Raw genomic sequence first — 72,089 nt, 5'->3', positions numbered from 1 at the left:
TCCACCAAGGTCACACAAACTGAATGCCCACCTTATGAAACAAATGATCTAGAATGTCAAAGAGTAGAAGATCAAAAGTTTGTCAATCTAGATGAGAAACATGGAAAAAGACCTGGATATCCTCCCAAGATTTGAGACTCATGGAGATCTTAGAAAAAAAGATCCTTAAGAGTCTTGATGCTACATTTGGAAAAATGTAGAACATTGGCACCTTGATTCTTGTCCAAAGGAACACCCTAAATGGAAAATAGTAGGGACCACTAAAGGTTTTTCTAATTCAAAGAAAGCCAATCAGGAAACCCATCACTATCCTAGTGAATTCAAGGCTTCATAGGTTCCCAAGCTTTCCAAATGCTCTTGATAACAAAAGAGCCTTGGATATGAATAGGTTCCTGCTTATGAGAAGGGTTTGAAGACCAATCACCTTCCATGAAAGCTTGTTAATAGGGAATTCAAAAGAGATATAGTGCCACACCAACACTTTCCAAGCTTCAACACTAGTAAGAGCATTGATAATCCAATTAGTATAAAGGGCAAGCCCTTGCATCTATCTGGAAAGAAGACCAAGACTTACAAACTCTTTAAGGAGACAACAAAATTTTTAGGCAACCCTATAAAAACCATGATGATCAAACCTAGAAGCCCAAAGAAGGTTACTAGGAAAAAATTCCAACTTGAGATAGGAGGCTTTTGGAAGGAGCCTAGCAAGACGAGTAATACACATGAGTAGCTACTAGCACCTTTGAGAAAATTTGGAATTTCCCTACAAGAGAAAGGGTTTTATTAATCTAGTAATCAAGCTTTTTCTCAATTTTCATGAGCACAACATTCCATAATTCCATCAAAGAAGCTTGAAAGGAAAAGGGGATGCCCCATAAATCAAAATATCTCCATGTAAGTAACCCATTTCCACTTGAATTGAGCATGCTAGGGTGGTTTCGAAAGAAAATATTGTCTATAACATAGCATCTTGTACCATTGAATAGCCAAACTGGAAGCTTGACAAAATGTGTCCAAGCATTGCAAGGCATTAGTGATATTTTCCTTGTCCTCCAATAGAGAGAGAAAAGAGTCATTAACAAAGTGACCATTGACAAGCTGAGAAGAAGACTTAGGAAAGGAAATGCCACAAATCAATCTAGAAGAAATTGAGTGGGCTAGTAAGTAACCAAACCCTTTAGCAGCAAGAACATATAGCATTAGAGCCAACTCAAAAATTAGACCAACTTTTCCAAACCCCACTCTATTGGCAACGGTTAGCATTGGGATCAAAAAGGCCTAATTTATTATGCATGTAGTAACACACTTTTTTCCCCCTAGTTGTCCAACAAAAAGGAAAAATAAATTCCTTGTTATAAGCCAACTCTACCATATTAAAATTGTCACACATAAACCAAGAAACTGGAGACATGTTGTCAGCCATCTAGAACCAAAGTTAAGATCTTTTGATAGCACGATTGGGAGAATAAACATTAACTATACCGAAGGAATGATTATTGATAGAAAGAAAAATCCAAATAATTTTGTGCATGGGGTTCAAACCATGCGAAATAATAATAGAATGAAGACAAGGTGACATGAGAGTAACAACACCACCTCTACCAATTTATTTTTTAGAAGAAAACATAATGCCATCTAGCCAAATGATGCGACATGTAGAAGAAAGCATAAAAATAGAGATTTTAACCTCTTGCAAACAAATGAAATCTAGATTACCAAGTCTATGATGGGTATCTTGGATATAGTACTTTCTAGAGAGGTTTGTAACACCTCACGGATTCCATGATAAAAAATTCATGAAAACTCTTCCATATATTATTCTTCCTCAAGGGAGGAGTAGCTATTTTTTCAAAAAGTAGAAACTAGGTTGAAACTAGAGGTAAACCACTAGAGGGAAACCCTATAGGAGTGATGGCCTACTGATTCTCTTTTGGTTTCTTAGCATGCCCAAGAGAACTACAAGAATGCCAGAAATTATGTGTGTCAATGGAGGATGAAATAAGTAGAGTGTGAACCACTATAGGAGTGGTATCCCTCACAACCATCTTGATCTTGTGTGAAACAAAAGGGTTTGAAACCTATAAAACAATAGGAATTGACTCTAGTGGAATCTATATCAACCCTACAATGGCTAAAGTTTGCACTTTATTCTACATAGGAGGAGCCAAAGATGAAGCAACATCCCAATAGTGGTCCATTCCTCTTTTTGTTTTCCTTCCACTAGCTTAACATGAGCTTCCTTGGGTGGGGGTTTAACCCTAGTAACTACCAAAGGGAAATCCCTAATCTTGTGTTCTACCAACTGACACCTATAATAGGTGTTTGGTAGGTTCAAATAAAGCATCTTCTAAGAGAAGGATGGGAACCAACTAGAATCTCCAAAAAATCCTTGAGATCCTTAAAGAGGTCAACCTCAACAAAAATGCATTTCTAAGTGCGAGCATTATAAAACTTATCATGTTCCTTAGTAACAACATTTCCAAGAGTGTTGGAAATGGACTCAATAAACATTTAGCATGGTAGGGGGAGACTATGAAACTCAACCCAAATAGTAACCCTAAGATTTTTGTCATTAGAGACTATAAAGTCTTGTGAGCACCTTTGGAACACAAGCAAGGAGGAATGAATCAACCAAGGGCCATTTCCAAAGATTGCATCAGCCTAGGATAGATTAGAAAAGTGGAATTAAAAAAAACCATTGGTAAAGTTTTACATAGCTTGAAGGCATACACCACGAGGATTCCAACTCTTAGTAACCCATTCTCTAAGCATGGCTTCAAGAGGAGTTCTACCCAAAAAATACCCTATCAAGGTGTGATGTTCTAACCATTCACATGCAATGTCAAATTCTTGTAGAGGAAGGATAATATTAGGATTACCCTATGGAAGACCTTCAAGAAAAACTTGTGATGATGTTTTTTCAATGGAGGTGCCATGGCAATCTGAAGTAGCAATGTGAGCAACTGTATCAATTATTATTATATCATATAGTAATATATTATAATAATAATAATATAAAATAGTAATATTATTATTATTATATAATATAGGAATGTATTATTATTATGATATAATCTAGTAATGTATTATTATTATTGTCATTATAGTAATGTAGTCAATCATATGGGTTGAATGGGTTCATAAGCTAACCTATGATACCATTCGACCCATTGCATCACAACATGTACCCCAGGGGTCCTAGGACCCCTAGGGACATAGGGTAATCAAATAAATGGTTCAAATAGGGTCGTAGGCTAGCCTACAACCCCATTCAACCAATTGCATCACAACATGTTTCCCTAGGGGCACTAGGACCCCCAGAGACATAGGGTAATCTATGTAATGGGTCAAATGGGGTCATAGGGTAGATGAAAATCCCATTCAACTTATTGCATCATGACATGTGTCCCTAGAGGTCTTAGGATACCTAGGGAACTAGGATAACTGATGCAATGGGTTAAACGAGGATGTAGGCTAACCTACAATCCCATTCAACCCATTGCATCATGACATGTGTCTCTAGGGGCCCTAGGACCCCTAGGGACATAGGGTAATTGATACAATAGGTTGAATGGGTTTGTAGGCTAACCTACAACCTGTTGAGCTATCATTTTACATGATGCTAAATGATAGAAATTCTTGTGAACTCCTCTCTTGAAAAGCTAATTTTGTGAATCAACTCCAAGGTTCTAAGTGATCTTGCAACCTACTGGAACCCACTCAGTTGAAGATAAATGTGAATGTTCATGAGGAGGCCATTGTTGGTTCTATTTTATTTTGAATGGAATATAGAATCTGCTTACTATTTCAAAAATAACACTAAAAGAAAACAATGTTTTTGTATTTTATGTTCTTTATGAATGCAATCTAACCATGCAACTAGTATGAAATCCTATTCTAACAAGGGGGTTAATAAAGAAAAATAACAAGAACTTAAAGTAAATAACATGAAATTCAAAGAAAATAATGTGAAATTGAAATCCTAATGGACATAAACTATAGAAAACAACATGTCTATGAGTTAAGCTTTCGAAGAGATCAATGGGTAACCAATGAAAACAAGAGCATGGCTTCCTAGATTCCACTGATGCAATTGTTGATGGGAAATTTCAATAACTAAATGATGTTTCACTCTTCATCAAAATTGCAAGGCCATGGAAAGTGCACTCATGTGAGACAAAGAGTTATGTAGGCATAATTTGGTGATTTCTTCTTGAGCTCATTACATCTGTAGAATTCTTAAATCTATCATAAACACTAGAATGTAAAGATCGCACAACTAGAAACAATACAATAAATATTTGGCTCAATCAAAATTCCATGAAAAAAATTCATAAAAATATGGCACATTTAGGCAAGAATCACTACACTCCAAATGCAAGCACCAAAAGCATAATTTTATTGCATAATAATGGCAGTACTGATTACATATTACAATAGGGTATTTATAAGAAATCGTCTCCTCAATTTGTGTTGAGAGTGAGAGATATATTTATTCAATAAAATGTTTGTTTAAACATTAAAACAAACTAATTATATACAAACTAACTATTTAACTAGTTATAAGCTTTGAGTCAAAGTGGAAGTGTCTGGGAGTGCCAAAATTAGAAGTTGGTCCTTTACTAAGCATGTGCCAAAGTTAAACTATTGTCAGAATATAGTTTTGATGCATGGAAAGTGCTATTTTTAGAGCTGGTAGCTAACTATCAGTGTACCTCTAAATTTGCAGACTTGTGCACTTGCGCACCTATGTACCTATGGAGCTATGGACCTTGATAAGGTCAAAATCTCAAAATTTTACTAAGTGTCAAAATTATAATTCTAGCATCTAGATTTTATTCTTCTTCATTCCAAAGTTATGTTTGGATGTTTGCCCTTGAATTTATCTATAATCTCAATAATTCTAAACCCATCTGATAGATCTAAAGCCTCATATTTATCTTTGACCTTTTGTCAGTAATTTTCTACCTCAATTTGGGTATCGAAAAAATCCCTGAGTTTGGTATCCAATTCTAACAAGGCTTCTTCTATCCTAAAGGCTTGTTGGACATCTTCATCACTAGATGCTTCCTCAAAAGTCTTCTTGAAATTTACTACCACAACCTCAATAGGCAATAATTTCTCTCATTCATCATCTTCAAAAATATCCAAGCACACATCACTATAGTTTTTCTTTACTTCCAAAATTTTCTCTCGGGCTTGGTCCTTGAGCTAATGGATCTCCTCATGTAATGTTTCCATTACTTTATTGCTATCCACTATCTTTTATATCTAGTCATCAACCATATCTAATTCTTCTCTGGTATATACATCAATCAAAACCTGATACCTTTGCCCCTTTACAACTTGTAGAGTTTGCAAATCCTTACTCTAGGCCCATACTTCAACCATAATCTTGAAGTCCTGCTCCAAAATTGCTATGATCTTATTCACATTCTCTTGGGTAGCAAGCAGTAACTTCAAATTCCCTATGATAATTAAAACTTCTTTCTCCTCAAAACTTTCCTGCCATAGCTGATAGGCTTTCAAAAATGGATGCACCTATACACCTCTCCCCTCTCTATGTATAGTGTTCAAAGTTTTCTCGGGGTTCTCAGGATCCAGAGGACCAACTACTTTGGCTAGATATCCTTTTAGGATCTCTACCTACCTTCGAAGTGTTTAGAGTTCAGCCTCATCATGTTCCATGTTCTTGAGGATTTCTTTGACTCCCATGGTCATCATTAATCAGGTTGAATCTCATGTAGGCCTCCCCAACATAATATCCTTCAATTTGTAATCCTCAGGACCAAGGCTTTCCGCATCTATGTCTTTAGGAGGGACAACCACTTGTGCAAACAATTCTTAGTTCTGTGTGCTGGTGACAAATGCCAACGATGTTGCCTCATGAGACGGAGACTCAAGTTTACTCAAAATCTATGCAAAGTCACAAATTTCTTCCTCTAAAGCATGGAATTGAGGCTTGGTATTCCTCATTATTTCCTTCTGGATCCACCTAGGGATGCATTCTATTGAGGATGTGGCTCTTGATGACAAAGGGGTATGTTCTACAACTTCCTAACCTTTTTTGTTCCTACTTAGAGTTGTCTCCTATTGGGAGGGCTCTTCTTTTGTAGCCTCAGTCTTAGTAGACCCTATAGCTTGCACCTCTGTGTCTTGGGAAGGTGGTTGATAATATTCTACCATTTGTCCCTCTTTTGATACTTCATTGGTCACCATTTATTCTGGTCCCTCTTCTTGTGATGGTTCCTTTTGAACCTATTCTTCTTTTAAAATCTGAGGTGGAGGAGTCATCAAGCCATTATCTGCCACCATAATTTGTGGTGGAGATGGGGGAGTAAGATTAGGACCCTGTGTATCTAGTAGCATCTACATCCAGTCTTCCCATTGAGGTTCACTTTTAGGGGTGTCTATGATCTTATCCCGAATCAACTCTATACTCATGGGCATAAAATCAAAATCTAGCATTGTGATAATGTCATCGCCCTCTTCACTCTGCTCATCCACCCAATATTGTACTTCATCTTCTGAGGAAGAGAGTTCTAATAGTTCTAATTGGGAGGATGGTGAGATACCCATGGCGCTCTTTCTTCTTTGTAACTCTATGGATCTAGCTAGCCAAGTTCTTCCTTATAGGGGCACTTGTTCCTCTTCCTCTTCTAATTCTTCTTCCTACCCCTATTCATCTCCCTCTAGAATGGTTTTGGGAATAGATGGGGAAGGCACCAATCTTCTATTGATCCTTTGCCTCTTTTTCACTTAGCTCTTAATCCTCTTCTTTTTCTTCTTGGGAACAGAAGGAGATGCTTACTCTTCTTACATAGGAGGAATAGAGACTTGTGGAACCTCTCCCTCTTATAGTTGGCTAGGCACAATGGGAGGCAATTGAGGTTCATCTTAGACTCGAGTAGCTCCAATATCTTTGGACCCTTGTGCACTTTCTTCTTGTTGCTAGGGAGGCACCTGCTCTTCAGTCTATTCTATTTCTCCAAGGAGAGATCCTCTTTCTTTTTTATTTCCCTTCCTCTCTAGTGGGTGATAGTATCCAACTGGGTGATCAAGTTGGTATACTATCTCTGGCCTGATATGAGATTGGGCCACAAAGGTAGGAATTGTTACTTTCTTCCCTCTACCTTTTTCTAGGTGGGCATGTGCATGAAAGATCACTGTATCAGGTATTGGATCAAGTGGAAAAGGCTTCTTGATCCATTCCTTCATCATTTTGATGACATGCCTCACCTAATGATTAATATCATTGGCCTCCTCCCTATCAACTTCAGCATTCATAATGGGTCTTTCACCTATTTTGTCTGAGTTGAACAAGGGGTCGAGTAGCTCCTTCGAATCTTGTTGCCTTATCTCCTCTGGGATGTTTAACTAGAGAGCCTTCTCTACTAGATACAAAGTCATCCTACAATAGTCCCTTATGCAGACATCATAGTCATTTGTTGCGTTCATCCAATGATCTTCAACAACATCCTCATTGTGGAATTCCTTTCCTGCCAGACTCTCCACTCTCCCAATATTATCAAAATAGGACTAGGGAAAGTTGTACTCCTCAAGGGGATAATTCTCCCACTCCTATTTGAATGACATAATATCTTGTTTCTGTTTCACTTGGTATGGTCCAATGACCAAGGGCCATGCCCAACAAGGTCTCTATTGTCTCTTTATCTTCTCATATGCCAATTCAATTTCCCAGGCAATCGCCAACAACACTAGTTTGTCACTTGGATATCTTGGGAGCTTCTTAAGATTGATGTAGGCACCAGCTACCCATGGATATGTGAACATTTTGAATTGGGTGAAGTTGGCTCTAAGAACTATAATCTATGCTTTAGCTTCATTAGATAACCTCTTCCCATAATCTCCCTCAATGAATCGAATGATCACAAAAATGAATGTGTCATTCATGATTCTATATTCCTTGCTCTATGTTGAGAGCTTCTTCTTTACCAACTGAGGGTAGACTATATATGGCCAGGCATTGGGATCCTGTATACTACCTCTCCTATACAAATTGGGGTAGTTTGTCACCCTTGTTGTGAGCAAGTATACCATGTAAGAAGTCATATAGAACTTCTTCTTGTCTTTTACTGTGCTAAATCACTCACACAAGTTTTCACTTAGTGTGGTGGCCCAGTGTAGTGGTATCTTCACTACCCTAATGGTCTCAATGAAGTTGACCATAAAAGTGCTGAGGTGGCCTACTATGGGTAAACACATGACTTTTCTCAAAAGGATGATGGAATATCCATTGTCCTCTTTCATGTATCCCCTAGTAATATACACTTTTTTTTAATCCTTCCTTGAGGAGGCTTCTCAATGAGGTAAGAGGATTGTATGATGTTTGTCACCTCCTACTGGTGCTCCCTATACCATCTCTTTTTTGCTTCATATGAGAGTCTAATGAATTGATCTGCTCTTGGGAGATGGAAGACTGTACCCTCTCAATGTTTTTGGATTGTAGGTCCAACACAAATTCTCTTGTGTTGCTCTTGACCACTCTCTCTTCATAAAAAAAATATTGCACCAGTGTCATGATTAGTTCTACTGATTGGACTAACACTAGATGTGAAGCTACACTCACCAACTCAGAACAAATTAGTGAGGATACTAATGCAGATCTCTCTGTTGGTTTCTTGCATAATCTGAGGAATTTTCTAAGTCAGTATGTCCCAAATTGGTATCTTCGGTTTTGCATGATCATCATGGAATCTTGATTTTGAAGGTATGCTTTGAAACTTGTAAAATGATGGGCTTTGTTTCCATTCTAGATGTGGACGCCATTTAATCTCTACATGACACAAGAAAAAAAATCATTAGGTCAATGATAAAACTTGGAAATAAAAACACAAATGCCTTCAATTTGACTAACAAAAGATAAGAAAATAAACATAAAGAACAAAATGAAATGCACAATTTGGGCACCTTTTTTTTGAATCTATTTTTCACTCTATATTTATTTATTTTTTATTTTATTTTATTTTATTATTTATTTATTTATTAGGTTTTTTACAGGAGGGGAAAGAAACACATGGGTGTGTTGTGTGGGCTTGTGAAATGTGCCATAGTGGAGGGGTTTAAGCATGACATGCAACAAAGGAGGTTAGGTGTGGCGGGTGTGTGAAGTGTCATGCACAGGAAAAGGATGTGAAGTTGTTGCATGTGGAGAATGGAATACGTGCTACATGAGTGAGTACAATTGGCATAAGGCATCGCACATGAATCATGACACGCATGAGGTGTTGCAAGAATAAGGTGCCATGTACACATGAAGTGTAGTGGGCATAAGGCTACGTAGGCATGAGGTGTCATGGGTGTGAGGTGCCGCGAACATGAGGTGTCGCATATGCATGAAGCATAGCGACCAATATTTCTTACCTTTCCAATGAAATGCAAAGTTCACATATGAAATGAGTTAAGAAATTTGTGTGGGGTAGCGGTGGGTTTTATAACCCTGCCCCACCTATGGGTGTGTAGCACACCCCTGCAAGGGTGTGCAAAGTAGACCACACAGGTGGTGCACGTATGCCACAAATTTATTATTATTATTTATTATTTATTTTAACTTATATTTTTTGCTTTTTATATTTTTCAATTTTATGACTTTTTTTTTGGTTTTTTCAATTTTCAAACTCTTTTAAAATAAAATAAAAAATTTTGATTCTCGAATGGTTAATTTGGGAACTCGAAAAAAGAACAGGGGGTCTACATTCTTAACAAGGAATGGGGCATGTGTTGTGGGACCACAACATGACCCCATTAAACCCATTGCATCATGACATGCATCCCTAGGGGTCCTAGGACCCATAGGGGAATAGGATAATTGATGTAATGGGTAATCAGGTCATACGTTATCCTATGACCCCATTTGACCCATTGCATCCTAGCTAAATTGATCATATGGGTCAAATGGGGTCACAAGATAACCCATAACTCCATTTGACCCATTGCATCACAACATGTGTCCCTATAGGCCCTACCACCCCTAGGGACATAGGGTAATGAATGCAATGGGTTGAATGGGGTCATAGGCTAACTTAAAATCCCATTTGACCCATTCTATGATGACATGTGTCCCTAGCGGTCCTAGGACCCCTAGTGTCATAGGATAATTTTTGTAATGGGTTGAATGGGGTTGTAGGCTATCCTACAACTCCATTTGTCCTATTGTATCACACCATGTGTCCCTTAGGGTTTTAGGACCCCTTAGGACACATCTCATGATGCAATTGGTCAAATTGGATTATAGGCTAGCCTACGACCCGATTTGACTCATTGCATCACAAAATGTGTCCCTATGGGTCCTAGATCCTCTAGAGACATACACTAATCAATGATATGGGTTGAATGGGGTTGTAGAAAAGCCTATGATCTCATTCAACCCATTGCATTGCAACATGTGTCCCTAGTAGTCCTAGGACCACTGGGGACATAGAGTGATTGATCATATCTATTGAATGAGGTTGTAGGTTAGCCTACAACCCCATTCAACCCATTGCATCATGACATGTGTCCCTAGTGGTCCTAGGACCCCTAGGAACATAGTGTTATCAATCATATGGGTTGAATGGGGTCATAGGCTAGCCTACAACCATATTTGACCCATTACATCATGGCATGTGTCCCTATGGATCATAGGACCCCTAGGGACATAGGGTAATCAATCATATGGGTTGAATCAAGTCATAGGCTAGCTTACGACCCTATTCAACCCATTACATCAAGACATGTGTCTTTAGGAGTCCTAGAATCCCTAGGAACATAGGGTAATCAATCATATGGGTCAAATGTGGTTGTAGGCTAAGCTACCATTGTATTTAACCCATTGCATCACAACATGTGTCACTAGGGGTCATAAGACCCCTAGGGACATAGGATAATCAATCATATGGGTTGAATGTGGTTGTAGGTTAACCTACAACCTCATTCAACCCATTACATCATGACATGTATCCCTAGTGATCCTAGGACCCCTAAGAAAATAGGGTAATCAATGCAATGGGTCGAATGGGGTCGTAGGCTAACCTACGATCCCATTCAACCCATTGCATCATGACATGTTTGCATAGGGATCTTAGGAACCCTAAAGACATAGGGTAATTGATCATATGGGTTGAATGTGGTCATAGGCTAACCTATGACCCCATTTAACCCTTTGCATCATGACATGTGTCCCTTGGCATCCTAAGACACCTAGGGATAAAGGGTAATCAATCATATGGGTCGAATGGAGTTGTAAGCTAACCTATGACCCCATTCAACCCATTGCATCATGACATGTGTCCCTAGGGTTCCTAGGATACCTAGCAACATAGGGTAATGGATCATATGGGTAAAATGGTTTCATAGACTAACATATGACCCCATTCAATCCATTGCATCGCGATGTGTCCTTAGGTGTCCTAGGACCCCTAGGGACATAGGTTAATCGATGCAATGGGTTGAATGGGGATGTAGGCTAACCTATGACCCCATTCAACCCATTGCATTGTGATATGTGTCCCTAGGGGTCCTAGGACCCCTAAGAGCATATGGTAATCTATTATATGGTTTGAATGGGGTCGTAGGCTAGCCTATGACTCCATTCATCCCATTGCATCACGACATGTATCCCTAGCAGTCCTAGGACCCCTAAGGACATAAGGTAATCAATCATATGGGTTGAATAGGGTCATGGGCTAGCCTAAAACCCTATTGAATCCATTGCATTCTAACATGTGTCCGTAGGGGTCATAGGACCCCTCAGGACATAGGGTAATCAATCATATGAGTTGAATGGGGTCGTAGGCTAAGCTACCATCACATTCAACTCAATGCATCATGACATGTGTCGCTAGGGGTCATAGGACCCCTAGGGACATAGGGTAATCAATCATATGGGTCCAATGTGGTCATAGGCTAACCTACAACCCCATTTGACCAATTGCACCGTGATATGTGTCCCTAGTAGTCCTAAGACCCCTAAGGACATAGGGTAATCAATGCAATGGGTTGAATGGGGTCGTAGGATAACCTACAACGCCATTCAACCCATTGCATCATAACATGACCCCTAGGGACATAGGGTAATCAATCATATGGGTTGAATGGGGTCAAAGGTTAACCTATAACCCAATTCAACCCATTGCATTGTGACATGTGTCCCTAGGGTCCTAGGACACCTAGGGACATAGGGTTATCAATGATATGGGTTGAATGGGGTCATAAGCTAACCTATGATCCTATTCAACCCATTGCATTGTGACATGTGTCCCTAGGGGCCCTAGGATCCCCAGTGACATAGGGTAATGTATCATATGGGTAGAATGGGTTTGTAGGCTAACCCATGACGCCATTCAACCCATTGCATTAGGACATGTGTCCCTAGGTGTCCTAGGACCCCTAGGGACATAGGTTAATCAAAGCAATGGGTCAAATGGGGTCATAATTTAACATATGACCCCATTCAACCCATTGCATGGGACATGTGTCCCTAGGGGTCCTAGCTATCATATGGGTTAAACATTGCATCATGACATGTGTCCCTAGGGGTCCTAGGAGCCCTAGGGACATATGGTAATTGATCATATGGGTCAGATGGGATCATAGGGTAACCTACTACCCCATTTGACCGATTGCATCACCACATTTGTTCTAAAATAGGGTAATCGATCATATTGTAATTTAATAAACTATACAACACTATGATGAAATATATTATATCAGTATATGTAATAATATATATTTAATATTGTTATAATAATAGTAGTAATAATAATAATATATAGATAATATAACTGTATAATAATATATAGTAGTATGATCCTTATGTACTATCTAATCACATTTAATATCATATATAATATTATAACAATAAGATTTGTTATAATATATATAATATAAAAAATAAAAAATAAAAAATAATATATTCAAATAGATCATTATATCTTAAATGTGAAAACATATTTAAAATGTTTGTTGGCTTTTTGTTTAAAATGTAAAATTAGTTCCCACCTTCTTAATTTTTGAAATTTTTGCTTTTCCACCACATTTTGGGTACCTGATTTTTGATGGGGTACTCAATTAGGCTTGGTATTTACCAAACCTCTTTGGTCAACTCAAAAAATGTGTTTGAGACATGTTTCTGTGATATTTAGACTTCAAGTAGTCATCTAACAATTTTTTTCATCCAAATTCAATGAAACAAAAAAGGTTTTCCATTAAAACTCTCAAGATTCCATCGATATAATTTCTATCCAATTATGAGATATATAAGTATTTATTAGTTAATTTTGAAGATGTTTCTAAACTACTGATTGACATACTGATTGAAAAAATAACTATAAATTTCAAATGGTATAACATTTTTGAAATCCAAAAGTTGCATCACATTCTATGCTTTGCCTAATATAAGAAAAAAAAATAAAAAATTAATTTTGTGAAGTTTTCAATTAGTTAAGGTTGTGAGATAGGGGAGATATTTTACTTCAAAAAAGTTATAGTAGAAAATTTATATTTAATTATTTATTTGGAATAAAAATACCCAAAAATATGCATCACATCTAGAGATGAGTCTAATTTTTATATCTATAATTATATTAAAAAATAATATCATTTGATTTTGATTAAGGTGGTCAGACATACACCTACTTTTTATTTTCACTTAAATTTTTTTGTACTACTTCATTAAAATCCAAAATTTTGACCACTCAGATAAATTTTCCTCTAGATAAGCCTCATAGTTTAAAAGCTACATTCAATTTCTTACAAATTCTTTTATTACAAATTTTTGATATAAAGTTCGTAACTAGTTTAAAATTATGTGTCAACATAGCCCTAATTTGCTAGTTTTTCAATACCACTTAAGGCCATAATTTGGTTAACCATGATCCTATACATACCCATTTATAAAAATACATTAGGGATAAGATTGTCCTTACTAAGTATACCTCCTTTTCACACATATGTGCAATACTTCACCATTACTAGTAACAAGTTAGTCAACTAGAGAGCTCTACCTGGATGGCTCCTATTTCTTGTGATAAGAGTGATGCCATTATAAATTTAAAAAAGTTTTATAAACCTAATAATTATATTAAACTCATGTGTCGAAATATAGTTGATCAAGTGGCTACTATGTCCCAAGGTCTGGCTACTTTTTCCTTTGTATTTTGTCCTAATTGCCAATCCAGTCAATTATCCAAACCTTTGTTTGAGGTGATGACTAAGTTAATCTATGCTCATGTCCTTAATATTCCTCCTATTCATCTTATTAATCCTATTAAAATGTTTCCTAAGTATTTCTATTGTAATGCTTTCTATAAATATCACCATCAACTAGGTCATGATATAAAAGTTTTATAGTTTGATGATTTCTATTCAAGACCTTATTGATTCTAAGGCCATTCCTATTGATGCTCAAGTTAATAACATGAATAATACTCTTGTACCATCTATTCAAAATTTGTGGATTTATACTAATCCTTTACCTTCACACTTAGTGAATTTCGTTAATAAACCTTCTTCTTTCAATCATCATATTGATTATAATGATAAGATAGAAGAAGTGAATCATGTGGATGCTCATGTTCAATTAGATTCTCAACCTTTGATTTTCTCTCCACATAATCCTAAAAATTCACCTCCTATTGTTATATTTAGTCGACTGATGTGTTTAAGGAACTTAATAGTCCTCTTTACATCACTGATAGAGTTTCTAATATTCCTTCTTATGGTACTTTGATTGATCCTTCCACTGTTGCAAATGTTATCACCAAAGAACACCTTTTAAAAAAATAATTTCATAGAGTCACTTATGACTCAACTCCTATTTGGATTCAAACTTATAATGGTTTTCTTTATTGACCTCAAGGTTCTATCACTCTATCTATTGAACTTTTAAGGAAAGTTTCTTATACTACCTTCATTGTTATCCTTACTTTTGATCAATTTTAAGTTAAGCTAGGCATTCCACGGCTTTCTTCCATGATAGCTATAGCTTCTCCTATTCATAAATTCCTTTGATTTCCTTGTAATGTAAACATTAATACTATTAATCATTTTCTTTAGAAACCATCGCATCCTAGAGATTTTGCAAAGATTGATTTTTATCAGCCATCTTATGTTGAAAAACCACCTACTTGTCTTGATAATCTCTATAGAAAAAAAAAAAAAAAAAAATTTAAAAAAAAATTTAAAAAATATATATATATATATATATATAACATAAAAGATTATGGAACTTAGTTTGCCTAAGGTTTGTTCACCTCTACCTATCTTGCCTATCCATCTATTCCTTCTACTTTTGTCTTTTTTCCTTCATCTATTACATATCAACAATTTGTTGTTACTTTTTTGGAACCTAAGGTTGTTGATCTTATTCCTCCCATTATCCTTTATAAGACTATTCATAACAAACATGCTTGTAAATATCAAATGAATTGTCAAGATGAAGCTAAGGATAACACTCATTCTCTTTCTTCTCAAGGTACATCTTCATCTCAACCTTTACCTTCCTTTGATATGACTACGTGTGTGTCTTTGGAGGAAGCTACACATGGTAACACTTTACACAATTATTCTATTCATGTTTTAGATTCTATTAACCTAGTTAGGAAGATACCTTAGATGATAGTAGTGATGAAGATTTAATTAGAATGGATAGTGATTTTTCTAAAATATTTTCTACACAACTTATAATTACTCCTAGTAATGAGCATAGTGACTCTCAAAGTCCTTGCTTAAAACTTGTTGTGAGAACTACTATTATGGATGCACTTCCTCTCATGAGTCATGATCCTTCCTCTAGAATTTTAGGGGGTGTGGAGGGGGAGTGGGGCACACAAAATTCTTGATGTAAAATCCATCAATTATGGTAGTTTTTAGTGTTCTTGTGTTGTGTTTCTCCTATTTTGTCTTGTCCTTTGATTTATTGAGATGATCCTTATTTCTTTTTGGAGTGGAAGAGGATAAAGTGATTGGTCTATCATATACAAACTTCTATTTTTGTCTCTTTTCTTCTATAAGTTTTTCTATGTTGTATTATACTTGTGCTATTGTTCATATAATTGGTCTTGTGTAGTCTTATTAGAATCTTATCATATAGGAGCACTGATTCTTTTTGGTCTCCATGTTATTGGCCCAAAAAGACTCTTCCTCATATCTCTTTTGTGTCTTTTCCTCTATTGTGTTGTAGTTATATTTCCTTTGGGGAATGACAATATTTTTGTATTGGATATAACATTACATGTTGCATATTATCTTGCTGACCCCTTAGTTTGTAGATCCCTTTTATGCTTTATCTTTTTGTTGTGCTCCTTTCCCTTGTGTGAGGCCTCACCCTGACTCATTGTAGCATAGTGATACACTATTATTTTGATATTCATGATTCAAGATGTCAAGACATTATCAGATACTTGAACATATTATATTATTTCATGTTGTGTGATTTTTACTTATAGATATTTGAGTTCTTTATTTAATGCTTTATGAACATGTATGTTGATGAAGTAAGTAAATGAAAGATTAACACTTTGATTATGAAATTGTAGTGATTAAGAATATGAGTAGGATTAGAGAAACCCTGATTTATTTGAAAGATGTATGTTTTAATTTATGTGATTTTCCTGATACGTATATATACATATGTGCATGTGATTTTATGGTGCTACTGATGTGTGCAATGACTGTGTAGGATATTTTAGCCGAGAAACCCAACAGAGGAACATAACTGATCCCTATGTGCCATTCGTGGAAACCATGTTGTTTGTATCTTATTGTATTGTGAGATGCATGAATGTATCATTCTACATTTTAGTAATTGTTAATGTTTCGTAATAGTATTTTTTTATAGTGTCACTTGACACTCGTGAATTGTTTAGGCTTTCTAGCATGCTAGTTAGGGTTTTCTATGTAACCTATGGACATAAGTCAGACTAAGTTAGTGACCTTTTTGCTAATTTGTTTTTAATCAATTTTAGTTACCCCTAATCCAGATTAGTGCTTAATCTACTTTTTGGAGTTGTTAGATAGTCCTAATTATTCCTAGCATTTGTTTGGTCCCAAATCATTTCTTAAGGCCTTAAATCATGAAATCTTAATACCCAAGAGGTATGGGTATGGGTTGGGGGCATTTTCCACTCCCTTAGCCCCTTTTGTTGACTTTGGAGGTCACTCAAAAACTCTATTTTTGCCTTAGTACGAAAATTAGAAGTTGTTACCATGGGTTGAATAACCTCAACTCAACCTAGAGGTTAACCTTGGGTTTGGTTGAGTTAGAAACCTCTACATTTTTAGGTAAGTGGGAGAAGTTATTGCCCTATTTAGGTGGTTGAGTTTGGATCTTATTTAGATGCATTTTTTGAGTAGTTTTGGTTGTTACCCAATCTCTAATTTTAGAGAGAAGTCTTGGAAGATTGAAGGAAGGAAGGAAAAGCTCTTCTTAGTTTGTTCATTTTACCATAACCTCTTTGTGAATGTAGGAGTTCTTCATCTCCTTTGTTCATGTTGTTTCATGTTTGGTTCATGCTTATGTTATTGTGTTGTTTATTGGTATGCTTGTATGTATGTTGGGTATGCTTGGGAAGGACTGAAACCATGTTTTCTTGAATGCCTTTCTTTCATGTTTTGTTTGAATTTTGAAGTTTTCTTGTAAGGGTGTTTTGGCATTACTCACCCTTGGATAGGGTAGAAGTGGCCAATTTCAGAAAAGGTATTTAGTTGGACTCCAACAATGCAGAGTCTCTTCTTAGGATGAAAAGAGGGAGAGAGGATAGGGTGTTATGGGACCCTACCTGTCAACATAAACCATGTATGAGTTTTGGCATGTAAGAATGGAAGAATGGAAGTTCTTGAGTTATATCCCCAATTGGGCACCTATTTTGGTGTTGTGTTTGACATCTCCTATTGGAAAAATCCACCTTTCCCTAGTTTTAATTCAATGTTGAATCCTATTGTGAAAACCTAGTATAGATATGAATGTTTGATTTAGTTTCTTGTTATGTTTGTTTGTCACTTGATCATTTTTTGTTCCCTCCAAGACCTCAGTGATGTATTTTAGGAAATGAAATGGCTCCCTTGTTCAGGGCCATGAAGGAAATTTAAATTTGATGTTGAAATTTTGGGATTGAAATCCTGTGTAAATTATATTTTAAAACCTTTTTTGTAATGGCAACGATGTCAGGTTTTCTTATTGGTTCTTTCCTAGTGAAGCCCTTGAATTAGGTTGTTAATAAAATAGTGATTGAGTAATATCACTTTTCATGAGATTTTTGTATTTTCTTTTCAGTTATAGGAATTAATATCAAAATGAGATAAATGATGATGTTCAATTATGCAAACATTCACTTTTCAAAAATGTTAAGACAAAAATTTTGTTATGTTCAGATCTTGATTAGGATTCATACTTATTAGTAGAAAAATTTGCTCTTGCTTTATTATGATAGCAAACCATTACACTCTATGATTAATCTAATTTTTAAAAAAAAATTATAATCCCCTTGGAAAATTAATCAATTTGAAAATCTATACTTAGAAAAATAAGGACTTAAAAAAAATTCCCCCCCCAAGAGTAAAAACTCTCTCTAGTTTTTGTATGGAAAACAAATTAAATTCTCCCCCTTGTGATAGAGAATCTTAGAGGAACCTTTAATTATCTTTGGAATAAATAAATAAACTTACTTTGAATAACTAAATAAACTAAATAAATTAATTAATTAATATGAAAGCATAAGGCAAATATCTTTTCCTACCAACTTAACTTTTTGCATTAACTACTTCCTTTCCTTGGTGCTAGCTGTTGGCAAGGGCATGAGAAAGTTTAAAACAAATTCAAAAAAACACATTCATTGGGTGACATCACCCCTATACTCCCCCTTATCCTTTTTGGAGAAACAAATCACATGAGAGGAAGCGCAATGTTTCTTTGTTTCTTGGAGACGGTGTGGGGTGGAATGAAAACTTTACCTTTTATCCCTTGGTTGCCACGTTTGAAATTTCATGTGCTTCATTAGTGGGGCACGCTTGTCCATAGTGCGCCCAGTCAGCGCTTGGGTAGCGCACCCCAGTCCTTGGGTTTTTATTGCATGTTGGGTGTGGTGGGAGTTAAGGTAAGGGGGGGGGGGGTTAGTGTTAAGGTTAGGATAGTATTAATGTTAGGATTAGTTTTAGTTTAGTGTAGGATTAAGTTAATTTAGGAATGGTTTAGTGTTTAAGTTTAATTTGTTTTGTTGTTGGGTAAGATTAGTTAAGTTGCTTTAGTTAGTCTTTCTTTTATTGTTTCTTTTTAGTATAGTATTGGTTTAGTTTGTAAATGTTAGCTTAGAATTAGAGTTATCTTAGTTTAAGAGATAGTGTAGTTTAAATTAGACATTAATCTAGAAAATTAGTTTTTAATTAAGTAACAATTCTATTAGTATATTCAAAGTTTCAATTATACTTGTGTTAATCATTATCTTGTTTTATTAAGATAGCATTAACTGAGTAGTTTGATTTCATTTGTTAAACATAGATTTAAATTAAGTAAAGTTTTAATCAATAAGTTTTTTATGTTAAAACAAGTTCATGTTAGACTAATAAGAAAATGTAATTTGTTTTGCATAGTTAAGTTTAAGATCAATTTATATTGTTGCTCAAATAATTTTAATATATCTTGGTAAAATTAATGAAATAATGTAACTAATGTTGATATCAATTTAATAATGAGAGTATAAATTTAACGATTTATTCCTTCTCTTGCAAATCAGACTCTTGTACCCTAGTGAATCTAGTTTTTATTATTATCTTTCAAAAAAAAATTTGTTTTATTTTCTCTCAAATTTTGGGCATGACATTTTTGTATCATAGCCCATGTTTCAACACTAGGAACCTTAAACCATTGTGCTTCCAAAACCTAACTCAAACATTTAATTGTGTAGATGCCTCTTGTTACTTGGAGCAACCAGCGAGGCAGAGGTTGTAGGGAAAGGGGTGGTAGAGCGGGATGGGAGGATGGACCACCACCCCTCCACCACCACCTAACCCGAACCAAAAAATTATAGATGCCCTTCAGACATTGATTGGTGTAGTTTATCCTGGACAAAAGATTCCCATAGAGGAAGTAGAGGGACTTGGAGGAGGTGGGCCTGGAGGCAGAGAGAGGACTAGGACTCCCCCACCGAGATAGTTAGAGGGAGGGGGTGAGCACAAGGGTGAGTCAATACACCAGAGAGGACTTGCACTTGACAGACCTCCTAGGAATATAGGAGATGATATCAAGGAGTTGATATGGCTTGGACCACCATTATTTATCGGTTCACTGAGGGGATAGTAGCAGAGGCCTAGTTACAAAGCCTATAACGGTGCTTTGGATTATGTCCTTATGGGAGTAATCTAAAGGCATGACTAGTAGTCCATCAGTTGAGAGGAGATGCCTCCAATTGGTGGCATTAGGAGGAGACTATAGGAGGAGTGAGGATGGATACCCTTACATGGGAGTCATTCCTGGAGAGATTTCGAGAGAGATACTTGTTAGAGCACTTCAGACAAAAGTAGTTAGAGGATTTTCATTCTCTATATCAGAGGGGTCTTACAGTAGCTCAGTAAGAGAGTAGGTTTCTCAAGCTCCTTCCTTATGTTGAATACATGAAGGATGAGAAACTATGATCACATCGCTTTATCATGGGTGTGAATTTCTCACTTCAGGGTCCAGTTCGTATGGCCTTCGCTACCACCTTTAGACAGGTAGTAGAGATAGCACTAGTTGCTGAGGATACTCAAAGTAGATAGGAGTCATGAGATCAGGCCCAAAATTGATACTCCACCTAGTAGAAACCCCCTTGGAAAGGGAATCAGACCTATCTAGCAAGGTCCTCTAAGGGCCAACAGTCTTAGTAGCAAAAACCATAGCACCAGTAGCATAAACCTTCTTAGGGTTACCAGGGCTCCAAGCCTAAGTAGTGGCAATCTCAGAGTCCCAAGCAAGATCAGAAGGTACAGGCCCCACAGTCATAGTCAATGAAGACTCAGTAGTCTTCTAGGGGTGGATACAATGGATCTAGCAGGTTAGGAGGCCCACAATAGTCTAGATCATAGGGTGCACAATCTTATACTTGAGAACCATGCTACACTTGTAGTGGCATGGGTCATATAGCTAGAGGGTGTCCGTAGGGATAGGCATCCAGTGGTAAGAGAGGGGCTTTTTTAGAACTGACAGTTGGTGACATGGGCAGATCCCATAGAGTATTTGTAGTGGTTGACAACTGCCAGGCTAAGCATTAGGCCATAGTTATCAAGGCTATAGGTATTATATAGGGCCATATGGTTGCAATTTTATTTGATTCCAGAGCTACTAACTCTTTTATATATCCATATGTAGTGGATCATTGTGGGCTAGTGGCAGTTAGACAAGATGTCAGTTGGGAAGTAGAGTTAGCCTTAGGAGCCATAGTGTCAATTAGTTCCATGGTGCAGAATTGTCAGATGTAGATTGGAGACATGTCCACGATGTCTGATATATGCATTACCCCTCTTGGTTCTTATAATGTTGTTCTTGGCATGGATTGGCTTTATTCCCATAGCACCAAGATGGATTATCGATAGAAGAGGGTGGAATGTGTCGATGAAGATGGTATCTCTAGGGAGATCTTTGGAGTGAAGAGACATGTATCCCTTCATATGATTTCTGCTATGTAGCTTAGACGGTGCATAGGAAAGGGTTCTCAGTTGTTTGCTATCACCATTAGTAACAGAGAGGAAGATTCAGAGGGGGGGCCATCCTTTGATGATTTCCTAATCCTATAGGAGTTTTTAGATTTGTTTCCTTCAGAGCTTCTTGGTATGCCTCCACCTAGAGCAATGGATTTTCATATAGATCTTGTGCTAAGAGTTGAGCCAGTTTCGAGAGCACCATACAAGGTGAACACTCATGATCTTAGTGAATTAAAGACTCAGTCGGAGGAACTTTTAGAGAAGGGGCATATTTGACCTAGTGTGTCACCTTGGGGTGCACCAGTGATCTTTGTAAAGAAGAAGGACGGGTCACTTAGGTTGTGTATTGATTATTGGCAATTGAAAAAAGTGACCATCAAGAACTTATATCCTCTTCCTAGAATTGATGATCTCTTTGACCAGTTGTAGGGTGCCCAAGTATTTTCAAAGATTGATCTAAAGTCAAGTTATCATTGGTCGAGGATTGTGGATAGTGATATCCCCAAGACTACTTTTTGTACTAGGTATGGTCACTACGAGTTCATCGTGGTACCATTTGACTTTACAAATGCTCCAGCTATATTCATGAGCTTCATGAATCGAGTATTTTGTACCTTTTTGGATAAGTTTGTGCTTGTTTTACTTGATGACATTTTGATCTATTCTCATGATGAGAAAGAGCATGAAGAGCACCTGAGGCAGGTATTGCAGAAGTTGCAAGAGAATCAATTATTTGGCATCTTGTCAAAGTGTACATTCTACAAACTTGAGATACATTATTTGGGTCATGTCATATTAGGTGATGGTGTCTTAGTAGACCCATCAAAGATTAGGGCCATCATGGATTGGCCAACACCCACTAGTGTCATTGAAGTGAGGAGCTTTATGGGTCTAGCAAGATATTCCCTATGTTTCATTGCAGGATTCTCTAGATTGGTACACCCTATCACATCTCTTCAGAAAAAGGGCAAGAAGTATGAGTGGACAGAGAAGTGTGATAAAGGTTTTCAAGAGCTCAAGAGAGCCCTCATGAGTGCATTGATTCTTGCAATACCAGATCCCTCTATAGATTTTGTGGTGTGCACTGATGCATCTTTAGATGGTATAGGGGCAGTCCTTATGCAGGATGGACGACCTATTTCCTTTGAGTCTAGGAAGTTGAAGACTCATGAACTCAATTATCCTACTCACAACCTAGAGCTTGCAACAATGGTTCATGCTTTAGTGAGATGGTGATACTTCCTTCTAGGTCATAGATTCAAACTTCATTCCAACCACCAGAGCTTGTAGTACATATTTTCTTAACCAAACCTTAATGCTAGTTAGAGAAGGTGGATGGAGTTTCTTTGTGAGTATGATTTTGATGTTCATTACATCAAGGGAAAGGAAAATGTGGTTGTAGATTCCTTAAGTAGAAGGCACCATGAGCTTTCATCTGTGACTACATGGACTGACTTGAGAGAGTGGATCCTTCAATACTTACCAATCGATGAGCTTTATGTAGAAGTCAGTTAGATAGTGCATTCTTAGAGACCCTTGGAAGGGAAGTATTTAGAGTATTCTTTAGAATCTGATGGACTTTTTCATCATAGAGGATGTATGTATGTACCTTCCATTGGGAGTTTGCATGAGCTCATTATACTTGAGGCTCACAGAGCACCTTATGTAGCACACCCTGGTGTTAAGAAACTACATGCAGATTTGAGGTAGTTGTATCATTGGCCAGGCATGAGAGTGCAAATTGCTAGCATAGTTGTGAGATGCATTGCGTGTAAGAGGGTGAAGGTAGAGCACCATCATCTTGGTGGGCTTCTTCAGCTACATGAGATTGCAAAGTGGAAGTGGGATGCTATATCTATGGACTTTATTGTTGGTCTCCCTATGTCATCTCGTAGCCATGATGCCATTTTGGTGATAGTTGACACATTGACCAAGTTTGCCCATTTCTTTCCTATACATACTACATACACAACATGAGACATAGCCCAAGTGTTCTTGTGGGACATTATCAAACTTCATGGCATTCCTTGTAAGATCATCTCTGATAGAAATTCTTTGTTCGCTTCTTCATTCTAGAGAGAGTTGCAGGTAGCTTTGGGCACTACGCTCAATTTTAGTACAACATACCATCCTCAGACCAATGGTCAGACTGAGTGAGTGAATATGGTTTTGGAAGACATGCTACATATGTATGTGATGGACCATTAGGTTAAATGGGAGGAATACCTACATCTTATTGAGTTTGCCTATAACAATGGGCACCATTCCTCAATAGGTATGCCACCTTATGAGGCCTTATATGGAAGACCATGTAGAATGCCCTTGAGTTGGGATAGGATCAAGGATCGAGTATCTATTAGTCCTTAGTTAGTAAAGGAGATGGAGTAGTAGCTAACCCTGATTAGATATTGCCTGAGAGAGGCACATGATAGGCAGAAGAAGTATGCTGATGTGAAGAGGATAGATCGAGAGTATCAGGTTGGTGATAGAGTGTTCTTGAGGGTGTGACTACACAAGAGTCTGATCTGATTCAGAAAGGGCTCTAAGTTGGCACCCTGGTTAGTTGGACCATTTGAGATCCTAGAGAGGATAGGACCTGTTTCTTACCATTTAGCTTTGCCACCTAACATGTCACACGTTCACAATGTGTTTCACATTTCAACACTTAGAGGATACATTTATGATGAGTCTCATATTGTAGATTGGGATGCTTTGCAAGTGGAGTCAAACAGATAGCTAGCACTAGAGCCTATCCATATTATTGCCTGACAGACCCTAGCACTTCAAGGCTGAGAGATAGACCAGGTTAGGGTCCAATGGGATTGTTACGAAGAAGTCACAACTTCATGGGAGGATGTAGCATGGATGTGATCTCAATACCCTTATCTTTTTGATGAACTCTAGGAGGAAGTTCATGCCTAGTGGGGGAGGATGTGAGGCCTTGCCTCGACCCATCGTAGCATAGTGATACATTATTATTTTGATACTCATGACTTGAGATGTCGAGACATTATCGGATACTTGAACATATTATATTATTTCATGCTGTTTGATGTTTACTTTCAGATATTTGAGTTCGTCATTTAATGCTTTATGAACATGTATGTTGATGAAGTAAGCAAATGCAAGATTAACACTTTGATTATGAAATTGTAATGATTAAGAATATGAGTAGGACAAGAGAAACCCTAATTTATTTGAAAGATGTACATTTTAATTTATGTGATTTTCCTAATATGTATATATACATATGTGCATGTGATTTTATGGGGCTACTAATGTGTGCAATGAGTGTGTAGGATATTTTAGTCAAGAAACTCGATGGAGGAATAGAACTGATCCCTATTTTCCATTCATGGAAACCATGTTGTTCGTATCTTATTGTACTATGAGATGCATGAATGTATCATTCTACATTTTAGTGATTGTTAATGTTTTGTAATGGTATTTTTTAATAGTGTCTCTTGAAATTCGTGAATTGTTTAGGCTTTCCAGCATGCTAGTTAACATATTCTATGTAACCTATGGACCTAAGTCAGACTAAGTTAGTGACCTTTAAGCTAATATATTTTTAATCAAGTTTAGTTACCCCTAATCCAGATTAGTGCTTAATCTACTTTTTGGAGTCGTTAGATAATCCTAATTATTTCTAGCATTTTTTTGGTCCCAAATCATTTCCTAAGGCCTTAGATCATGAAATATTAATACCCAAGGGGTATGAGTATGGGTTGGGGGCATTTTCCACACCCTTAGCCCCTTTTGTTGACTTTGGAGGTCACTCAAAAAGTCTATTTTTGCCTTAGTGCGAAAATTGGAAGTTGTTACCATGGGTTGAATAACCTCAACTCCACCTAGAGGTTAACCTTGGGTTTGGTTGAGTTAGAAACCTCTACATTTTTAGGTAAGTGGGGGAAGTTATTGCCCTTTTTAGGTGGTTGAGTTTGGATCTTATATAGAGGCATTTTTTGAGTAGTTTTGGTTGTTAGCCAATCTCTGCTTTTAGAAAGAAGTCTTGGAAGATTGAAGGAAGGAAGGAAAAGCTCTTCTCAATTTGTTCATTTTACCATAACCTCTTTGTGAATGTAGGAGTTCTTCATCTCCTTTGTTCATGTTGTTTCATGTTTGGTTCATGCTTATGCTATTGTGTTGTTTATTGGTATGCTTGTATGCATGTTGTGTATGCTTGGAAAGGATTGAAACCATGTTTTCTTGAATGCCTTTCTTTCATGTTTTGTTTGAATTTTGAAGTTTTCTTGTAAGGGTGTTTTGGCATTACTCACCCTTGGATAGGCTAGAAGTGGCCAATTTCAGGAAAGGTATTCAGTTGGACTCTAATAGTGTAGAGTCTCTTCTCAGGACGAGAAGAGGGAGAGAGGGTAGGGTGTTATGGGCCCCTATCTATCAGCACAAACCACATATGAGTTTTGGCATGTAAGAATGGAAGAACAGAAGTTCTTGAGTTGTAGCCCCAATTGGGCACCTATTTTGGTGTTGTGTCTGACATCTCCTATTGGAAAAATCCACCTTTCCCTAGTTTTGATTCAATGTTGAATCCTATTTTGAAAACCTAGTATGGATATGAATGTCTAATTTAGTTTCTTGTTATGTTTGTTTGTCACCTGATTATTTTTCATTTCAGTGATGTATTTCTGGAAATGAAATGGGTCCCTTGTTAAGGGCCATGAAGGAAATATAAATTTGATGTTGAAATTTTGGGATTGAAATCCTATGTAAATTGTATTTTAAAACCTTTGTTGTAATGGCAATGATGCTGGGTTTTCTTACTGGTTCTTTCTCGGTAGAGCCCTTGAATCAGGTTGTCAATAAAATAGTGATTGAGTAATATTGCTTCTCATGAGATTTTCGTATTTTCTTTTCAGTTATAGGAATGAATATCAAAATGAGATAAATGATGATGTTCAATTATGCAAAAATTCAATTTTCAAAAATGTTAAGACAAAATTTTTGTTATGTTGGGATCTTGATTAGGCTTTGTTCTTATTAGGAGAAATTTTTTCTCTTGCTTTATTATGATAGAAAACCATTACACTCTATGATTAATCTAACTTAAAAAAAAAAATTATAATCCCTTGGCAAATTAATCAATTTGAAAATCTATACTTAGAAAAATAAGGACTTGAAATTCCCCCCCCCCCCCCCCCCCCCCCAAGAGTAAAAAATCTCTCTGGTTTTTGTATTGGAAACAAATTAAATTATCCCCCTTGTGATGGAGAATCTTTGAGGAATCTTTAATTATCTTTGAAATAAATAAATAAACTTACTTTAAATAACTAAATAAACTAAATTAATTAATTAATTAATATGAAAGCATAAGGCAAATATCTTTTCCTACCAACTTAACTTTTTGCATTAACTACCTCCTTTCCTTGGTTCCAGCTCTTGGGAAGGGCATGAGAAATTTTAAAACAAAGTAAAAAAAACACATTCATTGGGTGACATCACCCTTGTACTCCCCCTTATCCTTTTTGCAGTATTAAATCACATGAGAGGAAGCACAATGTTTCTTTGTTTCTTGGAGATTGTGTGGGGTGGAATGGAAACTTTACCTTTTATCCCTTGGTCACCATTTTTGAAATTTCATGCGCTTCATTTGTGGGGCACACCTATCCATAGTGCACCCAGTCAGTGCGCCCCAGTCCTTGGGTTTTTATTGCATGTTGGGTGTGGTGGGAGTTAAGGTAAGGGGGGGGGGGGGGGGGGGGGGTTAGTGTTAAGGTTAAGATAGTATTAATGTTAGGATTAGTTTTAGTTTAGTGTAGGTTTAAGTTAATTTAGGAATGGTTTAGTGTTTTAGTTTTATTTGTTTTTTTGTTGGGTAGGATTAGTTAAATTGTTTTAGTTAGTGTTTCTTTTATTGTTTCTTTTTAGTATAGTATTGGTTTAGTTTGTAAATGTTAGTTTAGAATTACAGTTATCTTAGTTTAAGAGATAGTGTAGTTTAAAGTAGAAATGGTTAGATTGAGATTAATCTAGAAAATTAGTTTTTAATTAAGTAACAATTCTATTAGTATATTCAAAGTTTCAAGTATATTTGTGTTAATCATTATCTTTTTTTATTAAGATAGCACTAATTGAGTAGTTTCATTTCATTTGTTAAACATATATTTAAATTAAGTAAAGTTTTAATCAATAAGTTTGTTATGTTAAAACAAGTTTATGTTAGACTAATAAGAAAATGTAATTTCTTTTTGCATAGTTAAGTTTAAGATCAATTTATATTGTTGCTCAAATAATTTTAATATATCGTGATAAAATTAATGAAATAATGTAACTAATTTTGATATCAATTTATAACAAGAGTATAAATTTAACAATTTATTCCTTCTATTGCGAATCAGACTCTTGTACCCTAGTGAATCTAGTTTTTATTATTATCTTTCAAAAAAAAAATTTGGTTTTTTTTTTTGGCCCTCATATTTTGGACATGACACCTTGATATGTTTCTCCTCTTGAGCTCATCTCATTGTGAAAATGTTCTTTTGTGCATGAATGTATGCTTTCCTTAAAGCTATTTCTCCTATCAAGGCATTTGCAATCACTTTAATATGGGGGCATACACTTCGATCATACTTTTTCCATAAAATACATAGAAGAGTTTTGTGTATAGTTTAGAGTACTTCACTCTTTAGTGCTTGGTATGATTTCTAAGGTATACTTGAATCTATGCATTTTTTTCCATCTTTTCCTTTTTCCTTTGGGTGAACCCACAATAGTGGGTTACACTTTTTTGTGCAATAAATATTGAACTATGATTTTATTTTAGACCTTCTCTTTCAGATGTGAATTGTCATTTAATAGTTCCAAATTTGAAGATGATGTAAATTAGTGTCTTTTATGATATATATATATATATATATATACTTTTTAAATTGATTTGATTCAATTATTTTATTTCCCACTAAAATTTGTATTGTTGTAAAAAATGTAATTTTTAAAGAGTTACATTTTTTTTACATCCATAATGTTTTCTCTACAATAGATATCAATACGATTCTTTCAAATTTAGTTTCTTAACATCCATACAAAGTTTATGGAGGTAGTTTTATGTCTTTTATACTTAGTATTTCATATTTTATTTATGTTCAAATTTGATCGGATGCTAATTTTGACATAAGTTATTTTTGATGCATATAACTTTGTATTTTTCTAATTCCAAAATTCATTTTTTTGATAGAAAGAGGACTCATATATGGGCATTTTGGTTATTTTTTAGAATTTTAACTCTCTTATTTACTATTTTTCCATGAGCATCCAATATAGGGGTTATTTTCTAATAATAAACCCAAGGAAAAGTGGATGAAAGCTATTGCATTTATCCTCCTTGATATCCCTACCCTTGTTGCAGAGCAACATCCTAATGTCATTAATGAGGCTAGTGTGGCATCTATTAGAGCTAGTCATCATTTGAGTAGTCTACTAGTCCCCCAGGCTAGGTCATTGTTGCCTCCTCATGTCGATGATGTTGGCACTAGTACATCTGGTAGTTCTTCACATATTTTAATGTCATGTACTTGTGTTATGTCCAAGAGTCTTTATTTGGGTCCCATTATAGGCTCTAACTTTCACTTTGAGGTTGGGGATGATGACACAATAGACATGGTTGTAGAGACACACATAACTCCTCTGAGAGAGGAGGAGAGGTAGGTAGAGACATGGACTTCATTTGTTATGGTAAGTCTATACATTTTATTCATCATAAAATTTTTAATTTAAACTTAATATTTATATTAAAAAAATTGACAACTTCATACTTATGTACATTATGTGAGTCATTTATGTCCAATTGATGATAGAGGAGGAGGTGGGATATTTTTATGCTATCTGACTTTCAACCATTTCATTTGGCCTTGAGACCTCTATAGTGTGTATTATTTTATTAATCATTAATTTCTTGTTTGATATTTTATTTTACATGATTTCTCATCTTTTTTTCTCTTGCAGGTTCCACTTGTTGGTGAGGGACAGTGTGAGGGGGTTGCACTACCGACCATTAACAAGGGGAAGGTAATTATATGTTTTAAATTCATCAAATACATATATGGAGAGATATTTAATTTTTAGTTGTTTGTACTAAAGATATGTTATTGTATTGTTTATTTTATAGGGGGTGTCCTCTAATGATGTACATAACCAAATTTACCAACCCAAACCCTTGAGCATTTCCATTCACAGTGAGATCCCTATAATATGTATATTTATCATTTATTTGTTACTTATATTAATGTTATTATATTATATAAAGAAATTATTTTCATCATTGTACCTACTAAATTTTTAACTATCATAGGAAACACCTGATACAATTGAAGGGGATCAATAGGGATTTGTATCATTTCTCACTCAGTTGATATTTTCCAATTAGAGATCACCTGAGGTAAATTATCATTTTAATTCTTGATTATGTTATTAATTTATTATGTTATCATTAACAATATTATAGTTTAAGTAGTAGATAAATCTGACAAGCATACACACATATTTAGTTCAGATTTAGCAAGGCAAATGCTTGGCTGATGACATGTGTAAGGACTCTTGAGTGGAGGAGAAAGGCATGGAGAGAGAAAATTAAGTTTTTGATCAATATGAATTTCACTAAATTTATATTTGATAAGTACAAATTATTTGATTAACTAGGATAACTTGGATTTTATCTTTTTTTTATTCATATAGGATAGATTGAGTTCAGAGAGTCCATCAAAGAGGCTCCATTTTGATGATCCTCCACTACCTTAGGATATAGAAGCTTTTTAGGGATGCCTCAGGGCACATTTTCAGATGGCATATGGCACATTTAATGTATAAAATTTGGTTTCATAGACATATTTTGATAATATGAACCATATTTTGTATACAGATGTACATTTTGACATACATTTGTATTGAATTTATATATGATTATATATTTTGATATGTTATATTATTGTGAATTGTTGCACATGTGTATTTGTATAATGTATAGAATCTTATTTATTTTAAGCATGTTCATTAGAATCTTGTACATGGTTTAAATAAGCTTATTCATTTTAGTCTTGTTCATTAGATCCTTGTTCATGATTTATGAAATCAATATCACAATAATAGAAAAGAATTGAACTCCAAAAATTTAAGCAACTCCAAAATGAAAATCCATCCTTAAGAAAAATAGCTAGAAGTGAAGAAAAAATTTCAACATCCAACCCTCGAAGATCATTTCTTAATTGTGCTTATTCCACCTTGTGGGCACTTTGATGTGTCGTACTCGTGAACATTCTAGTGACTCTATGGACAAAACAATGGTGTCATTGGGGTTTACTAGGTGATTTGGAGCTAATGACATTGATGAAATTATGCCATTATGAATGGTTTGAAAGTTGTGTATTGGTGTACCAATTCACTAAGGGACACTATGAGTTTTGGCAATGATTGAGATCACTATGCCAATTTCAAAGGAAATTTAATATCCTATAATTGAGAGAGGTTATTACACCAAGAGGAATTTCATACAATAGCATCACAAATGCCCAATATGGTAATATGCATAGATTCCTTGTTAATAAGAAAGAAAACGGGGTAGTTACAAGCTTTAAATTAAATATTAAATAATAAAATGTAAAGCATTCATAGCTGGCCAAAATAAAAGGAAGCTAAATGGAGGCCAAAATAATAGGATGCCAAGTGGCAAATATAAAATGATAGGAGCAACAAAATAAGTCTACAATAATAGAGAAATATGGCCATTCTAGAATAATAGGCCCCAAAATAATAGGCCTCAAAATGCCCATCCCGAAAAAAAATGGCATCCAAATAATAATTTATTTTTTACTTTCTATTTTTCATTTTGAAGAAAATGTAGTTATAAATTATTAATTTAAAATATATTATTTCATTTATGAGTAAAAATAGTGTAGAAAAAATAAACCTTCCACATTCTACTACCAATTGTTTTGCATGCATATAAAGAAGAGCACTAAATGGGCTGTCGGTTACATATGATAAGGAATACTGTAGCTGGCTTAAAAATAGTTTGAACCATAATCATCGCACATGGTGAGGTGGAAGGCCCAAGTTTTAGCCTATGCAAATCAAACTATTACATATTGCTAGGCAATGGAAGCGATAATGAATGAGAGTGTGGAAGATCATTAGCTTAGGTGAGACTAAGAATTTTGATTAGCATTTATGTCTGCATCCACACCAAACATTTGGTTATTTTCCCTCTTCAACATAATGAATTCTAACCATTAAACATCTATCATGTAGATAAATTTTCTACAAATAATCAGAGCCTTTGGTGAGTGATAGGATTTTGTTTGTGTTGGAGTAGGCTCTAACCACCACACATTATCATAGAGGTTACTTTGTTTCTAATTTGTATCTTTTATGGTTGTATTTTTTATATAAATAGTTTGGAAATTTCTACTCTATGAGTAGCTAAGTTGTATTCTTACTAAAATCGATTCTTTTTATATTTTGATAGATGGAGAGAACTTTTCATTGCATTTGTTTCAAAGATTTGATTATATTCCAATTATGTAAGTGCATAAAAAACAATATAAATGATAAGATTGTGTTTGACTCTTATTCTTATTCTTAAAATTTTCAATTTCAATCTTTCAATCTAGGTTTGCATGTATCTATTTTCCAAATGACCTATATAATATTATTCCAACAAAAAGTTCTTTCATAAGATGGTGTATTTCATCTTGTAGTCTAGAGTATTTCAAAAATTCAATCTGACTATGCATATAAGCTAAGTTGGCAGCTCAACATTTTATTTCTCCATCTCTACACATAGCCGCCATTTGTCTCTCTTTTCCTTCTTAGAACTAGAGGAGGCATCATATCAATACAAGGCTGCTACATAGAGGGAGGATGAACTATGAAGAATGATGGCTTATGGTTCAAATTGAGAGGCACATGTGACATTGACATTCTTGAAGGAGGAAGCACTAAAGCCTTTGCAAGGTAACACTGATGTTGGTGGTAACTTTTTTGGTTTGCAAGAAGATTGTAGATGAAAATGGAGGGGGCATTTTGATAAGAATTTATTTGGGTTTTAATCATTAGAATATATAATAGGCATAACTTGCCGGATCCAATGCTCAAGATCATGGACTTCATTCTAGATTCTTCTTTCATTTTAATTACATTGCATTCAAAATAATAATTGTCTTTATAAAGTCTAATTTTGAATTACTTCACCCAATATTTTATTTGTAAATATTGAATTGCTAGGCATTGTGATTTTCTTTTATTCTATGTTATTTTGTTTTGCAGGTCCTAACTTCATTTTCTAGATTGCAATTATTATTTTTCTATTTTTAAATCATTATTATCTCAAATGAAAAATAAAAATAATAGCAATATATTCATATTAGTTTATAAAATATTCTTAATTCTAATGTGTGGTTGCTTCTAAATTTTAAAAAGATTAAGAAAGATTCATATTTTTTTAAAGATTCTATATGGAATTTTTTAATTATAAAAATGTAGAAATTCTCTTACAATACTTAGGGCAGGTCCCCATGTAGATTTTGGCTAGTAGCCACTGGTCAACTTTTTTAGCAACAATATGTGTAGTTGGTGGCCCCATGGTTGCTTACTTTTTCTACTTATTTCTTAGTAGACATCTAAAATAGACAGTTTAAATAAAAAATCTAATAATAAATTTTGTAAAAAAAATTGTGAGAAAAAAAAAGAGACAATAAAAAATAGAAATAATCTTATGTAGCCATGTGTCATTTTTCTCAATAAATAGTTGCTACTTATTTCAACCCCCTCTTTATTTCAAAGCTTGTTTTTAAATAATAAGCAATGGTTGCTCCAAAAAAATAAGGATAGATTCTAAATTATCCCTTTCCTATGATTAAAAATTGACATGGGACATTGTTGCCACTCAAATTTAAGCACTAATTGCAATTAAGCAGCCCCATAGGGCCATGGGGTTAATCTTTCTTAAATGTTGCTAACAAAATTGAAAAGGTAAGAAAGGGCAACAAATTGGAAAATGTAAGAAAGATTCATATTTATAGGGGAAAAAAATAGAAAGATTGTATTTGAATTGGAGTTTCATATTTTCTTTAAAATAATTATTGATTTTTTTAAAAAATTAATTAAAATCAAATTGATTTGTCATACAAAAAGGAAATGAATATATATATATATAGACAGACACACACACACACACACACACACACACACACACACACACACACACACACACACAAATGAAATTATGGGCTTTGATCAAATTAGAATGAATTTTGAAGATATAAATATAAATTTAATTAGAAATAATTGAACAATCATTTCAAATTAGCCCTTATTTATTTTCTATTTAAATGATTTTAATTGGAAGGTTTTGTACATTTTTGAATGTTTATATTGTAGGAAACAAATGAAGTAAGAACTTGACAATAGGAAACAAGTGCTATGTAGGTCTACTTGTCTTGTAGCAATAGTTAATTATAATGAGTTTTTAAAATTATTATAGTTAATTATAAAGATTTTTTTGATAAAATCTATTATAACTATTGAATTTCATAATTAATATGTTTAAATTAAATTAATATTTCTAAATACACTTAAAATTATATTTTTAGTAACATAAATTGAAAAAAGTAGATTTTAAAAAGATTTTTGAAAATATTTATTATTGTTCATAAATATTCTTACTTTAATTTTGAAATATTTTCAAGCACACTAATACAATAACTAAAATTATATTTATAGTTACTACATTCAAAATACTATATTGTTTAATAAATAATATTAAATATCATCATAAATACATAATAAACTCAAAATTTAATTTAATTATTAATTAATGTTAATTTTATATTGTTTATAATTAAGAAATTGATAAGGTTCACATTTGTATCCTACAATCATGACAAAAATAAATGAATATAGTGGCTCTCAAAAAAGGATTCCTATAAGACCAAATTGATTGATCCAATCATAATGAGAATAAGTTATTTATATAATATTTATAATGAATAAATATTTATTTTTAACATTAGAAATAATCAAATGAGGAAGAAATACCTAGTTTTGATTGGTTTGTTTGTGCAAAACTATTGAATAATTGAATAGAGGTGAATGTAATAGTATATGCCTACTACAGGCACAATAAACGATAATATATGAAGTATAGATTAATCCCCTACTCTAAATTATGTGTCATCTCATAATTTAGTTAGATAAATTTTACAATAATTTTTTAATAATTTAATGTCCATATCTTTTTTTATAAAACTACACACTAATCCTAAGCATAGTATTAACCTTGATGTAAAATCTCACCATACCATAACTCTAAGCCTACCCCTAGCACTAATTACAATTTTAACTATTATATTAAGAATGAGAAACCTAAACCTAATCATTAATTCTAAACCCTAATACTTGTGCTAACCCTATTCTTAAAAAAAAAAACATAATCCTAAATGTTAAACCCTAATTGTAATCGTAACTTCAAATCCTAAACCTAACACTTGAACTTTAGCCCTAACTATAACAATAACCTTGATGGAAAGTAATCTTAATCCTAAGCATAATAAATCTTAATCCTAAGTAAATAAATCTTAATCCTTAAAGATAATAATCATAACCCTAATTATAAATCTATATCTAACCCTAATAATAACACTACAACTAACACTAATTCTTCCTCTAACCATGCTCCTACTTCTTTCCCTAACTATACATGTGGTCCATATGATAATTTCACATCTTTCATTTTTTCACTTATTACTTCATCTAAATAATTGTACTAAGAGATATAGTTCTCCTTTCATCTATGTAGCAGAATAATAAATAAATGATTTAACTTTTTAGCTCAAATTCTTCTCAATTGTACTTGCAAATATTTTAAATATTTTACCTTGACCATTGTGTTTGTTATATTAAAGCTTTTACTTAACATATATCATTAATATGTTGACTATTAAATTATCTATAAAATTGATGTGCTATTTGTAACTATTAACCTACTCTAAAGCATAATATTCATTTTATACTCATTTTAAGTGTAATCATTACCTCAATAATGTTTAGTAGCCCTTTATTTTACACTACTCATGCTAAGAATAATTAACATTAACCAATGGTCTATTTAAAAATGTAACTAATAAAATCATAAAATTACTTATGGAATGTTATATCCTTATATTTCTCTATTATGCTACAACTTGCACTCCTAAATGTAACTATAAACATAACAATAACCTTAACTCTAACCATGGTTCTACTTTTTCCCCTAACCTTATCCATGATCATGAGAATATACTTATTATTATACAAGTTGCCTTATATAATAATAAATATATTCTAAAATCCCAACCCTTACTCCCCTTCTAACTATAATTATGACCCTAAGTAAACTCCTAAATGTAACCCTTTCTCCAACTCTATCCCTAACTATAATTGTAACCCTACCCCCACACCTAGCTATAATCCTAAATCTAACTCTACCATAATTTAACTTTAACCCTAATCATAATTGTGGTTGTAACCCTAACTCTAACCTTAAGCCTCACTCAAAACTATAAACTTAACCCTAAATCAAACTCAAATCCTAAACCTAACCCTGATCCTAACCATAATTCTAATGCTTTTTCTACCCCTAACTTAAACTATAACCCTAATTGTAACTTAAACTCTAACCCTAAGTCATATTCTAATCCTCAACCTAACCTTAACCCTTTGTCTACCTCTATCTCTAACCCTAACTATAATCCTAACCTTAACCCTAACCCTAACACTTTCTTTACCCCTATCTCTAACCATGACCCTAACCCTAACTATATTCCTAACCTTAACCCTAACTCTAATCCTAACACTAACCCTAATCCTAACTCTACACCCAACTCTAACTCTAAACATAAATCTAATACTACTTCTAAATCTAACTCTATCGTAGTTAGACTCTAACCCTAACCCTAACCCTAACTATAATCCAACCTTAACAATGACCCTATCTCTAACCCTAACCCTAATCCTAAGCTTTACTTTGACCCTAACCCTAACCCTCACCCTAACTCTAGTCCTAACCTTTACCCTAACTCTAACCCTAATCCTAACCCTAACCCTAACCCTACACATACCCCTAACTCTAACCCTAATTCTAACTCTAACTCTAAATCTAAATCTACCATAATTAGACTCTAACCCTAACCCTAACCCTAATTTTAATGTTGATTGAAACCCTAACCATAACCTTAACTCTAACCTTAACCTTGACTCAAACCCTTACCCTAACCTTAACCTTCATATAACTCTATATATAACCCTAACTCTAAATATAAACCTAACCCAAACTCTAACTCTAACCCTAACTCATACCCTAACCCTAACCCTACCCTTGCCCCTAACTCTAAGCCAAAATCTAAGTCTACCATAATTAGACTCTAACCCTAACACTAACTTTAATCCTTACTCAAACCCTAACCCTTATCCAAACTCTAACGTTAACCCTAACTCAAACCCCAACTCTAACCCTAACCCTAGCCCTATTATAACCCTTACCATAACCATAACTATTACCCTTACCTTAACCATGACCATAACTCTAACCCTAACCTAAACCATAAACATAACTCTAATCCAAACCATAACCATAACTCTAACCATAACCATAACCATAACCATAACTCTAACCCTAACTTTAACCATAACTCAAACCCTAACCCTAACTCTGACCCTAAACCTAATGTTAACCCTTAAGGTTAACATTAACTATAATGGTAACTCTAACCCTAACCATATGTTTGCATTTGACTATAACAAATTACATTACATTATCCCAAAAATAAGATTTTAAAAAACTCTAATGGTAACTCTAACCCTAACCCTAACCCTAACCCTCATTCTAACTTTAACTCTAACTCCAACTCTAACTCAAACCCTAAATCTAACTCAATTTCTTAATCTAACCCTAATTCTAATGGTTTCTCTACCCCTAACTCAAACTATAACCCTAACCCTAACTCAAACTCTAACCCTAACCCATACTCTAACTCTAAATCTAACCCTAACCCTAACCATAATCATAACCCTTTCTCTACCCCTATCTCTAACCCTAACCCTAACCTTAACTCTAATCCTAATCTTAACCCAACTCTAATCCTAACCCTAACCCTAACCCTAACCCTCACCCTATCCCTATCCCTACCCTTAATTGTACCCCTACGTCTAACTCTATCGTAATTGGACTCTAACCTAACCCTAACCCTAACATTAATCCTAACTCAAACCCTAACCCTAAAACTAAATCTAACCTTAGCCTAGAATCAAACCCTAACTCTAACCCTAGCCCTAGCCCTACTATAACCCTAAACCTAACCCTAAATCTAAATATAAACCTACCCTAACTCTAACTCTAACCTTAACTCATACCGTAATCCTAACCCTAATCCTAACTCTACCCTTGCCCCTAACTCTAACCCAAAACCTAACTCTACCATAATTGGACTCTAAACCAAACCCTAACCCTAACTTTAATCCTTACTCAAACCCTAACCCTAATCCTAGCTCTAACCTTAACCCTAACTCAAACCCCAACCCTAACCTTGACCCTAGCCCTACTATAACCCTAACCCTAACCCTTAGCATAACCATAACTCTTACCGTAACCTTAACCATGACCATAACTCTAACCCTAACCTTAACCATAACTCAAACCCTAACCTTAACTCTAACCCTAAACCTAATGTTAACCCTTACCCTAACTCTATCCCTAAGGTTAACATTAACTGTAATGGTAACTCTAAACTTAACCATATGTTTGTGTTTGACTATAACAAATTACATTAAATTATCCCAAAAAAAGATTTAAGAAAAACTCTAATGGTAATTCTAACCCTAACCCTAACCCTCATTCCAACTTTAACTCTAACTCAAACCCTAATTCTAATGGTCTCCCTACCCCTAACTCAAACTATAACCCTAACCCTAGCTCAAACTCTAACCCTAACCCATACCCTAACCCTAACCATAATAATAACCCTTTCTCTACCCCTATCTCTAACCCTAACCCTAACCCTAATTCTAATCATAACCTTGACCCCAACTCTAATCCTAACCCTACACCTAACCCTATCACTACCCCTAATTGTAACCCTAAATATAACTCTATCATAATTGGACTATAACCCTAACCCTAGCCCTAACTTTTATCTTGAATCAAACCCTAACCCTAACCCTAACTCTAACCTTAACCTAGAATCAAACCTTAACTCTAACCCTAGACCTAGCCCTACTATAACCCTAACCCTAACCCTAATCCTAATGCTAACTCTTTAACTCTAACCTTAACTTGTTGGAATGGGGTTATTGTTGCACCAAAAGATTGATTTATCAATGCCTAATACAACCACTCAACTTATAGTACATAGGAGGTTGTTAATCCCTTGTCATGAATCTTGAGGGGAGTGTTGAACAAATTTCTAACAATCTCCCCCTTAGCATTACCCAAGGGTCTAAGGATTCAACCCTGTAACTAAGATTTGATACCACTTGTTAGAATGGGGTTTCATTGCACCAAAGGACTGATCTATCAATGCTTGATACAACCACTCAACTTATGGTACATAGGAGGGGGTTAAGCCCTTATCATGACACCCAAGGGAAGTGTTGAACAAATTTATAACATTACCATGACCATAACTCTAACCCTAACCTTAACCATAAACATAACTCTAATTCAAATCTTAACCATAGCTCTATCCCTATTCTTAATTGTAACTCAAACCCCAACCCTAACCCTAACTCCAACCCTAACCCTAATGCTAGCCTTAACCCTAATTCTATCCCTAAGGTTAACATTAATTTTAATGGTAACTTTGATACTAACCATATATCTATGTTTGACTATAACACTTTACATTACAATATACCAAAAATAAAAATAATTTTTTTATGTAAATTAAACTCCACATATTAAAAGAAAAATGTTGAAGCATAATTTTATAGTAGCTTTATACAACTATAATTAAAATTTTATTAAATTTTTAATAATAACCTTATCAAAATAAAAATAAAAAGCAAATGTTTTCCATATTGTATCATGACTGCCACTAGCTTATATATATAGATTACACCGAGAGTAATCATTCTTGAGGTAGCTATTTTCATAAATCCCAATTGTGATTAAAATAACCTTGGGATTAAATGAAAATAGGTGCCTCAAGAATGATTACTCTCTATGTCATATATATAGGTATATATAAGCTAGTTATAGACATTGATATCATGGTTTTGTAGCATCTGACAGTTTGTTAAAAGGCATCTTGAGTTCCAAGTTACAAGAGTTGGAACATTTTTGCCCAAAAGTGCTTAGGGCACCTTGGAGATGCTTCAAATTGGGGTGCTTGTGAACATTCTAGTGACTCCATCATCAAAATAGTGGTGTCTCTAGGGTTCACCTAGCCATCTAGAGTATACAGTGCTAACGAAACAATGTCATGATGAATGATTCAAAATTTGCATAGTCGTACACTTATTCACTGAGGAACACTATGAGTTTTGGCATCAACCAATGCCACTTTGTTGTTTTCGGATGAAATTGAGAAAGGTTATTTTAGACATCAATATCATTGTCCTATAGCATCTAACAATTTGTTGATAAGCATCATGATATTTTGTTTACAAACATCAAAAGATCACTACCCAAACATGCTTAGGGCACCTTGGAGATGCTTTAGATTGGGTTACTTGTGAATGTTCTAGTAACTGTGGAAAAATAGCGATGTCACTAGGGTTCACCTGGTCATTTAGAGCTAACAATACTAACATAATGCTATTGTGATGAATGGTTCTAATGTTGCATAGTGGTGCACCAATTCACTAAGGAACACTTTGAGAAATTGAGATCACTATACCAATTTCAAATGAAATTGAATCTCCCATAACTAAGGGAGGCTATTATAGACATTGATATCATGGTCTTGTAACATATGAAAAATTTTCAGTAGGTTTGATGAGCTCTGATTTACAAGTAGCAGAAGATTTCTTCCCAAAGGTTCTTAGGGCACCTTGGAGACACTCTAGATTGGGGTGATCATAAACATTCTAGTGACTCTATAAATGAAATAGTGGTGTCACAAAGGTTCATTTGACTATCTAGAGCTAAAAATTCTAAAAAGATGATACCACAATGAATGGTTCAAAAGTTGCATAGTGGTGCACCTATTCACTAAGGAACACTACAATTTTTGGCATCAACCAAGATTGTTGTTCCAATTTAAAAAGAAATTGAATCTCCTAGAACTAAGAGGGGTTATTCTAGACATTAGTATCAAGGTGCTATATCATCTAACATTTTTTCAATAGGTATCATGAGCTCTCACTTACAAGTGTTGGAAGATTTCTATCCAAATGTGCTTAAGGCACCTTGGAGACAGTCTAGATTGGAGTGTTCATGAGTTTTATAGTGACTCTATGGAAAAAATAATGGTGTCACTAGGATTACCTAGCCATTTGGAGCTAATGGCAATGAAAAAATGATGCCACACTGAATGGTTTAGAAGTTGTGTTGTGGTGTACAAATTCACTAAGGAACACTATGCATTTTGGCATAAACTAAAATCACTTTACTAATTTTAAATGAAATTAAATATCCTATAAATGAGTGAGTTTATTGTAGACATCAATATCTTGGTTCTACATCATCTGATAGTTTGTTGATAGGCATCATGATCTTCAAGTTACAAGCATTGGAAGATCACTGCCCAAATATGCTTTGTGCACCTTAGAGACGCTTTAGATTAGGGTTCTCATGAACATTCTAGTTACTCCATAGAAAAAAAAGTGGTTTCATTGGGGTTCACTTGACGATTTAGAGCTAACAACATTAACAAAATGATGCTACAACAAATGGTTCCAAAGTTGCATAGTGGTGCACTAATTTGCTAAGGAATACTACAAGTTTTGGCATCGATCAAGATAACTGTGCCAATCTCAAACAATGTTGAATCTCCTTGAACTGTGAGAGGTTATTAGAGATATTAATATTATATTCTTGCAAAATATCTAATGGTTTTTAGATAGGCATCATGATCTCCAATACATAAGTGTCAGAAGATTGGTACCCAATGTAATTAGGGCACCTTGGAGACACTCCAGATTGAAGTGCTTGTCAACATTCTAGTGACTATGTGGGTGAAACAATGGTGTTAGTAGGGTTCATCTACCCATCTGAATCTAATAGAGATTATGAAATAGTTGCATGATGAATGGTTTGAAAGTTGCAAAATGGTACACTAAGTCACTAAGGAACATTATGAGTTTTGGCATTGACCAAGATCATTATTCCAATTTCAAATGAAATTGGATCACCTAGAATTGAGAGAAGTTTCTATCAAAATTAATCTCATGATCTTGTAGCTTCTGATTTTTTATTGATATACATCACAAGCTCTGAGTTATAAGCTTTGAAATATCACTGCCAAAACATTCTTAGGGCACCTTGGAGAAGCTCTGAATTAGGGTGCTCCCAAACATTCTAGTGACTATATAGGCAAAAAAGTGGTGTCTTGGGGCTCACCTGGCCATCAAAATCTAATAGCATTGGAAAAATGATGCAAAAATGAATATTTCAAAAGTTGTGCAGTGGTGCATCAATTCACTAAAGAAGATTGTGAGTTTTGACATCGACCAAGATCATTGTGCCAATTTACAAAAAAAATGAATATCCTATAACTGAGAGAGGTTATTGTAGAAATTGATATAATCAACTTGTGGTATTTGACAACTCATCAATAGGAATCACTAGCTTCAAGTTACAAGCTTTAGAATATTAACACCCAAACATACTTAGGGCACCTTGGAGATGCTTTGGTTTGGGGTGCTCGTGAACATGCTAGTGAATCTGTGGATGAAATAGTGGTGTCATGGAGGTTCACTTGGCCATCTAGAGCTAAAAAAATTGACAAAATGATACCATGATGAATGGTTCAAAAGTTTCATAGTGGTGCACCAATTCACTAAGGAGCACTATGAGTTTTGGCATCAATTAAGATCATTGTGCCAATTGAAAAAAAAATTAAATCTCCTAGAATTGAGAAAGGTTATTATAGACATTTATATTAAGGTCATGTAGCGTCTAATAGTTTGTTGATAGGAATTAAGAGCTTTGAGTTACAAGCATCATAAAATTGCTGCCAAAACATGCTTAGGGCACCTTGGAGACACTCTGGTTTAGGGAGCTCATGAATGTTATAGTGACACCATTGATGAAATAGTGGTGTCACTGGAGTTCATTGACCCATCTAAAGCTAATGGCACTAATAAAATGATTCCACGACCATCCTTTAGGGTTAATTGACATTTCTTTACAATAATTGCAATTATAGACCCTATTATGTAAATTCAACTTTGAACATTGTAAAGATGACCATTGTTAATTAAATGAAGTAAAAATAAGATTCTTATGCTCCCTCCATGTTATTTAATGACTTTGACTACTTTTTGATGACTTTAATTGACCTTTGAGCAATACAAACTAATAGGCTAAATGGTTACAAAGACATCCATAAGAATTTATCATTAATCTATTAAATATGAAAGCACAAATTAGTAAACATTATGAAAATATATAATAAAGAAATGAGTTCATAATCTCAAAATTTAAGTTTTTCATCATAATTAAACTAAATGCAATAAGAATATGAATATATCTTTTCCATACAAAGTAATGTATATGGAACAAAAGGTACACAATGTACATCATTGTTCTTACTAAAGTTCTTGTGTATGTCATTCATACAACCATATTATATGTACACAACTACAAAAAATCCTAGAGACTAAACTATCATAGAATTATCTTTTTTTCACTCCTTAAAATTGTTTCTATCTTCATGAACTACTACTGTTAAAGGAACATACAATTCAATATCATAATAAATGTTAGTATATAGGGATTTAATATTAAGTACCAATATATTAATACAATTAACATATGAAACCTTGTTGTGAGGTAGTATTCCCTAGTGAAGTTTTCCTAATGGGTCATCTCTCTACTTGAGGGTCTCCAGTAGGTCTTCATGATCAGTAGTAGTGATATTGAAAAGTTCTTTAATTTTTGGTCTTCCTTGATGCTTCACTAACTTTAGATTTGATGTTATAATAAGGTGTAAATATATGAGAATGGTTTTGTGCTTCTCATAGACTTCAAATGTAGGAATTCCATTCCTTCTAAGTATATACATCTTTAGCCATGTTCTAGCAACAAAAACTAAACCAATAGGATATGTGAATCCATCATCATCTATAATTGGTTGTGCAAATTTTTTTTAACTCACAAAATATTCTAACCAATAATCTAATTTCTCATCATTCTCCTATGGTGCAACCAATGCAAAGACCTTTCTTGGCTAAAGAAGATATGATAAATGGTTATGATTAAATGAACTTTCCATGTCATCATTTTTGATAGAGGGAATATGAGAAAATGTAGTAAGATAATGTGGAGCTAATGTATCCACCTACTCACTTGACTCACAATTATCTCAATCACACTAACACCAACTAGGAAAAAAGAAAGCTAGCTATCATGTCCAAATGGCCCATGTGCTATAACTAGATCTATGGAATGAATGCATCTTTAAAGAATTTTTTACTATAGAAAAATCCAATCTATCACCTAAGGAGCCTTCTTCAACCAACCAAAATAAAATACACACCATTGAATCAAGAGTCCCCCCTATGATAATATAGATATACACCAATCAGCTATGATATGAGCATCAAGATGTTCTACTACTAAAATCTTCATTTAATCCTTGACTAGAGCTCTCTACACACATGTACCTACTCCATCATGGTCCCCTTTCCTATGTTCAGACTAAAAAAATCCTCCAAATATGATGTACACCCATCTTTTCATGCATTCTACTTAACTAATAAAACATGCGAGCATTCTTGAATTGACCTATGCGATTATCTAACTGAATGAGATCCCTATCCATAGCAATATCATGTAGTTGTAAGAACTCAAAATAATTCTTGACATAATGCTGGAAAAGATCATGAGAGTGAGATTAATCATCTCTCATATAAAAGTGGCACTCTCTAATTATCTTTTGGTTATCTTCCACACTATCAAGGGCATGTCTATAAGTTACATGGACAAAAGTAACAATTTGAACGGAGTTGTAATATTGAGATAATGTCTCATCTTTGGTTTGTAATATATAGTTCTCTGCAAAATCAACAATTGATAAACAGTGCCAATAGGGAAAGTGTCCTTACACATTCTAAATTATTGTTACAACAACTACAACCTATGACTATGCCTTGCATACTTGTAAATTTTTTTTTCCTTGAAATTAGAAATAAAATCAGCCACACACATTTTTTTGCAACCAAATCACATATAAAGCCTTCACCTTCATTGCTTATGTGTATTTCATTGTTTTGTAAACCTTCTTTGAAACTATCATCTTTCCAATATCTTCTTCACACCCTCATGTAAACATATCAATTTTTTTGATAAGCTACTACATTGTGAGCACTTCTCATTTAAGAAATTATTTCTATAAAAGAAAAAACCATCATCTATAGACAAAATAATTGAGCTAGTAACAATCTTGATGATTTTGGATGGAAACTAGCACTACAAATTTCCAACATTTCATTAGTGTGCAAAGAAGAATGAATGGAGCATAATAATTCATAGTGCATAGGAAACTCCATGTGATATTTGCAACATGTATTTTGAATCTTAAGAGACGCAAAATAAAATGGCTTCATTGTTTTGAAAGGCCTTTGTGATTTATGCAATGTTGGATTAGTCTCACAAAACTATTTGAACAACATTGTTTGACTTACCTCCAAATCATGTTTTGGATGTAGGGTAGGGTCTTTATTACTAATTCTCAACTTTAAAACATCCTTCACATTTGGTGACACGCTTGAGCTATGGTTCTAAAATTGTAGAGTTTGTTCCTTCACACCCTCAGTAGTTTTTTTATCAAAATGTGGAAATCTCCCACAATAAGCTCATGTATCACTTTGAAGAGGCTCGTAAAGTCTTTCTCTTCTTTCAAATGCTTTACCTAAAGTTGTATGACTTATGAACAAGTCAACAAAAGTTTGTTTAATGAATCTCACTTTTCTCAAATGATGACATACTAGGCAAGTTATAATAACACTATGAATATTTGTCTTGTACTTTTCTCTGCTATCTTTTTCAATTATATTCAGAGCACTACAAATATTCTTCACAATAATGACATTTCTCTACATTTTCTTGTTGACATGAATTTTCAATTTGGATAGCATTGGTCTTAATTTTTCTATCCTTAACAATTGCACAAAATTTTTCCATTGCTCCACCAATGTCTTGTTATGAAAAAATGTTCATAGAGTCTTGAAGCCGACAATTGAATCATTCTATGTGATGTCTTCCCATCCACTATGCTCAGAATGGTCTCATGAATCTCTATTAACCACTTTGATGTTCTAGTAGGTTTAGCGTTAGATTTTTGTCTATCTTCATTACAAGGAATCTCATTTTGATTATAAAAAGGAGACGTGTAAGGTCCATTTGCACCATTATCACTATCATTCTCAGCTGTAATATTTTCCTTTTCAAGCTATACATTTTCCTCTTCAATTAATACATTGTCATTCACAACATTGTGTTCATTCATATTTTTGAATTCAACATCATCTTTAGTCAAAAATACCATTGCATGATTGACCTCATTGACATTTAACATACCTTGTCTCATTCTATGATGCATTTCCCTATCTTTTAACCTATATTCTTCAGTTACTTCACTCATCACCTTCCTCTTCTATTTATACTTTCTCCTACTTTTGTGACCCACAGTGTTAGCAATTTCAGGACACCTAATCAATTGATTCCACCACTTTTTGAGAGTATGGGACCTAAAGTTTGTTTTCTTCCTACAAAACTCTTTAAACTAGTTTAAAAATGTTTGAATATTTTCATGTCTTAAGTAAGGGGACCATAGTCATTTAAAAACTTGTTCACTAGTAAAATATTAGATACATGATATATCAATTATTTGATATATCGAGTATCCAATATATTAGGTATCTGATATATCCCATCCAAACATATGTAAATAGATCATGTGAAAAAGGGAATATGGAGATTGAAAGTTGATGAAGGGTCATGATTATCTCCTCCATAATCCATGTGATGTCCAAGTCTTGAGTGTGTTTTTTATTATTATGTAAATAAGTAATTTTCTATTACAAATGATATTTTTGTTTGTCTCACAATATATTTTATTATGTTAAGATATAATATATCATATTATATGTCACTATATATTATATTATAATATAACATGCATTATATTATATAAGAGCATTTTATATTATGTTGTATTTTAATATGTTATATTATATGATATAATATAGTATATAAGATACTTGTTCTATAGTATTTTGTCATATTTCATTTATTCATATGGGTCAAAAGCGGTCATATGATTACCTATGACCCCTTTTGACACATTTGATGATGACATTTGTCTCTAGGGTCCTAAGGATATATTAGGCTTATTCATATGTGTCAAAAGGGGTCATAGGATAACCTATGAATGTTTTTGACATATTTGATGACAATGTATGTTACTAGGGGTCGTAGGACCCCTCAGGACACATTATACTTGTTCATATGTGTCGAAATTGGTTGTATGATAACCTATGACCCCTCTTGACACATTTGATGATGACATGTGTCCCTAGCGGTCCTAGGACCCCTAGGGACAAATTATGCTTGTTCATATGTGTTGAAAGGGGTCATTGGATAATGTGTGACCTATTTCAACACATTTGATGATAACATGTGTCCCTAGGGATCCTAGGACCCCTAGTGACACATTGCACTTGTTCATATGTATTGAAAGGGGTCATTGGATAACCTATGGCCCCTTTTGACACATCTGATGATGATATGTGTACCTAGGAGTCCTAGGATCCCTAGGGACACATTGCACTTGTTCATATATGTCAAAAGGTGTCTGTGTCAAAGTGATCATAAGATAACCTATGACCCCTAGGGACACATGTTATCATAAAATGTGTCAAAAGGGGTCACAGGATAACCTATGACCCCTTTCAAAATATTTGATAATGACATGTGCCTCGAGTCCTAGGATGGACACATTATGCTTGTTCATATGTGATGAAAGTTTCAATACATTTGATGATGACATGTGTCCCTTAGGGTCCTAGCATCCCTAGGGACACATTATACTTGTTCATATGTGTCAAAAGGGGTCATATAATATCATATGACCCATTTTGACACATTTGACAATGACATGTGTCTCTAGGGGTCCTAGAACCCCTAGGGACATATTGTGCTTGCTCATATGTGCTAAAAGCCTTTCAACACATTTGATGATGACACATGTCCCAAGGGGTCCTTGTCAAGGCTATAGTTTGGTCCAAAATGATCTTGCACATACTCATGTATGAAATCCATAATCATTAGAAAAATAATTTCATGTACTTGTGTCATGGAAAATTATATATCTTTATTGTTCTATTTGAACACTCTAATTATTCCTAGGAGTCATGAAAATAATAGCATTATTGTGGCCTCTCCAAAATTAGGTACTTTCTATAGAAACTTAGTTTCTATGAAAATTACTTTTCTAATTTTGATAAAAACTACTTTTTCTAGTTTTGATCAAAACTAGAAAGAAAAATTTGAAGTATTAACATAGATTTTAAAGTTTTAAATGAAATTAATTGTCTCATTTACTTTTGATTGAAAGTAAATGAAAAATTAATTTCTATAGAAAGTAATCTACTTTCCATTGAAACTACCAATCTATTTTCTATCAAAACTACTTGACTAAAAAATTATGGTATCACTTTTTTGGAGGAATTTCTTCCTCCAAGAAAGGGTAACCCAATATTGTGGGTTCAACCTTTTAGTTTCTAAGAACCATGGATAGTTCCTAGGGGCTTGGTCTCTTTTTGGACCTGTCTCTAAAGTATTGATAATTTGGGAGGCCCCATCCTTGTTTTCAACTCCTCTTTTGACTACTAACTTTCTGGGAAGCCCAATTTTGTTATGATTCCATAAGGACACACAAATCCTTATGCCTAGATTTCTTTTTTATTCTTCTTTTTTGGGACATGGAGTTCCCTTGAAGTTGAATTCCTTGATGGAATGACTAGCATGCTATACACACTTATAGACCATTCAATGCCATCCCCTTTTGTGGAGACCTTTGCCCCTAGTTCTTTCCTTTTACTTGTGTGGTTCACAATAAGTAACACAAAATTTGTTGGGAAAGCAATGACATCCTTTTTTGTATTTTAGTTCTTATCTCTCTTATTATGATTCAATATGTGAAAAATACTCAAGTCCATTGGGGGCTTGATGATTTCTTTTCCTCCTTACTCATGATAAGATTTTCTTTTTTCTTTAAATCCACTTTACCATGAGTTGGAGGAAATTCATATTCCTTCTAAAGTGGGGGTAAATGTACCATCTTAAAATGGGCAGACTTGTCTTTTAAGACCTTTTACCTCCCTCCCCTTCATGATTCCTTCTTAAGACCATGGATATGCATGTTCTTATTCCTCTTTTCCTTTTCTCTCTTCCATCCTTCCACCCTATCTTTATAACATCTTCCTTGGCTTTCCATGGCACCTAGGACCTATCCTCCTCAACTAAGTCAACCCATGTCCACCTATTCCTCCTAGGTTGACCTTGTCCTTATAAAACAATTATTCTTGTAGCATTGAAATAATTGTTCTATTTATTGATTAAGGGTGCTCCACTTGATACCTTAAATACATAACAAAAACAAATAAATAACAATAATTTGTGAAACCAAAATATTGGCTTCTTACTATCACCATAAATACAAACTTACAGAGTTTATAATTAAAATATTCTCACCCACATGGGTTTCTTCATTACATTAATTTTCAAGACAAATTTGTGAGCTATCACCTAGAGCTCTCCTAGATAATTTATATGCATTTCTTAACTAGGAAATTTTATGCCACTCGAGAAGGTTCTAGATACTTGAACTCAATACCTAGGACCAAAATACCCTAATAATACATATAGAGTCAGAAAAAAAACCTTTAACATTTATTTTAGAGGTTTTGGTTGGCCCAACTTTGGAAGGCCACGACTTTTAAATCGGTTCTTCAATTTTCTATTATAACCCCTTTTCAGAATCCTCAGCTTCTACACTATATAGGCTTAGACTTGTGCAGGGGCCCATTTGTTGATATTTTGGATCTCATCCTAACACATTTAGACCTTGAACATTGAGCCTAAAGTTTTTGTACCAACAATCCATACTAATTTCAATGATACTTATGATATAGCACTAAATGTCAACTAATATGGTGATATGATTGAGATGACCCTCCACCTTTGAAATTAGGACATTTCAAGCATGTATAACTGACTTACTGAGTAGAAAGCCTCTATAGATAGAAAATTTTCATTGAGGAAACCCTTATTTAGACAAAGAAAATGAAATATTTTTGGTTGATGCAAGATTTCTCTTACACCCAAGATGCTCACACATTAGACATCTAGATTAATTTAATAAGTGACCCCATCATGTCTCGGGTGTTTAGAGGAAAACCAAGATGGTGAAGCTCCTCACTTTCTATCCATGATGAATATTCTACTGGATTATGTTTCTATTTGACAAAGTATTCTTCATAAGTTTTGTTCCTTGTACTTTTGCGAACACGACTATCCAATATCTCCTCAATCTACTTTGTAGTTCAACTAGTTGCTAGAATACTGCACTACACTTCTACAATTTCATCTCCATAGCCTCCTTCATGATAATTTTCCACATCAAAAATTTAAATAGTAGTGAAATATTTAGTTCAACAAGAAACTCCATATTATATGCATTTCCATAATTATGCCTTTTCACTATCTTGCACTGGCCAAACCTCTTCATTTTCAACTTAATATATGTACCCACTAGAAAACACTCATTTCTCAAATAAATCATGACTTCATCTATAATATAAAATTATCTATACCTTATTTTTACATCCATGTTATCTTAGTACTATGTATTCATCTTTATAGTTTGCTTCCTCACATCCTCATACATTTCCTTCAAATATTTAGCAAAATTATTATATGCAAAATCAACTTGTGGTAAAATCAGATCCCATCCTTTTGGTTTATTTCTAGTCAAACATCTCAATAAGTTTCCCAAACTATGATTCACAACTTCTATCCATCCATCAATTTGTGGATGATGTCATGTAGTAAAATTTAAAATTATCTTCTATTTATTCGACAATGTATGCTAGAAATACCCAAAAAGTATTGTATCTTGTTTGGAAATTATGTTCTTTGGCAGACCATGTAGACTGACCACTTCTCTGAAGAAAACTCTACCACATGAACCATATCACTAGTCTTCTTGTATGTAATGAAATGTGCCACCTTTGAAAACCTTTCAACCACCACAAAAATAGAATCATGCTCTCATTGAGTCCTTGGTAACCCAAGAATGAAATCCATGCTGATATCCTCCCATAACTTCTCTCGTAGAAGTAATGGCTGATACAACCCCATATTTTTCTTTAATCCTTTTGCCATCTAACATACTCTACAACTCTAAACAAAATTCTTGACATCTTGATGCAAGTATGGCCAATAATAGTTCTCAGCAACCAAAACAATAGATTTATCTCTACTAAAGTGTCAAACCAATCCTCCATTATGCTTCTCCTTGACGAGATTCTCTTTCATTGAACTTCTTGGAATGCACAACTAGCTTCCTTTGAATAACATACCACCTTGGATTATGAAATTCAACCACTTTTTCCTATCAAGTGTAATAGGTTTTGTACAAGACTTAGATTGTTCATCAATATTAGGATCCTCTAGTACAAATTAGTGAGTTCCTTGTAGAACCCAACCAACTCAATCTACATTCTTGTGTGAGGCCTCGCCCTGACCCTTCGTAGCCTTAGTTGGTACTTTATCATTTTGATACTCATGACTCAAGATGTCGAGACATTATCAAATGCTTGAACATATTATATTATTTTATGTTGCGTTATGTTACTTTCAGATATTTGATGTTCGCCATTTAAGGTTTTATGTATATGTATGTTGATGAAACAAGTAAATGTAGGATTAATATCTTGATTTTGGAATTTTTACGATTAAGGATATAAGTAGGATGAAAGAAACCTTGATTTATGTATGTTCCAATTTATGTGAATTTTTGATACGTATATATTTATGTACATGTGATTGTACGGGACTACTGATGTGTGCAATGAGTGTGCAGATATTTTAGCCTAGAAAATTGACGGAGGAACAGAACTGATCCCTATGTGCTAATTTTGGAAACCTTGTTGTTCGTAATCAAATTTATTATGAGATGTATGTATGTATCTTTCTGTGTTTAGTGAATGTTAATGTTCGTAACTATGTTCTTTTAGTGTCACTTGACACTCATGAATTGTTTATGCTCTTCAGCGTGCTAATTAGGGTTAGATGTGTAACCCTTGGACCTAAGTCAGATTAAGTTAGTGTATTTTTGCTAATTTGGTTCTTAATCGAGTTTAGTCACCCTTAATCCAGATCAATGCTTAATCTGCATTTTAGAGTTGTTAGTTGGTCCTAATTATTTCCTAGCTTTTGTTTGGTTCCAAACCTATTCCTAAGGCTTTAAAACATGTTATAATTATACCCAAGGGGTATGGGTTTGGGTTGGGGGTCTTTTCCAACCCCTAAGCCCCTTTTGTTGACTTTTGAGATCACTCAAAAAGTCTCATTTTACATTTGTGCGAAAATTGCAATTGGTTACCATGAGTTGTCTCACCTCACCTCCACTTAGTGGTTAACCATACTATGGGTTGAGTTAGGAACTTCTAGATTTGTAGGTGGGTGGGAGAAGTTATTGTTTTTTTTGGTGGTTGAGTTTGAGGCCTATTTAGAGGCCCTTCTTGGAGTAGTAGAGGTTGTTACCAAATCTCTATTTTTAGAGAGGAGTCTCGGAAGATTGAAGCAAGGAAGGGGAAAGCTCTACTCAAACTTGTTCTTTTTCCATTACCTCTTTGTGAAGGTAGGAATTTTCATCTCTCTTGTTTAGATTTCATTCTTGTTTCATGTTTATGCTACCTTGTTGTTGTTCGAATGCTTGTATGTTTGTGGGTATTTTGGGTTGATTTGAAAACCATGTTATTTTGAATGATTTCCTTTCATTTCTATGTTTGCAATTTTGAAGCTTTCTTGTACGGGTATTTTGGTATTACTCACCCTTGGATAGGGCAGAAGTGACCAATTTTGGGAAAGGTCTTTTTAGTTGGACTCCAACTAGTGTAGAGTCTCTTCTCAAGATGAGAAGAGGGAGAGAGGGTAGGGTGTTATGGGCCCCTACCTGTCAGCACAAACCTCGTATGAGTATGGCATGTTAAAATGGAAGAACGAAAGTTCTTGGTTTATAGCCCCGATTGGGCATCTATTTTGGTGTTGTGCCTGACTTCTTCTGTTGGAAGAATCCACCTATCCCTAGTTTTGATTCATTGTGAATCCTATTGTGAAAACCTTGTATGAATATGCATGTTTGAACTGTTTCTTGGTCATGGTTGTTGTCACCTGATCAAATTCTGTTCTCTCCATGGTTCTTAGAAATGTGTTGCAGAAATTGTTATGGAACCCTTGATGAGGGTCATGGAGGAAATTCAATTAAATTTTTGTAATTTGATATTGAAATCCTATGTAATTTGTATTTCAAACTTTGTTGTAATGGCAACGAAGCTAGGTTTTCTTCCTGGTTCTTTCCCGGCTGAGCCTTTGAATCAGGTTTTCCATTAAAATTGGTGATTGAGTATAATTGTTTATCATGTGATTTAATCATAATTTTTAGTTAGATGGTTGCACATCAGAAATAAGATGTTATGATGATGGATTAATTAAGCAAAATTTTCTAGTTTCCTTACATGTTCAAAATGAAAATTATGTTAAGGAAAGAAAATAATGGCTAGGGTTGATATGTTTCAATTTGTGTTGTATAGGAGATCAAATAAATATGGTGTTAATGTGACACAAACCATTGTATCAATGTTTTAAATCTATTCAAACATATAGACCTTAAAAAAAAAATTCACTTGAAAGAAAAATGCATTGCCTTGTAAAAGTTACTTAGAAAAATTTTGTTAAAAAAAAATGTGTTTCAAGAGAGTAAAAACTCTCTATCTTTTGTATGGGAGGAGTATTTTAAATGGCCTTTGGTAATAGAGAATAAAAAGATTCTCTAAAAATCCCTTTTTCTTTATTGAAAAATTTATATTTAAAATGAAAAAAAAAACAATAATAAAATAACTATCAAAAGAAAGGAAAAGAAAATATAACAAATATCCTAAATATCTTTGTTTACCTAAGAAACTTTTGCATTAATTTTCCCCCCTTGCACGCCAGTCTTGGAATGCTTTAAAAAAATGATTTATATAAAAAAAAGTTTTTATCATTGTCAAACTATCATCATTGGGGGATGACATCACCTATTCCCTCCATCAATTTTTGCAGGCTTGGTCCTTGTAAAAATATATTTGAATGGGTTAAATGTTTTTACCCCCACCTTGCTAGGCTTAGGTCATCACCCCTTTTTGGAGATTGACCTGCGCATGTTTGGGGGGTTATGAATCTACTTCCCCATGTCTTGGGCACTGAGCAAGCGCTTGGGAAAGCGCAAGGGTTGAGGGGGGGGCTGATGGGACGTGTGGCAGGGGTAGGTTAGTGTAGGATGGGAGAAAGTTAATAGAGTAGGGTTTGATGTTAGTATAGGTTAGAGTTAGTATAGGTGTTAGGGAATTGTGTTAAGTTAATTTGGATTTTAAGTTAAATTAATTTTAAAGATATGTTAGTTTAGATTAGTAATTATGTTAGGTTAGTTTAAGTGTAGTTTAGTAATTTTTTTTTAAATTAAAGTTTTAAAGTTGTTATTAATTTTGTTATTTGTTTAAGCTTTTTGTTTTAGAGTTATTATATAATTAGTAGTATTAGTTTATTAATAAATTTAGTAAGTTTTAGGATTAAGTTAGAATGTGAGTTACATGTTTAGGTTAGTTTGTTGTGTCATTTTAAAGTTTTTGTTTTAAAGTTAGTTATAAATTAAGTTAGTTAAGTATTAAATTAATATTAAATGTAATATAGTTTAGGTTTTAAATTAGTTAGTATTCTTTAAATATATATATTTTAATATAGTTTAGTTGCAATTATAGTTTTGATTGAATATGGTATTTGATTTGTGATTGTACTAGAATTAAAAATGATACGTTTAGTTTTGTTATGAATTAAGTATGATGTTAAATTAATATTAATTTTATAGGTTCTATCATCAATTAAATTAGTATAACTTTAGTTCTATACTAATATTTTTAAAAAGAAAAACTAGTTTAAATGTATTATTGTTTTATATTTAGTTATTGGGTATTAGATTTAGTTAGTTGATATTGGATTAAATTTAAATTTAATAAGTTTTAGTTGATATCTTTTAGAGTAGTATTAGTTAGCAAGTATTTTATTAAAGTTGTTTTAAATTTTTTGTTTTTTTTTTTTTGTAAAGTTAGTTTATGTTTTAGTTAGTGTTCTAAATATTTAATTAAATGTAATTTTGTTAGCTTTAATCGAGAATTGGGTAGTAATTGTTAAAATTAGATTCTAATTAAAGAAATTTAGATTAAGTATAATTATGTAGTAACGTAACAAATGTCAAAATTAGATTATTAACGAGAGTTCAAATTTAACGATGTATTCCTCCGCAAGATTTTAACCTTAAGATGAAATGTAAAGAACCTTTACTTTAACTATGTATTCAACTAGATTGAACTTAGAGCATTTTTTATTATTAATTTTAAAAAAATAAAATTATATGTGTGTTTTTCTTTGCCTCATAGTTTGGGCATGACATCTTGTTAGCAAAATTTGTCTTCTACCAATAACATCTGCAACTATATTAGACTTCCTACTCCTATATTAAAAAATAAATGCATAACTCCTCAAAAAATCAACCCACTTCAAATGCCTTTGGTTTAATTTTCCTTGACTATTCAAATATTGCAAAGCTTGATGACCAGTATATAAAAGACTCCTTAGGAAGAAGACATTGTCTCCACTTCTTCAATGCCTAAACTATAGCATAAAATTCTTTATCATAAACATAATATTTTGTATTGGAATCATTCAACTTCTCACTAAAACAAGAAGAAAAGTTTATCTTATTGTCTCAAAACAACTCCTATTGATGTACCACTAGCATCACAATCTACTTGAAACACCTTGTAAAAATCTAAAATTTCTAAAACAAACTACTCTATAACTTTCTATTTCAATAGATTAAAACTCTTATCTTCTCCTATAGTCCACTTAAATTCTTTCCTATCCCCTCTTATTATTTCAGTCAAGGGCCCATGAATACTACTAAAACCTTTTATGAACTTTCTATAAAAATTGCCCGTCCATGAAACTATATTAGATATGTAGCACTCTTTGGAGTAGGCCATTCAAGGATAGCTTTCACTTCCTCTAGGTCCATTTTCAAATCTTTTGCTAAAACTACAAATCCCATGTACACTAACTCCTTCACAAAACTGCACTTCTTCAGGTTTATCAAATTTTGTTGCCTCAACTTATCAAACACCTTTAAAATATGCATCAAATGCTCTTCCAACATCTTACAAAAGATCAAAATATAATCTAGGTAAAAAATTGTAAACTTACCTAGAAACTCCTTTAGCACCTTATTCATAAGCTACATGAAAGTGCTCAATGTATTATTTAGCATAAAGGGCATGACTAACCACTTGTAAAATCATTCCCTTGGCTTGAAAGTAGTATTCCACTCATCATAATTTTGATGTGAATATGATGGTATCCACTCTTTAGATATATCTTTGTGAAATACACTGATCCACTCAAATAGTCCATAATATCATCCATCCTTGGCAATGTAAATCTATACTTGATTTTAATCTTATCGATAGCATAAGAATTTGTGCATATCCTACATTCTCTATTATTATTAGGTTCTAATACTACTAGTAAAACACATGGAATTTGACTCTCATGAATCAAACCCTTCTACAACAACTCATACACTTATTTGTTCAACTCCCCACTTTCTACTGGTGTCATTATGTGTATTTTCTTAATTGTAAAACTAGCTCCTAAAATCAAATACATCTAGTGATTGATTTTCCATATGAGTGGTAATCCTTTAGGCACATTATTAGATACAATATCTGGAACTTCATCCAAAAAAATGCAACTTCTATAAGCACCTCTTCTGCTTCTTCTTGACCATCTTTTGGAATTACCACAAAACACATATGCTCATACCTCATACCCTCTAGGAAATTATTTCTATCAATAAAAGAGGGTCTAGCAACACTATATACCTTTTCATATGTATCCTTTAATAGCTTCAACTTATGTTTCATTCCATCCTTTGTTAGAGTGTATGTATTTGCATGCCCATCATGTACATCATGCCTATTAAACTATCATGACCTACCCAAAAATATAATACATATGTCCATAAGTATGATACAACACAACATCTCATCCTTGTACCTTCCAATCTTGAACTTCATTGGCCATTTCTCATTGACCATGACCTTGTGGCTATCTTGCACCTAGGTAATATAATATGGATGTAGGTGTTTCTACCTCTTCAACTTCAACTTTGTGACCATCTTTTTTGACACTAGATTTTTAGTACTTTCACCATAAATGATTAGATCACAAAACTTATATTCATATAGAAGTCTTCTATTAACTAAAACTTGTCATCTTTCAACATCTTTAGAATGTGATGATCTAGAATCTTCATCAACATGCACAAATTTTGTCTAGCCTTTAATTATTCTATATAATTCATTCCTTATCATTAAGAACATTCAAATGTTCTATGCCCTTCTTCTCTATAGTAAAGACATTTTCCATGAAAACCTCCTCTTCTACATCCTTTCCCTCTTCCTCTTCCTCTCCAATCTCTATTCGTCTAGTCATGGAAATGATTGGAATCGTTTCCCCTTTGGCTCTTGTAGAAGTTGATGAAAGATCAACCCCATAGCTCCCAAGAATCATTTGAATGCAAAAACCTATTATAGAAGAGAGAAGAAAAAATATATGGAGGCAAGAATTCCTAGATCCATAGATGAGACATTCTTGATGAGAAAAAAGATGGATTTCTATTATCAACAATGAAATTATTCTCAATTATCAATGAATGTTTACAATGAGAGATCATCCTTATAAAGGAGATCGAAACCCTAAAAAGGTCTAACCTAGGTTGCATCATGATAATTAATTAAATAAATTAATTATTATATGCCTAAAGTTTAGCTTAAGTAGACTAGAGTTAGTTAGAAAATATCTAATTACTCTAACACCCCCCCTTAAGATAAATTTAGGGAGTAGACAAAAACCTAGAAACCACTACTGAAAGTAGAATTGGGTTCCAATAGCAAAGCCGATAAGGTACTCAAGCACAACTTAATCTTTGAAAAGAGAAGAAATAGAGAAAACCACATAGGAAAAACCATACTCCAAAAAGAGATGGAAAAACATGCTAAAAGAAACTAGTGAAGGACTAAAGAAGCCTCCAAACTAGGAAATCTTCTAGAAGATGGGAACACAAGATGATCACAAAGACCACCACTGAAGCATGTAGAAGCTGCAAAGCACTCTCAAAAATAATTTTTTATCTAGAAGAACCTCCATTTGAATAGAACCTAAATAGGTAGAGAAGACTATAATCTGCATCAAATCAGGAGGCACACAAAGGAAAACAAATGAACTCAAAGATATAGATGGCATGAAACACCAAAGTCTAAAGAGATGATAAACTAAACCAATGAACCATGAGAAACAATAGAAGAAGCCCCCCAATGCAAAGAAGGGTGAGGTGAAAGGTGTTAGATTAGGTGAAAAACTAATCTCCCAAGAACACCTGCATGCGTAACCCTGTCACATGGATGAAGCAAAGAACAGAGGCAAGGAAAAATCAAGGAAGCCAAAAAGCCAGATCCATCTTATGGACATGCAAAGAGCAATATCTCATATAATCCAATAAGTGAATGTATAAAATACAAAGAGGTGAATCCTTATAAAGGAATCATGAAACCCGAAAAGGGAAACTAAAGCCTAAAAAAGCTAGGGTTGCACAATATAATTAATAAAATATTAATTATATGCACCTACAAGATAGCTTAAGAAAAATAGAGTAATAAGAAACTTAATTAAATAAATAAAAGTTATTTAATTAATAAGTTAGAACAAATAATTACTCTAACACCCCCCTTAAGCGAAGCTTGGGAGGAAGCTAACCTAGCACAGCTATGAAAGAGAATTGGGTCCCGACAACAAGGCCAGATCAGGTACCCAATCACAACAAAATCTCTATAAAGAGGAGAAATAGAGAAAACCACATGGAAAAAACCCTACTCCAAAAAGAGATAGCAGAGAATGTTCCAGAAGAAGGAACAAAGAGATTAGAAGAGAATCATTGAAGCATGAAGAACCGCAAAACTCTGTCAAAATGTTGATTTGTAGAACCTCCATGGAAATAGAAGGCATGAACCGTCAACCAAAGGAACCTCCATGGAAATAGAAGGAACAAACCATCAACCAAAGAAACATAGAACAACAATATAACCTCCCCTTAAGGTAGGTGAGGTGACAGGCAGCTGAAAAGATGGGCCAAGAATCTCCTACAACACAGGAGCCAAACACATCGAGAGTGAGGTACAAAACACCAATAAAGGCACGTGTCATCGACACTACATGAGGATTTAGAGAAAGAGGGCCAATAAGCGGCAAACAACTATCCCCCCCATGGAACTTTATAAAATAGTGCGAGTACAACGAATCACAATGATGAAAAGGGTCCTGAAACGCAAGAGTGGCACTTTATCTCAGTGCGTTGCATAAAAATACTTACAATGAATATCAACAATGATCAAAAAAGATATAAGGCCGAAACAATAGAAGGTAGAGCCCAAAACAAAGCAACTGAAGCAACAAAATCAATCTCCAGACCTGAAACAATCAGGATATCCACCAGAATGCTAAAATGCAAAAGACTGAATAGGATGTACCTGGAATAGAATCTAGAACAACAACCAACATCACTAGAAAGAGCACAGAAAGAGCTTTCCAGCAATATAAAGAAGTCCAAAATCAGAGATCGAAAGCTTAAGATACGCCTCCCGGAGTGCAAAATAGAACATCTGGCTTTGACTAACAAAACAAGAAACCAAACTGCATCAAAACTCAAAAACACCTGTACCAACATCTCTGTCTCGAAACTAGCTTTCCAGTGCATTTTTTGAATTAAAAAGATACGTCCGTATACTCAAGTTACGGAGAAAAAACCTCCAGGGCCTCTGAAAATATTTATTATTTTTTTAAAAATATTTGGCATTGGTTGTGCCTTAACTACCTTGTTGAACATGATCTCCTTCCTTGGTCATAGCATAAGCTCTTTGTATGGGGTCATGGATAGGACACCACTACCGAGTCCTTCAAGTCCCTCTTTTCCCAACTTGGCAAGCTGGAGGAAGGAATTGTTAGCATCAATAAGAACACTAGTAAAAGCAAGGGTTACAACTTTGTTGCTTTCAATCACATGGATGGTTTTATTATAGCCTAGTAAGAGGATCAATTGCTACATGACTATCAACAAGAAGAGCAATTGACTTGTACTTAAGCTACAAAACAAAGTCAATAACCAACTTGGGTGTCAAAGACTAGAGCCATTGGATGAAAAAAGGAGGTACAATGCTCAAAATCTGGGTATAGAGGTTAGGAAGAGTAGAAATTTGGAAAATGCCAAAAATCACACCATTAATCCACATGCTCCATAAATTTTTGATAACACACTAGTAAACATGACAATTGGAGGAGGAGCTAAAATCAATGCTCTAAAATATGACAATCATGGGTATGTGGAGATGTCCAAGGAAAATGCATGTTGGAGCTCCCCAATAATTTGCATGCATTTCACAAAAAATGCAATCTCCAAAAGAAAAATGGAACTCGAGGATTTTTTCATATGTATGCACAAAAATGTGCTTGTGGCAAAAAAGAACACACGCTCACAAAAAAATTGGGTTGATCCCAATGATGAATAAGAGAAAATAAAGACTGCTCAGGTATGAGTGCACCAAGAATGACACTAGCCAGAAGAAATCACTAATAGGTTACAGGTACACAATACCCCACATTTACCCCAAAAAGATAAGTACATGTGGTGAGAGTGGCATTGAGCCCTCCCAATAATGAATTTTCTTCTATAAAAATAATGCCTCTTTTCAATTGCATGCATCCTACAGAAATAAAATTCAATAAAAAATAAAATCAAAATTATTTTTCCTCGAAGTGTGTGCCTAGGTCAATATGGACTAGGTGCAAGAAAAATTTGCCTTAGATTTCAACAACATTCAAACTAGACATATTTTATATGGAAATGGGGGTTTTCAAGCACTTTGAGCTCAATGGTGATGTTCATTCTTTCTCAAAGTGCTTCAAAAATCAATGACTCCCCCGCTAGATCTAATAAAAATAATTATTGAAAGCTTAGATCTGAAAATCAATTCCAAATCTCTCACAAACAAAATAGGGACAATGCAAATCTAGAGCTCTAGTACCATGTAGAAGTTGATGAAAGATCAACCCCATAGCTCCCAAGAATCACCTACATGCAAAAACCTATTATAGAAGAGAGAAGAAAAAGGCTATGGAGGCAAGAATTGCTAGATCCATAGATGAAACATTCTTGATGAGAAAAAAGACGGATTGCTATTATCAATAATGAAATTATTTTCAATTCTTAATGAATGTTTACAATGAGAGATTGCCCTTATAAAGGAGATCAAAACCCTAAAAAGTTCTAATCTAGGTTGCATCATAATAATTAATAAAAGAAATTAATTATTAGATACCTAAAGTTTACCTTAAGTAGACTAGAGTAAATTAGAAAATATCTAATTACTCTAATAGTTCTGAGAACTATTGCTAACCTTGTCCTTGGTCTTCTAATCATCATTTTGACCTCTATAAGACTATCCCCAGATCTTCCACCATGAACTCTTTCACTATTATTTTTATCATATTTCTTGCTCAACTTCTCCTCTACTCTTAGTGAAAAATGGTATGCCTCCTCAATAATTTTCATTCAAACTAGACTTAACAACTTATGAATTCTTGGCCTCAGCCCATTAAGATAATGAGAAACTTTCTCCTTATCAACTTCCATGTGGCCTATTCTGATGAGAACTCAATAGAACTCTTTTTTATACTCCTAAACAAATCCTCCCACTTGCTTCAATCCTTCCATCTTATTCAATAGATCAAGCTCATAATCTACGAGAATGGATTGTCACTTCATTTTAGCTATCATTCATACCCATATGGTGATTTTTTTTTCTTCTTCTATTTTGCTCCAATTGAATTTTCTACCACCAAATCTTTATGTGGCCCTTTAGTATGCCCTTTGTGAACTTGATCCTATTTGGATCTTCATATCTTCATATTTAAAGTACTCTTCTAATTCATCAATGTAATTGATCAATTCCTCTAGGTTAAGATTTCCCAAAAATGTGTGAACATCAAACTTAGGTCTATTTCTAATCTTAGAAATTGCCTTAAACAATTTTTCCTCCTCTGGGTTAAGAACCTCATTGACTATTACTTGATCAACATTTCCTTCTTCTTCTCTTTCATCATCATTTTCATCATCTCTTCCAAAAAGATTCATTCTTCTCTATTTTGTTCTTACAATGCATGCATTTGAATCTGGAGGGCTCTAAGACCCTCAAGTGTAACACCCACAAATATCCCAACACACTCTCTTTATAGAGGCATCACCATGGTTATATTGAAACCCTAGTGTAAATTACCTCATAGTCGATGATCTATCTACACAGGCAACCCAAACCATGGTCCTAGTGCAACTGCCTCATAGTCGGTGATCTATTTACACACTCAAGAACTCCTACTTATATGATACCACTATTAGGATTAACCTCAAATAGAAATAACAGTTACATGTAAATATAACCAAAATCAAAAAATAATAAATTGCATAGAAGAGAACACAAGACACCAAGATTTAACATGGTTCACCCAATCTCTAGGCCATGTCCACCAATAAGAAGTCCAATATAATTATTATCTCGTGATTACAATCAGTAATCCCTTAAAGCTCAATACTATTGCAAGAAGCTACAATATCACCATTACATTATGAAATCCCTAATCCTAAGCCTTTTTATACAAGATTTTTCTGCTTACAAAATTAGGGCTAAAATAAGTCATCTAATAGAAGAAAAAATAAGTGTTTCCCTAAGACCCCATAGGGACACTACCTGTTAACCCTGTCTTGGGGGTGCTGCCCCCAAACCCCTGTAGAAATCACATGGGGAGAAATCTGCACTGAGTAAACCTATGAGTTTGATTAGGCTCCACATCACAAAAATCTTCCACTTGGATACTGATCAGACTCCACACAAATAACCTTGCACTGCTAAACCTATAGCTCCCACTAGAATATCAAACCACCCTAGAATATGTTTCTCTTTTATTCTATTTAGTCTAGAAGACCAAAAAAAAGTTGAAGAGGAGTTCAACTTCTCCCTTGTCACTACCTTTGTAAACATATCCACTAGATTGTCATCTATATGTATCTTCTCTAGCTTTAACTATCCATCATCCAAAACTAATCAAATGAAATGGTATTGCAACTGTATGTGTCTTTTCTTGGAATTTAGAGTTGAATTTTTTGCAAGATGGATGACACCTTGGCTATATGTAAACAAATAATTATATCTCCATGGGTGTCCCAATTTTTCCATGAAGAACTGAAGCCATATCATCTCCTTGGCTACCTCTATAACAACAACACACTTTTCCTCTATAATGGATAAAACATTAGTCTTCTATAATCGAGAAACCCAACTCACTACTGGTCCACCAATAGTAATTACATAACCTATAGTACTCCACCTCGTATTAATATCCCCTACCAAATCTAAGTCAATATAGCCTTGTAAATCAGTAGTAGAGCCCCCAAAATGTAAACACTTACTATATGTTCCTCTTAAATATTTGAGAATCCATTTAACTATATTCCTTGATAACTCATCTACCTGCTAACAACTCCCACTGCATGTGCAATATCTAGTCTTGTATATACCATAGCATATATTAAGCTTCCTACAACTGAAGCATAAGGTACCTTGGACATCTTATCCTCCTCTTCTTCTGCCTTTAGATGCATCTCCTTGGTCAATTTCAAATGACTAGGTAATGGTGTGTTGATAACTTTAGCTTTCTCCATAGAGAAATGTTGCAACACCTTCACAATATAATTAGCCTAAGATAATGTCAAATTTTTTTTTCTTATCTCTCCAAATTTTTATACAAAGGATTTGTTTTTCTACCCCTAAATCCTTCATAGCAAATGAATTTGCTAACTATTCTTTTAACCCCTTAATGTGATCCATGTTAGACCTAACTATAATCATAGCATCAAAATATAAACATAAAATAATGTAGTTTTCATCCTCTAACCTCTTAAAATAAACACAATTATTTGAATGAAACTTTCTATATCCATCCTCATGCATAAAAATGTTAAATTTTAGATACGATTACCAAGGTGCTTGCTTCATGCTAAATAAACTTCTATAATCTGCACACTAAGTTCTCCTTACCTTTGACCTCAAATCCCTATGGTTGTGCCATATATACCTCTTCATCCAAATCACCATGAAGGATGGATTTTTTAACATCAAGCTTCTCCAAATGCAAATCTTTAGTAGCCACAATACTTAAACCAATATAAATAGAATTCATTTTTACAACAAGAGAGATGATATCATCAAATAAATACCCTTTTTTTGCTCAAATCCTTTTACAACTAACTTGAATTTAAATCTTTTCTTACCTCCATCCTTTTCTTTTAACCTATAAACTCATTTATTCTATAAAGCCCGTTTACTTGCATGCAACTTGCATAAATCCCAAGTCTTATTTTTTAGCAAGGAGTTTATTTCATCTTCCATTGTAGACTCTCACTAAATCTCAGTATCCACCTACACCAATTCATTATAAAATTTAGGTTCACTATCATCTATTAGTAAAATATGGTACAAAGAAGGATAAAATATTTCTAGAGGTATACTTAGCCTTGTTGACTGTCTAATATTCACTACGGTGTGTGGTATTTGTTGTTGTGGTTGTTGCAAATCATGAAAAATTTCTAGAATATCATCTTTTGGAGTATCATCCAACACTATATAATCATCTTCTTTCTTATCATATTGTTGCAAAAAAAATTTGTACACCACTTTCTCATTAAATATGACATCCTTGTATCTTATAATCTTACAATTTTCAAAATCCCAAAGCCTATAACCAAATTGATCAATACCATATCCAAAAAATATAAATTTCTTTGACTTAGCATCCAAATTGGTTGTATTTTTAGAATCTATATGAGAAAATGCTTCATAACTAGAGGTTTTGAGAAAAGAATAGCTCACCTTCTTACCAATCCATGCTTCCTCTAGAATACCACATCCCAAAGGAGTAGAAAGCAATATATTATCATGTTAGTGCAAGAATTTAAGCATTTACAGTAGGAGCTTTCTCACTTTATATCATGCTCATATATATTTTCCTATCATTCTAATAACATTAGTATCTTCACCTATTTTCATCTCCCTTTGCTTGAAGCACATTTTTTCTTTCTTTTTCCGTTTAGGTGCACATTCATTTTTTAGAAAAATAGTGCTACATGTGGGAAGTGTGCCCTGCATTTGGAAGAGTTCTACATTCCTTCTCTCTCCATTATATTCAGATTTTCTTCCATTTTTTATTTCTTTATAGGTTTCCCCTGCAAATTTTTATTTTTTCTACCTTGACATTGATAATTTTCTAAGGCTCATTTTTTAAGTCACTCTCATGCACCACACTTTATATTTTATTTTCCATAGTCCCTATGCTTAAATATAGATATTTCTACTATTGATAATATTCATTTTGAATTGTGATAGGACTGCTTGTTTGGTATCATGAACATCTATTGCTACTTCTCTCTATTTCTTCTATATCACAACTTGAAATCAATTTAACCAAATCAAATGTTACAAGAGTTGATGGGATAATGACAATAATATGAATCTTTGTAGCAACTTTCATTACTCTAGCCACATAATTATTATTCTAGGCATATTCTTATTATTTTCTTTGTTAGAAGTGTTATTCTTCACTCTATTTTCATATTGTAATTATTATCTCACTTTTTCTACTCTATGTGTATTTTTTTTTTTACTATCATTCCCTGCAATAATATTCCTTGTTACTGAAGCATTTTTTTCTAAATTTTCATGCTTCACCACACACAAAAAGGATGGCAAATGGAAGATGCAAGATTAGTAACATCTTTGTTTTCATTCTCCAATTTTCATAATAGTTCTATCAATTTTGAATCATACTTGTGTTCAACCTTCTTCCCACCTAAAAAATAGCATAGTGTCACTTCAAAATATAAACACCTCTGCATTCATATGATTACTTCTTAAATTAACCTCTCTTCTTTCTTAAATTAGTCTTTTCTCAAAACAATTCCTCTGCAACCTTTTATCACCTACTGAAAGTTTAATAATTGTTTGTTACGCCTATGTTAGTATCTTTTTTTTTAATTCTTAAATTAGTGTTGTCATCAAACCCTATTCTTTAGAACATCATCCTCTTTTCCAATCATGTTTTATTCTAGTTTATGTATGACCACCTCATGACTTTGTCACGAAGGTTTATTTTCATATTCAAAACAATCAACACTTATGAACTTTTAAAAAAAAAAACTATAAACTCAAGTTCTGCTTCCTTCTCTTTGTCTTTTATTTGGAAAGCATTTTATTTAAGTACCCTATTTTATTTAATTTTTTTAAATACCATTTCTTAGAGTTAGGATTATTCTCAAAATAAATCACCTCTTCTTTAAACTTTCTAGTATTCTACTCATAAGCTAGTCACGTGGAACCTTAAGCTTTATGTATAGTTACTCTTTTTCTCTTATTTTGGCATTTAAAATCTAACACTCTTAATTTCCTTCTTTTAAATAAACTTTTCAATCACATTTTATTTATCATATATGTTGTATTATTTATTAATATTATTTTAAAAAATAATTTAACATGTATCTTTTGTAACTAAATTTTTTAATTTTATTAAGATTTATTAAGTATAATTTATTTAAGTTTCTTTTTTTTTTATCTCATTTTATATCAAAGGAAATGTTTATAGTTCTCTAAAATAACAGTTTTAAATTATTTATTTAGTACATTATTTATTTTTCCTCCTAGAGATCTTAATTATTTTACATTATTCCAAGCATTCAAATCTTAAGTTTGTACTTCATTCAAAAGTACTTTATTATTATTTGATTAATTTTTTATCTTTTGTATTGATAGTTATCACTTGACATTACTTCAATTTTAGAATTCTAATTTGACTTCTTCATTTCATCAACTTTTTTTAAATGTCTAACCTTTTTATATATATTATTATTCATGGCTTTTCTAAAATTTTATGTTTTCCTCAACCTCCATATTAAGTAAACTTTTTTTTCCACTCCAAGGATCATTTTTTTTAGTTCACAAATTATGATAATTGATCTCACTTAGGACAAGAACAAATACATGTGTCATAAGCTTGATCTAGTTGATGTTGCTAACTTACTCAAAGTTTTATGAGTCACCTTTCAACATTGTAAAGGTATATGGAAAAGGGGGGTAATCTTTATTGTAGCTAGTCCTTTGTTTAAGCTTTTTTCTTATTACTATTTTTTTGTTCCTTAGGTCTATTTATTCATGCATATATGGGTGCACACATATATACCCAGATAAATATGCAAACTATTGTATCTATCGTGACTAGTAAATTGTGAGTACATTCTTATGTAAAGTAAATATATTTTATACTTGAACTCCTTCAGTGTAGTACCCATGTTCACCCTCAATGGAGTTTTCTATTTGACATCTACATATTGTTTATTACTCATTGATCTTGCTTGGATCACTACATTTACCTTAATTTTTTTGGAATTATGAGTGATCTTACATATTTGCCTTCAACTTTATTGTGATCTATTCATTTGCACATAGTTGCAATTTTATGCTTTTATAGCATCATTCTATGTCCATGTTGGAACTTTATGGTTTTATACCATTGATTTACATGAAGTTATTTGGATATTTTTTGAGTTGCACAGGAAGCCAAATTTTCAAGGTTAACTATGAAGGTTGCCTTAGTTATATTTGATTCATATCATGAAGGTCCCCTCAGTATAATTGATACGTAGTTCCTTATCTAGTCTATGGAGTATCCCTCCATCCTATATTGGTGTGCACTCACTCTATATTGAGTTTCCCTCCATTTGGTTATATTTGTTCCATTTTGAAAGGATGATATTTACATGGAGTTTCCCTCCATTCGGCTCTATTTGTTCCACTTTGAAAGAATGATACTTATATGGAGTTTCCTTCCAATTTCAATTGTTTGGTCCAATTTGAAGGAAATAGGTTGTTAATGCTCATAATCCTTCCCTTCAGTATCCTACAAAAATCATCATGTGATAATATTGTTTTGATCAACATGTCTCTTATTTTAATTTAATTCATATATTAATGTGATAATGCTCTGCATACTTTATTTCTTAGATCATGAGTCATGCAAGTTATGGAGGGACCCCCCCCCCCCCCCAGTAACTTGCAGTGAGATGATTCATTAAGTGGGCTATCTATATCCACATGATTGATGAAATGTTGATGCAAGTATCATTAGTTGGAGATGTCCGTGGTCATTTGCACAATAGTAAATACTTTTCATGAGAACACTGATTAATATTTTTAGTCAATTTATCCTTTTTGATTTTTTTTGAGCATATAAATTATCTTGATATCAAGTTAACTCCATTTCTTTGTGGTGACATGTCTCATTTTCCTCTCTATTTCTCTATGAGAGTTTTCTTATCCTTATTCAAAATGATTTCTAGTTTGAATATAAGATGAATACTCTTTGTGGATAGTTGTCTTGTTTCTTGTGTCAATTTTTTTAGGTAATCCATCTAGGCACACACAAGACATTATTATTTGGCATACATATCCTATGCACCATGATTTGACTTACAGATACAACACATTCAAATGACCTATCCACTTCTCTTGACTCTACAAAGATCTACCCACACTCACAAGAGATCTCTTGCACAATTGAAGACATTCTCAAAGATCAAGTTGCTGCTATATTGATAAAGTCTCTTTCTAGAGAGAATTTAGAATTTCATTGTAAAAATTTGGGTTTAATACCCTTTTATGTAATTTCCCCAAGTAAAGATTAAAGGGGGGTATTAGAATTAGTGATCTTTCCTTGGTTGTATTTATTTATTAAATGGGATAGACCAAGGTATCCCTTATGTTATTTTCCCTCTAGTCCACATGTAAGGACATGCCACTTGCTTGTCCTATTATCCATGTGTGAGGACAACTCTTTTTTGTAATTCCTTTTATAAGGAAAATAGTTAATCCTCCTTAAGAGGATTACGACACTTGTTATGCACACACTTATGAATGTGGCAATCATTCAAATGGGAGTTACAAATAACTGGTCTTCTCATCTCTTTATAAGAGATGCTTCTCTCTCATTCTAACAACACATAATCACTATGTAGTTCATGTAATGAGCCTTTTGGCTCCACATTATCTCATTCTCTCTCTCTCTCTCTCTCTCTCTCTCTCACACACACACACACACACACACACACATACACACACACACACACACATCATTCTTTAGGCATTTTCCTCATTCATATAATTCATAAGGGGTTTTCTTTGTTTTCCCCTTTCAAAATCCTTGTCTCCTCTCTTGTGTTGATCTTAGAAAGCTCAAATAAAGTATGGTAATTATTTTCATTACAAACTCTCTTGGATTAATTTATGGTTCTTTATTTTTTAGTTCATTTCAATTTTATTATTTCTAACAAGTATTAACAACCTGTACCCACATGTTTAAGGGAAACCCTAAGTGCAACCTAATGCTCCTTGTACACCCCATTATAGTCATGTTCATGCGTTCAACCACTCCATTTTTTTTTGGATTCCTTGGAATAGTTTTCTATCTACAAATACCATTAGTGGAGAAATAATCTTAAAATTTATGACTGCAATACTCACCACCATTATTAGATCTAAGACATTTTAATTTCTTACTAGTCTTATTTTCAACCAAGCATTTCCATTTCTTAAAAGTTTGAAATACATCAGATTTATGTCTAAGGAAATAAACCCATACTTTTCTAGTTACATCATCAATAAATGTAACATAACAATGACAACTACCAAGGGAAGATACCTGAGCTAGTCCCCACACATATGTATGCACAAGCTCTAATATCTCACTTTTCTTTTCCTTCTCACTCTTCACAAAACTAAATCTCTTTTATTTTTTGTACAATTTTTTTTTGCAGAAATCTATATTAACACAATTCAGACCCGGTAAAACTTTCTTTGAATGAAGTACTTTCATACCTTTCTCACTCATGTGCCCAAGTTTATGGTTCCATAGTGATGTATTAGAATCTACAACATTTTTTTGTTCTCCCTACTCAACTATAGCTATTGTTCTAAACATTCATTTTTCTCTAAAAAAATCAAAGTAGAAGGAACAATATAGGTATATGCAGGATCATGGTCAACCAAACTATGGCCCTAAGTGGTAGTGAAAAACCAAAAAATTAGGGTTATGTAAACTTGACATGTAATTTTAAAGTAGTTTTGGACTTTATTTTAAAAAGTTGTAAGAAAAGACTATGTAGGAAATTGAATTTAGTCTCTAAACTACTAGGCCTTATTTGGACAAAAAATTATTTGATTGGTCAAAATTTTTGATTTTAATACAGTACTACAAAAATTTCAAGGTGAAAACAAAAAGTAGGTGTATGTCTAACCACCTTAATCAAAATCAAATGATAATATTTTTTTAGTATAACTATAGATATAAAAAGTAGACTCATGCCTAGATGTGATGCATAATTTTTGGTATTTTTATTCTGAATAAATAATTAATTATGATTTCTTTGATCTACTATTTTCAAAATTAACAAAACTCTTGTGTCTAACCACCTTAACTAGTTCAAAAAAAATAAAAAATAGAGTTTTTTTCCTTATAATAGTCGAAGCATAGAATGTGACACATCTTTTGGATTTCAAATATGTTATACAATTTCAAAGTTATAGCTATATTTTAATCAGTATGTCAATCAACACTTTGTAGCTAACTCTATTAGAAAATAAGTAATTATTACTTACTAAAATCAAAACTTGACATACATTGTATCAATTGAAAGCTGAGAATGTTATGAAGAAACCCTTTTCATTTCATCAAATTTGGATGAAAAAAGAGTCATCAACTACATCGTCAAAGTTAGAAATACACAACAGGCCAAAAACACATTTTTGGGACATCTTTGGTGTTGATGATGGAGGGTTTGCATCCACAACAAATGCAAGCCTAATCAGGTGCCTATTCCCAAATTGGGTACCCATTCCCAAATCATATACCCATTCTCAAATCAAAAACCCATTTTTTAAAATTTAAATTAATTAAAAATAAAAATAAAAATAAAAATTAATTTTATTCAATTAGTTTTATAATAGTATGATCCCTTTTAGGATCCTTAATATGTTTTTTTTAAAAGGCTCTGGTACCCTTAACCATACATATAATGGTTCCAAAGGATCAAAAGGGGTCATAGAGTATCCTTTGATACTCTTTGACCCATTCAATCACAATATGTGTGCTTATGGGTCCTAGGACCCCTAACCACATAAATTATATGATATAATGGCTCAAAATGGGTCTTAAAATAACCTATGACCCATTTGATGGCATTAATTGTGCTTAGGGGTCATAGGATACTCTATTACCCCCTTTAACTCATTCGAACACATAATATATGTTCTTAGGACTCCTAGGAATGTATTTTACCTGTTTAATGGGTCAAAAGGGGTCATAGGGAACTTTATGACCCCATTCAATCCATTCAAACACATAATGTATGTCCCTAGGGGTCCTAAGACTCTTAGGAATATATGTTGTCATATAATCTATCGAAGTGGGTCTTAAGGTACTCTATGACCCTTTTTGACTCATTTATATGAATGATATATATTCAAAGGGATCCTAAGATGCCTAGGAATATATGTTCTCATTTAATGGGTAAAAAGGGCTCATAGGGAACCTTATGACCCCATTAGATCAATTCAGACATATGTTATATGTCATTAGGGGTCCTAGTACCCCTAGGAATATATGTTGACATATAATGCATCAAAAGGGG

Source organism: Cupressus sempervirens, chromosome 11 (genome assembly GCF_028749045.1).
Source record: "Cupressus sempervirens isolate cs-2001-9-10 chromosome 11, ASM2874904v1, whole genome shotgun sequence".
In the NCBI taxonomy this organism is placed as follows: domain Eukaryota; kingdom Viridiplantae; phylum Streptophyta; class Pinopsida; order Cupressales; family Cupressaceae; genus Cupressus; species Cupressus sempervirens.
This window is presented reverse-complemented; position numbering follows the sequence as displayed.